The sequence below is a fragment of the Scyliorhinus torazame genome, chromosome 1 (genome assembly GCF_047496885.1).
Source record: "Scyliorhinus torazame isolate Kashiwa2021f chromosome 1, sScyTor2.1, whole genome shotgun sequence".
In the NCBI taxonomy this organism is placed as follows: Eukaryota; Metazoa; Chordata; class Chondrichthyes; order Carcharhiniformes; family Scyliorhinidae; genus Scyliorhinus; species Scyliorhinus torazame.
Genome location: NC_092707.1, coordinates 306,921,814 through 306,993,902, shown reverse-complemented (window position 1 = coordinate 306,993,902; position 72,089 = coordinate 306,921,814). Strand labels below are relative to the sequence as shown.

Here is a 72,089-nt window from a genome sequence, read left to right as displayed (position 1 = left end):
AATCGCGGGTGCCTCGGAGGATAACTGTCAGGCCCGCTAATGATATGCAAACGGTGTTTTCTGTACGTGCATTCCGGTACGCATTGATGTTGCTGTCAAGGTGGCGGAGAATCGTGATTTGGCGTCAAATTGCCGCCCACTGCGAATTCGGCGTCGGAACCAGGGGCGAAATTCTCCGTTATCGGCGGAAACTCCGCCGATCGGCGCACAAAACGGCGCAAATCCCACTTGCGTCACGTCATAAAAATGGGCCGATAGTCTGCGGCCCGAAATGGGCTAGCAGCGACGTAACGGGATCCGCGCTTGCGCAGTGGTTCACGCCGTGCAGCGTCATACGCGCTGCACGGCGTGACGGCTCATAAGGCCGCGCAGCTCCCCCCCACCCGACCGGAACAGCCGACCGCAACACCCGACTTGATGGCTGGCCGTCGCTCAGCCCCGAGGTTCGAGTCACGCGATGTGGAGGCGCTCCTGGATGCGGTGGAGCAGAGGAGGGACGCCCTGTATCCCGGGCACGGCCGCAGAGTTGCCCCACATCACAGCCGGCGTCTGTGGAGGGAGGTGGCAGAGGCCGTCACCGCTGTGGCCCTAACACCACGGACAGGCACCCAGTGCCACAAGAAGGTGAACGACCTCGTCAGAGCAGGCAGGGTGAGCGTCCCCCATATCCCCCCTCCCCATATCCCCCCCTCCCCCATATCCCCCCTCCCCCATATCCCCCATATCCCCCATATCCCCCCTCCCCCATATCCCCCATATTCCCCCCTCCCCCATATCCCCCCTCCCCATATCCCCCCTCCCCCATATCCCCCCCTCCCCCATATCCCCCCTCCCCCATATCCCCCATATCCCCCCTCCCCCATATCCCCCCTCCCCCATATCCCCCATATCCCCCATATCCCCCCTCCCCCATATCCCCCATATTCCCCCCTCCCCCATATCCCCCCTCCCCCAAATCCCCCATATCCCCCCTCCCCCATATCCCCCCTCCCCCATATCCCCCATATCCCCCCTCCCCCATATCCCCCATATCCCCCCTCCCCCATATCCCCCCTCCCCCATATCCCCCCTCCCCCATATCCCCCATATCCCCCATATCCCCCTCCCCCATATCCCCATATTCCCCCCTTCCCCCATATCCCCCATATCCCCCCTCCCCCATATCCCCCATATTCCCCCCTCCCCCATATCCCCCCTCCCCCATATCCCCCATATTCCCCCCTTCCCCATATCCCCCCTCCCCATATCCCCCATATTCCCCCCTTCCCCCATATCCCCCATATTCCCCATATCCCCGCTCCCCATATCCCCCCTCCCCCATATCCCCCCTCCCCCATATCCCCCCCTCCCCCATATCCCCCCTCCCCCATATCCCCCATATCCCCCCTCCCCCATATCCCCCATATTCCCCCCTCCCCCATATCCCCCCTCCCCCATATCCCCCATATTCCCCCCTTCCACCATATCCCCCATATTCCCCATATCCCCCCCTCCCCATATCCCCCCTCCCCCATATCCCCCCTCCCCCATATTCCCCCCTTCCCCCATATCCCCCATATTCCCCATATCCCCCCTCCCCCATATCCCCCATATCCCCAAGTGAATCCAGCCCTAACCTTAACCTCTGCAATGCACGCGCAACCGATGGCGTGCATTCATATACCTGCCTAACACTGTTGCCTTTTACCCCTGCCACCACCACCCCCCCCCCCCCCCAGGAGAAGCGCGCACACAACAATAGGGAGCATGTGAGGACTGGAGGAGGGCCCGCTGATGAGAGGCCACTGACCGTACACGAGGAAAGGGCCCTGGAACTGGCTGGCGGACCTGAGGACCGGGAGGTTGCTGATGCAGAGGTCGGGGCCCCACGAGCAAGTGAGCCACCAACAGCCCGTCCCCATATCCCCCCTCCCCTATATCCCCCTCTCCCGTATCACCTGTAAGGTTTTCGGGCAATTCGGCCCTTTTGGAGAAACTCAGAGACTGTAAACCGACTTTCCAGCCAAGGGAACAGAACCAGTTTTCCCAGCAGGCTTGGCCCGCTGAGCTGAGTAGGGACATAAATACATAAATATTTCCAAAACACCCCCCTAGGAGCTACAAGGAAGAAGGAGCCAGACAACAAGATAACATCAAAACACAGACAAAGGGGCACGGGAATACACAGGAGGCTTGCATGCAAGCAGGACAATGGGATGGTCATAGCCCCATGCAGATGTAAATGACCTGGCCTCCACCAGAGCAGAATCCAATCAACACCCCATCAACATAGCAGCGATCTCCAGAGCAGATGGAAGTCTTTGAAAATCTTCAAGGGAGCTCAACCTCGTTATCTCAAAAAACAGACTGGAGGCGGACCTAGGGGAGGTACTCCCATCTCGACAGGTCTGACCGGCTCAAAGGGGGCAGGACCAGCGGGAACTTTAAACCTTACCTTTTTCAATGCAAAGGGGGCTGGCCGACCACAGGACAAAGCCAGGTAAAACAATATAAAAGGGGCTGTGTTGTCGATTGGGGGTCTCTTCGTTCGTGACTCGACCTCTGCACCCCTGACTTGACCTCTGCAGCCTGTGACCGTAAGTACTCCGCAGCAGCTTACGAAACTCCCTTGACTTTAATAGTGGTTGAGGCTTTGGGGAAGGGAACTTGTTTTTGTGCCTTGTGATATTGCTAAAAGCTGTGTAAGCATAAGAATTTTCGTTGTGTCCGCTAGATTACTTTTGAATAGACATAGTGTATATTAGAGCATAAGATTGTATTGTGTTTCTTCTGTTTGATGATTTTGACCTGGGTTTTACAATAAACCTTGATTTGATGACAATTGGAGTCGTTTAAATTCTTCAATCTTTCACCAGCGACCTCTGACCAAGTCATTGTTAAAATACTCCTCACCTTAATTCCGGGTTCAGGAATCGAGGGTCATCTTGAGCGATTCACTCAGGACAGACTGCTGGTTAGGGAATAAACAGCAGTGTCCTATTCTCTCTCTTGGGAAAGCTACTCTAGTGGAGTAGGAACCGGGTGGCTGTTGCACCACCGGCAAGAGAGAGAATCACCTGGGTATTGGTAGGGGTCTGGAGATCTGTGTGATATAAGTCTCAGGCTGTCGGTCAGGAATAAACGGCAGGCTTGAATCAGTGCTCTCTTCAGTGGAAGTGTCCCAGTGCGACATCCCCTGGCCTCTGAAGTTTCAGTGCCAGCTGGAGAGAGACACACACAGATATTCAAACCCCAGATATCGGCCCAGTAGTGGAGTAGCGGAGATGGCACCCTCTACAATGGCGACCGGGGCAGGAGCCCGGTGGTTTGGAGTATGTGACTTGGCAGAGGGGGTGAGGGAACGAAGCAAAATGGAGGAGAGAATATCCTCGTATTTGTGGCAAAAGGTCAACCTCACCAAACCTTGGGTTTCAGAATTAATCAATGCGGAGCAACCGGTAATGGCAGCGGCTGCATGGACAGAAAGCAAGGCGCACAAAAGGCACTTAGAGAAGGCAGTTTGGCTGGTTTGCCTGTCTCAGCAGGTGGTCAACGCAGAGCAAAGGATCGAAGAGTTAGAGCAGGAGGCTAGCGCAGCGGAACGACTGCGGGGGGAAGTGGCAGAAATGAAACAGGAAAGCGAGTCTAACAGATGTGAGAAGGACTATCTCCACTGCCAGATAGTGGAGGGTAAAGAAAAGGAACGGAGGCTCCAGGGACTCTATGCTCGGAGTACAGAGCAGTGTAGGAAGCTGGAGGGGAAGTACCGGGACATCCAGGCAGCATACCGAGTGGCTCGCGAGGAAGTAGGGGACTGTGCCCATGGGCCGTGCCAGGCACGAATAACGGAGTTGGAGGAGGCCTTGTCCAGGTTCAGGGGACAGATACACCTGGTAGGTCCAGGGGGGTTCCCTAGGGGCAAGGTGCTCCTCGCAGCGGATGATTCCCCAAAGGCCAAGGGGAATAGACCGCCTCCTGAGGCACCGGGATTGTGTCCGGGCCGGCAGGGGGGGATCGGACTGCACGTTCAGGGGCAAGTCCAAGGGGGGTCGGCAGGGTACCCCCAGCTGGCGGCGTGTCCGCCTGGTTTCGTATGTGGGTCCCCATGGGATGGGGACAGACCGCTGCCTGGGATGCCGGTGATGGGGCCGGGCCAGCAGGTAGGGTTTGGACCGCCCGGTCAGGGGCAGGTCCAAGGGGGGTCAGTGGTGTATCCCCAGATAGCGGCGTCTCCTATATGGGTAGTTAGCCCGGGGACAGGGGGGCTACCCAACGAGGCAGGAGAGCTGGACAGTGGGGAGGAGGAGCAGGAACCCCAGGTGGGGCAGATGTGCCCTGTCAGGCAAAGGAGGTATGGTCCCCCGGCGGGGATGGCAAATAGGGGACCGGTTGAGGGCGACATTATCGTTCCTCATGGGGCATCCGCGCTCAGGGGGATGGTGGCCCACGTTCCCAGACTAACTCTAAAGGGGGATCCGTCGCTGCATTTTATGGAGGTGGAACAGGCAGCCAACATCAATGACTGCGACGAAGGGGAGCAAATAAAGATGCTCCTGATAACCCTAGATGCCCAGCTATGCAGGACAGTGACCTCTGGGAATGGGGGAAGACCTGACACCTGGGCGGCAGCACAGACTGCTGTTCTGGAGGCAATGGGCTTGAATCTGGGGAGCCCTTTCATGAGGGTGGGGGAAACCAAGCAGCAACCAGGGGAATCTCCCACCATGTTCGCAGACAGACTGTGGACTGTCTATGTGGAGGCGTGTGGGGCTCCCGCGGATAGGCAGAATTTAGATGAGAGAACAGCCCACTGGCTGAAGACCCTCGTAGCTAACTGTCTCCCTCACGTTAGGGCAAAGGCCGAACACTGGTTCGACCCGCAGAGTCCGGACCTTAATGAGGCAGAGGTCCTTAGGAAACTTACCCTCGCATATCGTAATGGGGAGAGGGGTGAGGACAAGCCCCTTAAGGGTAGGGTGCATGAAATCGCGCCAGCAGCCCCTAAGAGAGAGTGGAAGCATGTGGGCACCCGGACCTCCGACGAGAAACCGGTATGCTACGGGTGTGGGAAGGCCGGGCATTTCAAGAGGGAATGTAGAAACCCTAGCAAGCAGGAGAGGGCTCCCGCAGTAGAGAGTCAGACCCCGGCGGTAGGAGCAGCTGCCCCGGGAACCATCGAAATAAGTAAAATTTTAGCCCTTTTGCAAGGCTCAGGACAGGTGGCAATGGCAACGGGCCAGGGCCTGCCCGCACCCACACCACAAGAACCCGTATGACTACCCAGGGAGCAGCCTCAGGAAAAAGGGAGTGCAGGGGTAGTTCTAGCCCCAGACCCTGGTCCGGTCCAGGTGCAGGGTCCCATTCTGGAGGCTGCCTCAGGGGCTATTTGCAGTTTAAATCCCTTAAGGTGGGACCCATGCGAACGCCACATCAGCCAATTTAAATTGTTCCACCCCATAAGGACAAGAAAGAGCAAGGTGGGGGGAAGACTGGGGGTGGTAGTGGAGAAACCCCCCGTAGAATTAACGACGGTGGGGGAGGTCCCTGACTCCACGGTCACACAACCGGTGACAAGGTGCTGTCCCGAAGGGGCAGTCCCAAAGAAACCGACCGTGCTGCAAGCACCCAGCCCAGGGACAGTAACAATCCCCAAGCCCTTCCCTGTGGGTCAGGTAGCCTGCCTTAGTTTAGAGGCTAAGGAGGCGGAGGAAGTGGAGGTATCACCTTGGGCTTGGGAACCAGTCGGGGGACGAAGGAGCAATCGGGTCTCCAAGCCCCCGGTAAGATGGTCCCCATCACACCTCCCTGTCACCCGGTCCCGCAGTAAGGGGGCCCGAGTAGAAGGGAGCGATGAGGGATCACCGAACCCTGTTGGGAAAGGAGAGGCAAGGGGCAGCCCGAACCCCCGGGAGGGGACGGTCTGGCCCGAGCCGTTGGACCAAACAGGTGAACTGCCCCAGTTTAGCGGGGCACAGTTTTAATTTGGCCACCCGGAGACGGGTGGCATTGTATATAGCATTCCCCCCCCTGTTAGTTCTAATTAGTGTGTAGTTGTGTGTGAAGTATTTGGGATCGTGGGGACACAGAAGCGCCTGGTGCAAGGGTAAAATGATGAAGCACCAGGCACTAGGACCCTGGTGCAGCCGGGCTGTAAACACAGAACCCCAGACAGGCTGCGGCAACTTCAAAGCAGGAGCTGCTGCTGCCACCGGATAGCGGCAGGCACTAGGACCCTGGGGAGCCGGGCTGTAAACACAGAACCCCAGACAGGCTGCGGCAACTTCAAAGCAGGAGCTGCTGCCGCCACCGGATAGCACCCATGCACCTTAAGGTAGGTAGGGCTGTGGAGGCAAGGATGTGTTTTGTTTGTCTTACAGATGGGGCACCCGACGATGTGGAGTTTGCTGATCCTGGCGATGGTGGGACCGGGAGAACTCCGCAGAGGCGAGACAGAAGAGTCCTTCGACTGACCGGGTTAGGGTGACTGAGGGCAGGCGGGTGTGTTCAACCTGTGAGGGGGACCTTCCTTTGGGGAGACGGTGGTGGCCCAGGAAGCTGAGGCTGGACATGAGGGATCGGTCCTCGGACTGGGAACGGACTGGACAACACCTACCGGACCATCACGGGGTCACCGGGTAGGATCACCGTTTGCGGGGATAAGGGGTGGGCTTCTGACCAGGGCATTTATTTGTGTTCATGGGGATCTACCAAGGCATGTCCACAAGGGGCATTAATCACTTTTGTAAGGTGGTGGCAGAACCCAGGGAACGGGATAAATTGACCGCAGTGGGGAGGGATGTGTAACGCCCAGGGAAGGGATGACTGTAGAAGCTACCGAACTGCTGGTTCAGGTAAAGCGACCCCTGCCCACAGCCCAACCGATCGACCCTCACAACTGTCCGATCACCACCAGGGGGGGGCCTGAGAATGGTTTAGTGTTTGCCCCACAAAGGAAATGTTGTACAGGGGGTACATTGTGCTGTCGCCTCAGTTGGACTAAACCTCTCAGCTGCAGGTATCGACGATGGAGAGTAAATGAAGAGCCCTCAACGGGAAGAAGCGAAGTGCAGCCAAGAAAGGAGGATCCTTGGTGAAATAAAACAGATGCAATTGTAAATAGTTGTATGGATTCGCAGGTCCCAGTTACTTGACTGTGATATATGTACAGGGACCCTTACGTTTGGGGTTCCGGTGAAATGTGTACTTGAGTGTATATGTTACTGTCTGCTTGAATTAAGTATGGTCTTGTCTTTCCCTTTTATTGAAATCAGGGGTAGCCTAGATTAAGGGAACTGTCTTGGGACTTGTAGTTTCGCATGTTGTTGAGGGGGGGCCTACGGTCCACACAAAAGGAAATAATTGCCCTTCACCTGTGTCGATACGGTCCAAGCATGTAGGGACGTATCGAAGGGGCATCTGTAAGGTTTTCGGGCAATTCGGCCCTTTTGGAGAAACTCAGAGACTGTAAACCGACTTTCCAGCCAAGGGAACAGAACCAGTTTTCCCAGCAGGCTTGGCCCGCTGAGCTGAGTAGGGACATAAATACATAAATATTTCCAAAACACCCCCCTAGGAGCTACAAGGAAGAAGGAGCCAGACAACAAGATAACATCAAAACACAGACAAAGGGGCACGGGAATACACAGGAGGCTTGCATGCAAGCAGGACAATGGGATGGTCATAGCCCCATGCAGATGTAAATGACCTGGCCTCCACCAGAGCAGAATCCAATCAACACCCCATCAACATAGCAGCGATCTCCAGAGCAGATGGAAGTCTTTGAAAATCTTCAAGGGAGCTCAACCTCGTTATCTCAAAAAACAGACTGGAGGCGGACCTAGGGGAGGTACTCCCATCTCGACAGGTCTGACCGGCTCAAAGGGGGCAGGACCAGCGGGAACTTTAAACCTTACCTTTTTCAATGCAAAGGGGGCTGGCCGACCACAGGACAAAGCCAGGTAAAACAATATAAAAGGGGCTGTGTTGTCGATTGGGGGTCTCTTCGTTCGTGACTCGACCTCTGCACCCCTGACTTGACCTCTGCAGCCTGTGACCGTAAGTACTCCGCAGCAGCTTACGAAACTCCCTTGACTTTAATAGTGGTTGAGGCTTTGGGGAAGGGAACTTGTTTTTGTGCCTTGTGATATTGCTAAAAGCTGTGTAAGCATAAGAATTTTCGTTGTGTCCGCTAGATTACTTTTGAATAGACATAGTGTATATTAGAGCATAAGATTGTATTGTGTTTCTTCTGTTTGATGATTTTGACCTGGGTTTTACAATAAACCTTGATTTGATGACAATTGGCGTCGTTTAAATTCTTCAATCTTTCACCAGCGACCTCTGACCAAGTCATTGTTAAAATACTCCTCACCTTAATTCCGGGTTCAGGAATCGAGGGTCATCTTGAGCGATTCACTCAGGACAGACTGCTGGTTAGGGAATAAACAGCAGTGTCCTATTCTCTCTCTTGGGAAAGCTACTCTAGTGGAGTAGGAACCGGGTGGCTGTTGCACCACCGGCAAGAGAGAGAATCACCTGGGTATTGGTAGGGGTCTGGAGATCTGTGTGATATAAGTCTCAGGCTGTCGGTCAGGAATAAACGGCAGGCTTGAATCAGTGCTCTCTTCAGTGGAAGTGTCCCAGTGCGACATCCCCTGGCCTCTGAAGTTTCAGTGCCAGCTGGAGAGAGACACACACAGATATTCAAACCCCAGATATCGGCCCAGTAGTGGAGTAGCGGAGATGGCACCCTCTACACACCTGATCACTGCCTGATGTCTAACCATGCATGCTTCATTGTGTATCGCAGGACCAAACGTCCAGGCACCCATCCCCGCAGATGCAGACCGCCCGCAGGATGCCCCTCGGAGACCACGGGAGACGGAGAGACCCGCACCCTCCAGCATGCGACGCCCGCAGGATGCCCCTTGGAGACCACGGGAGACGGAGAGACCCGAACCCTCCAGCATGCGACGCCCGCAGGATGCCCCTCGGAGACCACGGGAGACGGAGAGACCCGAACCCTCCAGCATGCGACGCCCGCAGGATGCCCCTCGGAGACCACGGGAGACGGAGAGACCCGAACCCTCCAGCATGCGACGCCCGCAGGATGCCCCTCGGAGACCACGGGAGACGGAGAGACCCGAACCCTCCAGCATGCGACGCCCGCAGGATGCCCCTCGGAGACCACGGGAGACGGAGAGACCCGAACCCTCCAGCATGCGACGCCCGCAGGATGCCCCTCGGAGACCACGGGAGACGGAGAGACCCGAACCCTCCAGCATGCGACGCCCGCAGGATGCCCCTCGGAGACCACGGGAGACGGAGAGACCCGAACCCTCCAGCATGCGACGCCCGCAGGATGCCCCTCGGAGACCACGGGAGACGGAGAGACCTGGAGCAACAGGGAGACGACACCCCCGTCACGTGCAGGAGCGACCACCCAGCGATGAGGGGGGCAGCCACAGGCCCCCGTCACATCCGAGCCAGGACACCACTACCCAGGACACCACTATCCAAGACACCACTATCCAGGACACCACTACCCAGGACACCACTATCCAGGACACCCCTACCCGGGACAGCACTACCCGGGACAGCACTACCCGGGACAGCACTACCCGGGACAGCACTACCCGGGACAGCACTACCCAGGACACCCCTACCCGGGAAGACGAAATACCGGACAGTGACTCAGAGTGGATGGGTGGAGACGAACCCCCACCCCAAAGTGCCATGGACTCAGAGTGGGACGAAGAGCACGACACAACGCCACTGCTGTCACCAACACCCTCCACCATCGCAGAAACACTCACCACGGTTGGGCACTTTAGTGATGAGGCGTCTGGTACACTCACTGGTGCGCACAACACAGCCGTCCCGGTACAGCAGGTGGAGGTAGGAGCAGCAGAGGGACCGGGCGGTCGGAGGGCAGCCCAGGCCAAGCGAACATCTGCCGCCCAGATGGATCCCGGGTTCCTGCAGTTACCACACCCACACATAGATCCGATGCAACCACCGACACGGAGACGAGCGAATAGGGTGACGGGTGGCTTGCGGCGGCTGCGGTCGCAGGTGGAGGAGTCCACCCGCGTCCAGGAGCTGGGAGTGGTCCCGGTCATGCGTGCCACCCAGGCTGACACCGCACGGGTGGCGTCCGCGGTGGAGGCAATGGGTGCGACGGTGTCAGACATGGGGAACGGTTTGCGAGGCCTGGGGCCTTCCGTGCAGGCGGCGTCTGTGGCCCAGGAAATGGCTGCCCTCTCACAGGAGGCCATGAGCCAGTGCCAGCGCCAGATGGCAGAGGCGCTCAACGCCATAGCCCAGTCTCAGCAGGCCATGGCCCAGTCTCAGCAGGCCATAGCCCAGTCTCTGCAGGCCATGGCCCAGTCTCTGCAGGCCATGGCCCAGTCTCAGCAGGCCATCGCTGAGGGCATCGGCGCCAGTGGCCATGTGCGAGCTGGCGTCGCACTGTCACAGACAGGGTTTGACAACACCCTGGGCTCCATGGCTGCAAACCTGCAGACCCCTGTCGATACCAGCACGGGACTCCAGGACTGGCAGCGCCAGATGTCGGGGGCGCGTCGGATGGCCAGTCCGTTCGCATCCCCCACCCATGTAGAGGCCTGGGGGCCATCGGGCACCCCGAGGGAGGAGGAGGTTGTGTGGTCCGTCCCGGCTCCCTCTGTAGGGGAGGTCCCGGTACACCGCGACACCTCGGACTCCCCCCCTTCCGTCCCAGGTGCATCGGGTGGGCAACGGGCAGGACAGGCTGGCAGCTCGCCATCCCAGTCGCCCGGGCCGCAGCCTGGCCCATCTAGGCCAGGACGCCCCAGGAAACGGCCGCCAAAGGGATCCAGTGTCAGAGGGCAGGAATCACAGGAGTCCACCTCCAGTTCTGCTGTACCGTCTGGGGAACCACGTAGACGTAGTCAAAGGGCCCGTAAGGCTAAACAATTAGACACTGAGTAAGTTGGCACGGGTGCAGGGCACAGATGAGTTTTAGGCGCTCGGGCACATGCATGAACTCCTTTGGTTATTAAAGTCAATGTTACACCTACCGAAGCTGCCTTTGTGCTCTGTCCAAAGTGTGCGGGGGTGTCATGTACGTTGAGCGCAAGTGTGTGTGTGAGGGGTGGTCTTACCTCAGCCCCAGGTGAGTCTGCCCCCTTCCCCCTGGGCCGCCATCAACATCCCCCGGGCAGAGGACGGGACCGTGCGCTGCAGTGTCACAGCCGCATGCAGGGATGGTCCGGGTGGATGGTGGTACTGTGGCCATGGGTCAGACATAGTCCAACGATGTAGAGCCAGGAGCTCATCGGAGCCGGGTTGTCATCATTCTCCATGGCCTGCGATAGACACGCGTCCACCCGCAACTGGGTGAGCCCGGCCCGTTGTGCCGCCGGTGGATCGGCAATTGGGAGTGGGAGGGTGGTGTGCATGCGGGTGGGGTGTGTGGGGTTGGGGAGGGGGGTGAGGGTGCTGGGTGGGTGGATGGGTGGGGGGTGTGGGTGGTCGGCTGTTGTCATGGTGTGCGGTCTGTGGCCATACTACCCGATTCCCACGCCCATCTAGTCAGTGAAGCGGGCGGCTATCAGCCTGTCCCGTGCCCGCTGGGCCAGCCGGTAACGGTGGACAGCCACCCGTCTGTGTCTACCCCGTCTGCCCTGACCATTGCCCCCATCCCCCTCATCTGGGGAGGACTGGGCCTCTTCCTGCTGCTCCTCCACTCCGCCCTCCTCTGCCTGCGGCACATCGCCCCTCTGCTGGGCTATGTTGTGCAGGACGCAGCACACCACAATGATGCGGCCGACCCTATCTGACCGATACTGGAGGGCGCCCCCAGAGAGGTCCAGGCACCTGAAACGCATCTTCAGCACGCCAAAGCACCTCTCGATCACTCCCCTTGTCGCTACATGGGCATCATTGTAGCGGTTCTCCGCCTCATTGCGTGGCCTCCGTATAGGCGTCATCAGCCACGATCGCAATGGGTAGCCCCTGTCGCCCAGCAACCAGCCCCTCAGCCGGGGATGGCGTCCCTCGTACATGCCGGGGATGGATGACCGCGACAACACGAATGAGTCGTGTACACTGCCTGGGTGACGGGCGCAGACGTGCAGGATCATCATGCGGTGGTCGCAGACCACCTGTACGTTCATCGAATAGGTCCCCTTCCTATTAGTGAACACGGCCCTGTTATCTGCAGGTGGCCGCACGGCGACGTGCATCCCATCGATCGCGCCCTGGACCATGGGGAACCCGGCAATGGCAGAGAAGCCCACGGCCCGGGCATCTTGGCTGGCCCGGTCCACGGGGAAGCGGATGTAGCGGTGCGCCATGGCATAAAGGGCATCTGTCACTGCCCGGATGCACCGGTGCACCGATGTCTGCGATATGCCGGACAGGTCCCCACTCGGTGCCTGGAATGACCCCGTTGCATAAAAGTTCAGGGCCACCGTAACCTTGACGGACACGGGGAGAGGGTGTCCCCCGCCAGTGCCACGCGGTGACAGGTGTGCCAGCAGGTGGCAGATGTGTGCCACGGTTTCCCGGCTCATCCGGAGTCTCCTCCTGCATTCCCGGTCCGTGAGGTCCTGGTATGACTGCCGGGGCCGGTACACACGGGGCGCCCTCGGGTGCCTCCGTTGCCGTGGGGCCGCGACGTCCTCCTCCCCCTCCTCGTCCTGTCGGTCAGGTGTCCCTCCAGCCTGGGCGGCTGCCGCCTGCCCCTCTGCGGCAGCCTGCGCCGCCTCTCTGGCACGCTCCTCCTCCTCCTCCTCCTCCTCCTCCTCCTCATCCAGGGCAACATAGACATGAGCGGCTGCCACCACGGCGGCCAACATCGCTGGATGATCTGAAAACATGACGACCTGGTGGGGGGGAGGGGAACGACGACATGTCATCATTGCCCATATCCCCTCCTCCCCCCAGCCAGGTGGCATGGACCGCATGGGTCCAACTGTTGGAGGCTGGCACCTGGCCAGGTGGACCAACTCATTTGCCCTCCCATCACCAACCCCAGCACGGACCCCCCCCCCCCCCCAACCTCCACCCCGGCACGGACCCCCTCCCCAACCCCCAACCTCCACCCCGGCACGGACCCCCTCCCCAACCCCCAACCTCCACCCCGGCACGGACCCCCTCCCCAACCCCCAACCTCCACCCCGGCACGGACCCCCTCCCCAACCCCCAACCTCCACCCCGGCACGGACCCCCTCCCCAACACCCAACCTCCACCCCAGCACGGACCCCCTCCCCAACCTCCACCCCGGCACGGACCCCCTCCCCAACCCCCAACCTCCACCCCGGCACGGACCCCCTCCCCAACCCCCAACCTCCACCCCGGCACGGACCCCCTCCCCAACCCCCAACCTCCACCCCAGCACGGACCCCCTCCCCAACCTCCACCCCGGCACGGACCCCCTCCCCAACCCCCAACCTCCACCCCGGCACGGACCCCCTCCCCAACCCCCAACCTCTACCCCGGCACGGACCCCCTCCCCAACCCCCAACCTCCACCCCGGCACGGACCCCCTCCCCAACCCCCAACCTCCACCCCGGCACGGACCCCCTCCCCAACCTCCACCCCGGCACGGACCCCCTCCCCAACCCCCAACCTCCACCCCGGCACGGACCCCCTCCCCAACCCCCAACCTCCACCCCGGCACGGACCCCCTCCCCAACCCCCAACCTCCACCCCGGCACGGACCCCCTCCCCAACCCCCAACCTCCACCCCGGCACGGACCCCCTCCCCAACCCCCAACCTCCACCCCAGCACGGACCCCCTCCCCAACCTCCACGCCGGCGGACCCCCTCCCCAACCCCCAACCTCCACCCCGGCACGGACCCCCTCCCCAACCCCCAACCTCCACCCCGGCACGGACCCCCTCCCCAACCTCCACCCCGGCACGGACCCCCTCCCCAACCCCCAACCTCCACCCCGGCACGGACCCCCTCCCCAACCCCCAACCTCCACCCCGGCACGGACCCCCTCCCCAACCTCCACCCCGGCACGGACCCCCTCCCCAACCCCCAACCTCCACCCCGGCACGGACCCCCTCCCCAACCTCCACCCCGGCACGGACCCCCTCCCCAACCCCCAACCTCCACCCCGGCACGGACCCCCTCCCCAACCCCCAACCTCCACCCCGGCACGGACCCCCTCGCCAACCCCCAACCTCCACCCCAGCACGGACCCCCTCCCCAACCTCCACCCCGGCACGGACCCCCTCCCCAACCCCCAACCTCCACCCCGGCACGGACCCCCTCCCCAACCCCCAACCTCCACCCCGGCACGGACCCCCTCCCCAACCCCCAACCTCCACCCCGGCACGGACCCCCTCCCCAACCCCCAACCTCCACCCCGGCACGGACCCCCTCCCCAACCCCCAACCTCCACCCCGGCACGGACCCCCTCCCCAACCTCCACCCCGGCACGGACCCCCTCCCCAACCCCCAACCTCCACCCCGGCACGGACCCCCTCCCCAACCTCCACCCCGGCATGGGCCCCCTCCCCAACCCCCAACCTCCACCCCGGCACGGACCCCCTCCCCAACCCCCAACCTCCACCCCGGCACGGACCCCAACCCCCAACCTCCACCCCGGCACGGACCCCCTCCCCAACCCCCAACCTCCACCCCGGCACGGACGCCCTCCACAACCCCCAACCTCCACCCCGGCACGGACCCCCTCCCGGCACTCCCCCGGAGCCCAGCCTACTCTAACCACCCCCCCCCCCCCCCCCGCCGCACACACACACACACAAGCCGAGACACACCTCTCCTCAGGCAATCAGTCTGCGACCACGCCATTTCCTGCCCAGAGCCAACCCCCCAGGCCGTCACTCACCTCCTCGCTGGTCGGCGTGAGCCTGGAGCACCGGGTCACGCCGATGAAAAGGAGGTTTGATTCACGTCGACGTGAACGGTCATCACGTCGACGGGACTTTGGCCCATCCGGAAGGGAGAATATCGGCAGGCCGAAAATCGGCTGCCTTGCGCAGACCCGTGACATTCTCCGCGGCAGCGGCGCCATTAACACCCCGCCGACTTTTCTCCCTTCGGAGACTTCGGCGGGGGCGGGGGCGGGATTCACGGCGGCCAACGGCCATTCTCCGACCCGGCGGGGGGTCGGAGAATGACGCCCCAGGTCTCTGCCCAATCGCATTTCTCGATTTCGGCATTGGCCAATGGAGAATCCCACCCCCGAAATATGCTTTCCATCTTCAAAATGGAGAAAAGCCTGGTTCGATACTTAGTAGGTAAACCCAATGTCCTTACCCATGCTAGACAGTGCAAATGAATCACTTCCATTTTTCATATACGCTAAGAAGTAAACGTATAACCCAAGGTGTTTGATAAGGCAGTGAAGAATATTTCTTTGCTCACTGGGGTAAAATTCTAAAACTGACACCAAACTTAATTTGCGATAATGCTTAATTGTTGCAAGCCATTGGTGGGCAACCTGCGGCCCAGGGGCCACGTGCAGCCCATCTGGGTTCTGGATGCAGCCCACGAGACATTGTGTTGACCGTTGCCCATACGTAGGGTTGTCACATTCCGCAGAATTCCGTCTGCATCGATTTTTTTCCCACCGGTATGACTGAAGTGATACACCCAAACAAGCACGGGCAAGTAAATTGAGGTGCACGCTGACTGCACACAACATTGACTGTCAGAGCCGTGTGCTCCCCCTGCGTCCAAAGTCCAAATATTTATTTTGTTTTTGCCATTTGAAGTTAATGACCGTTCTATTAACGTATAAATGATTAAACATTTTCTATAACTTGTTATGAAATATTCAGCTTGTATTAAATGCATTTGACCATATTCATGGAGTCATGGTTAGTGAACAAACCTGATTTCAAGCTTGTGGCCCAGAGAGATGAAGGAGGACCACTCATACAGCCCACTCATTAGCCTAGGTTGACCATCACTTTTGAAAGCACTGTGGCTTCTGAACATTTTCTCCCAGCTTGCAATAGCGAGGCACGTTTGTTGACAATGAGGTTAAAAATGAGAATACAAGTATGGACAGACAGAAAACAAAAGTGGTTTATGCCAAGAAAACTACTACCTAAACAGTCCACTTGAAGACCAGCATATTGAAGAATGTTCATTATCGTCACAATCTGCATTGAAACAGGATTAACTGTGCAAATACACCAGCAATTAGAAGGAAGACACGGGGCAAGGTCACAGGCTTTCTTTAGAACAATCTGTATTTGCATGCTTGAAAATATTAACAGCGTGCTTACAGAGGCTTTATATCTTGTCAGTAACATTCCATAAATAAAGCTGAATGACAACTAGTCATAAAACTGCCTTTTCTAAAATGAAGCAATCCTGTGGCAAACACTTGTTAGCCAAATGAGTGTCGACTGGACTAAGCCATAACACCTGCATTTGCATATTTCATAGTCTGAACACTTTATTTTCATAGGCCTTATCATATTTTTATATAAGTAGCACTCTGTATCAGCCATTTGCAAAATAATTTGCTCATATATCAAAAATTTCAATGCTAAGTGTTGAATTGTTGCATTCGCGCTGGTAGGTCAGTGTAAAAATTAAGCTTGGCTTTTTTAAAGCAGGCATTCAGCATTTGATTCCCAAGGTCTTCCCAAGATATTATCGTAACAGTATTTTTAAATCTTGTTTTATTTTTCTCTTGTGAGCTATGCCTGCACAGGCGGAGTGAATGGTGAGGTGCAATGGAGCATAAAGTTGTCCCACAACATCCGGTACCAATAATATATTAGAACTCATTCAACAGAAGGCTGTCTGCCTAGAATAAGAACATAGAAGTTTAGCCCAAAATTAGGTACCTTATCAGAAGTGTGGGCTAAAATGTGGGAAATAAGCATCCAGAGCATCCGTAAAGGAATGTACAATTTCAACTTCGTACCATAAGTAGTTTAAGTACGAAAATGTGCAATCCAGTCCATTTTTCAGCAAGACTAATAAAAGAGGATTAATATTCTGCATTAATAAAAATGATCTCATTTGCTTTTCATCATCATTTTATGTTGCTTGCTTCATCAAGCATCTATGTTGCACTGATGCAAATATGACCCCATCTGGTCTCTTAGAAGCAAAAACCGCACTGTAGATTCAGACTGTTCAGTGGCTTGGAATTTCTTAACCTACTTTCATTTGTGAAATTTGAGGGATTTTGAGGCATTCAACTTATAATCAAAAATCTCCTGCAATTTCATTTATCTCACCTGACCACCCATTTTGTCCAAGTTCAAAAGAAATCTGACCACTTTTGGATTTCAGATAGACCTCAAAATCAGGAGCCTGTGGCGCAACCCTTAGAAATAATTGTTACTTGTAGTTTATAATGCAACCAATAAAAAAAAACACAGAAGGTTTAGGGTAGTTTTATTCACTCACTGTGAAGATTTTTCCTTTCAATTGTTTCCCCAATATCTTGGCACAGGAGTTGGAGGAGCTTGCCACCACAGATTGTGTTTAAGCAGATGTTGTCCCATTAATTAGCTCTGGACCTGGTTTTATGAGAGAATTCCCAGCTCTCATTCCAAAAGGGATAGGTCCCAGAGTGCGTGCTCCAAATCCACATTCCATAGCCAGCTCTACAGTGGCAACAGTGGAACCGCTGCAGGTCTGTGCAGAAGGTGTATTTCTTCATTTCTAATTTTAAGTAGTATTTCACAATTGGAAGATCAGAGTAATGGGAATGGTCAGTGATATTCGGCTGGAAGCACTTTGTCAAGTGGGTGGAAAAGTCCACAGAAGAAGTATTTGATTGTCAGATTAAACACTGCCAGAGTGGTCCAGGGCAATTCTATGGGTACATAATCATTTGTTTTTTTGAAATCCTGCCCAGATTATCTCAGCTCATTCTAATGGAGAGCTGGAATTCCATGTGATTACTTCAATTATGGCCTAAATCCTTGGAGGTTTCAACATAAAAAAAATTAACTGGGAGAAAAGATGCGAAAATAATGAGAAAATAAAAACCTTCTTTTATTAGTGTTCTGGCAATAACTACTCACTGCGCAGTTATATGTCACAAACATCTATTTCTCTCACATCTGCAGCAGGTATTTATAAATTACTTCATGCATGGTACAAGTATCGCCCACTGACATATGACCGAGGATTAATTTCAGATATTGCCGTGTAGTGAGAGTTGGTTTGTTTTCCTTGTACCTACATACAGTCTTTGTAAGATAGCAATTTTTTTTTTGCAAATTTGCTTGGATTGTCCTTTGAGGTTTGTGCATAACTAAATTTTGGCCATACAGAAAACAAAACATGCAAATGCTCAACCCTTGGACTAATCCACAACCATGATGAGGTAAGTCACATAGATTTGAGTCTCTGCCCTCTAACTTACCCAGTTGTTCGCCGGCCCTGGCACACCTTAGCTTGACTAATTTGTTGGCCTTGAAAAATTACACTGTGCAGCATTAGTGCATTATTTTAAGCAGTTTAATGTCTCTGCTAAAATAATGTTCAAAGGTTTTGCACACAAGTGTGTAGAACATTTGTACACTAATAAGGCCTTTTACAATTACACACAATGTAATAACGGCAAAGCCATTGTTCATTGTTATTCCCATTGCAGTCTCTGTTTACAGGTTGACAGCAAATGGTGTCGCTGTTATAGCTGCGTGGTTGTAACAAAGTGAATTGGAGTGGCAGTGTGGAGTGAATGACTTAATATTGTGCACTTTTTTTCTTATTTAAAAAAAAAAATCTGGGTTAAAATTACGAGCAACCACTGCCTCTGTAAAAGGGAAAGCAGCCAAAACGCTGGGAATCTTTGCAACAGAAGGGTTAATAGCAGCCAGAAGAATACTGCAAGTTGGCTACTGCCAGGTAGAAAGAATCTTCTATTTTCAAAATAACTTTATTGAGAAATCCTTTTTTTCCCTTCCAAAAATCAGCTTTGCTGTTGCTTCGAAACAATTCAAGCTTGAGAAAATCAATTCGGTGATAGATGATATTTGTATATCCAGGTTTTTGAAATGACATTGTAATCTGTTGATGTGCACAAGCCTATTTTTGTCGAAGAGGACAAATATCCTTGGGTTTTCTCCATCAAGCCAACACAGTTTTTCCACGTCAGAGGGGTATGATATCCTCTCGGTTCATACTAGCCAGTGCATAAGGACAGATGCTATTAATTTTCTCGGGCAATCTTCGGGGCTGATTATTGGTGAAATAAATTTGCATTCTGAATATGAGGTAGGTGAGTCACGGAGAGTACAAATTATATTTCCTGACAGTGGTTAGCCGATGGTACTGCACAGCTTTTTTTTTTCTTTGTTGAAAGCTGGAGCATTTCAGTTCATTACGTGAGATTGGTCAGAATTCAAGTCTCTTTTTACTTGATATTGAGTCTGTTACTCTGCGTGGACTAGCATTTTCCCCCGAGTACCCACCTAATCACTACTTAAAAAATCGAAATGTATGGTTAGTGTCAAGATTTAGGTCCAAAGAAGCTTTATTTATCAGTAGTGAGATCATTTCAATTTGAAACTTTATCACTCTCCGCATTTAACTGATTTGAAGGCTTTTTGCATATTGTGAGTGAGGCTACTCCATGCAGCCACAATATTGTGCCCAATGATTTTTAAACAGGTCCAGGCAGGATTCATATTTCATGTGAAAAAAAAGGTTACCATGGATATAACTAATGAAAGCAGGTTTAAGAAGCATAGGTAGTGAAAGTATGAGTAAATATATTTCAGATATGCTCTACAAAATCCTGCATTGTCAAGAAGACCTGGGCCTTTGTGTACAGTGCTTAAATATAAGATTTGGTGGCTGGTGTACTGCATATGAATATTACATTTTATATTCAAGCAATGGATGTAATTTTTTTTGTACCGAAGTATTGATGCTAAAGAACCGATTTAAATATCTCTTACTTTCTATAACTAAGTGAAATGACTGTGAAAATTAATTTTAGACATTCCTTATTAACAAAATAATGAGATGTTACTATAAAGAGGAACAGGCGGCATTGGAAGGACGAACCTATCAAAGCCTGTCATTTGCTGTCAACACTGACAATTAATTCTTTTCATACATTTTCATGCACCTTTTCCGAAAAGAAGTTTCTTGATTTAATAATCAGCAAAGAAAATGTAACAAACTGGTGCAGTAATCATTTAATCATTTGAAAGCAAAGAGGACATTTCCATTTGGTCAACTCAAAGTTTATTGAATTATGGTTTATGCATTTTAAATGGTTCAAATATAAATGTTTCAGTGCTAAAAATTATATTATGACCAGTAATACCTGCACAGTTAAATTGCAGAATGCATATTATCCCTGGCCCTGCATATTATAAAACTGATGTAGTGGTTAAGCATGTGTGTGTATGACTGTAGACGTAATGACAGGAATGATTTTTCAAAACCACCAAAGATAATTCATCTTGAAACATGTTTATTCCCTTTTGAATTTCCTGGACTTGATGGTATGATATAGTTCTGATAAAACATCTGAAATTAAACATTTAACCTTTTAGAATCTTATTAGTGCTGACCAAAAAAAGTTGATGTTTGGAAATTACAAGGAAATAACAGAAGCCCACTGTGGCTAAAACCAATGTGTACTTGTTAATGGACATTATGCTTTGAACACTTATCTAGTTGACCAGTGCAGGCTCACTCATCACACTATTTAAAACAATGAGAAGCTGCAATAAAACAGTGCCTGTCACAGTATTATGGTGACTTAAGGGCAAGTAAATTTTTAATAAAGTTTTGAACTGGGAACATCACAGAAATATTGTCAGTTGACATTGCTACTACCTGACATACATAAGAAGTAGCAGAATATTACACCTCATATTTACATAATGCTGGTTATGGTTTTATTAAAAAAAAGTCACTGTGCTGCCTCTACATTCGAGCTTGGCAAGGCATTTCCCCAATGTATCATGTATTTCAGAATAATCAGAGCATTATCTGGGAAGACACCTATACAATGCAATTTAGGTGCAAGAAAAATATCTTAATGAGAAACCTTTGATGGTGAGCATTTTTTAAAACATTTAAATATGCAAAATTAATAAGTCAGTTCTGAAGATATATTCCCATGTTCCCGGGTCATGTGATCTATCAAAATTACATGATAATAAATAATTTGTTTCGGTATTTGTTAATTATCCCTTGTTTGAGGACATAAAAATTTGTGTGACTTATACATTGGTTAAAATGTTTCACCTATTAGAAGATAATCAAAGAATATTCCGCACATTATCACACTGAAGTTGTGGTACCTAGAATATCTTTTTGGAAAAGAAATACACAGACAAGTTTTAGTAGTTGTAACGTAGTCGTTTTTACATCCATGCACTCCAGGATTCTAGGGGGCACAGTGGCACAGTGGTTAGCACTGCAGCCTCACAGTGCCAGGGACCCGGGTTTAATTCCGGCCTTGGGTGACTGTGCGGAGTCTGCACGTTCTCCACATGCCTGCTTGGGTTTCCTCCGGGTGCTCCGGTTTCCTCCCACAGCCCAGAGATGTGCAGGTTAGGTGGATTGACCATGCTAAAATTGTCCATTAGTTTCCAAAGGTGCACAGGTTAGGTGGGGTTATGGGGATGGGGGAGGGGTGGGGGGAGTGAGCCGAGGTAGAGTGCTCTTTCAGAGGGTCGGTGCAGACCCGATGGGCTGAATGATCTCCTTCTGCACTGTAGGGATTCTATATTCAAAGGGTAAATGTTCATCTGGCAGCAATGCCAGTGACTATGTTCGCTTTACTCATTTTTCCATTTGTGCACAATGTCGACACTTATTAATCATAAAATGGAACAGCAAACAAAACAGCATTTGATAGACAGCCTAAAAAAAAGTTACTGTTTGTCAGAACTCAGTCACATGTAACTGAAGGACCTAGCTCATGTGTGACTTGACCTTCGTCAGCCAGCATGTATTGTGCATTGACCTATTATAACAAAGCAAGAATTCCAAATGGCCCAAGCAACTGACAGAATGTTTCACCTTTCAAATGTAATGTAATATTTTCTGATAAGGAGCTTACGTTAGGTTTCTTTAGCCCAAAAACACATGTGTGCAGTATTTTGTAGAATTGAGCTTGAACAGAGACGCACCCTTGACCATTTCTGAACAAATTATGCTTTTAGGATAGATTTAAAGATGATATTGGCCCTGTTTTCTTGTCAGTGTTTTCGTGGATGTGTATTCTGTGGGATAATATTGAGCATCGGTTTGACCCGACATCAATATTTCCTAATGTACATTCAATAAAGTGATGTTCTGCATGGTTCTTGCCCCAACATCAGTGTTTGTGAATGTACATTTATTGGAGTGATTCAGTGAATCGGCCCTAACTTGTCATCAATGTTTCTGGCGGTGCATTCACTGAGCAACATTGACTGCAACATTTTATTATATTAGCATACATGTTTTCAGTGCTACAGTTGCTGTTCCAAATGCAAAATGGAGCCTGCGTCTCCACATTCACTTCTGTGCTGCCCACACTGGACAACATTTTGGTAAGGGCATCAGCGTGAATCCAGGAAGTATGCACCTGATGTGTGCAAAGTAGACATAATGTGATGTCAGTTAGCATGATTTGCTGTCGGTGTTGCTATTTTCAATCTAACTAATGTTCTTTCTTAACCTCGCAGAGCTGAACCTGAGTTCAGCAGTGAGAAGGACTTGCCATAACCAATGCTGTTTCCAGCACTCTTAGATTAGTTGCTGATTGATTTCCACTGGCTGCTGCTGACTTAGTGCAAGTGTTTGGTCATTTGCACTGCTTTTTAATGTCGCTGAAGTCTACGGGAAGCCCGTAAAGACCTTGAACTGACTTAAAGTGTCCTGCTCAGACGACTTATAGGAACATAGGAAAAGGCGGAGGCCATTCAGCCCCTCGAGCCTGCTCTGCCATTTCAGTGGGATCATGGATGATCAGTCGCCTTGCTCCAAGACATGGATGCGGTGGTCTGCATCTCTCTTTACCTTCAGAATGGGCTGAGGCATCACTGAGGAAAACATGCTGCTCAAAGAGGGAGGAGGGAGAAGGTGAATGCCTTTCAGCAGACGGCCATTTACACCCAGTACATGGTGCTGGTGAATGCTCGGTGTCCTGTGAGCAATGATGACGCCTTCATTCTGCTGTAGCCTGCACGTGTTGCACCACCATGAGAAAACAAAGGGTTGGTAGGTGACATGTGCTTTCCGTTGACCACCTGACACATGACTTTAGTGCACACGTGATCAGCATACAAAAAACTGAGCCGCGCTGCAACATGAGCTGGCATCAACCCGCTGGGGTCTGGAGATGCCAATCTGGAGGAGCACTGTAGTACTTCCCAGAACATGTGTCACAATTCACCATGGCCTGTTTCTTCCTGCACAATCACGCCATCATGTGAGCACGGCCGATGATTGTGACAGTCAGAGCGAGCAAATCACAGAATCTGAAAAATATACTGGATGCAAGATGGTCATTCAGCCCATCAGGTTCATGCTATCCAGCTTCATCCCACTTTCCAGGTCTTGCTGCATAACCTTGTATCTAATGGTACTTAAAGTGCATGTTCAAATAATGTGAAAATATTAGGAAGGTTTCAGCCTTGACCACTCTTTCAGGCAGTGAATTCCAGATCCCCATCACCCTCTGGATGAAAGAATGTCCTCTCAAAACACATCTAAATTTCCTTCCTCCTCAAGCAATGCCCCATTTATGGATGCCTCAACCCAGGGGATTAGGAATTTCTTATCCACTCTATCTAGACCCCTCTTAATTTTATACACTTCAACAAGGTCTCCCTCAGCCCCCTTTATTCCAAAGAAAACAACCCTAATCTAGCTAAAGAGATAGGGTTACCTTTGTTGTTGGGCTCCTCTTGCCGTCCAATTTTTTCCTTTGTCCACCAAACTGCCTTTGGCTCCCCCAGTTCCACAATTAATGCAGAAAATACTTCTTAGGGCTTCCAAATGTACTCTTTGGGGGTGGAACAGCAGATGTGCAGATTCCCTCCCGAAAACCATGTTTTGGGAGGATGAAAGCAAACTTTGTGGAGCAGCCGGGCGGGACAAGACACCTCACCTGACTGTACCTGGGGAAAGAGGGAGCGAGAGAGACAGAACCTCATCTGACTGTATTCTGAGGAGAGGGAAAGCAAGAGAGATTTGGCTCCTTGCCTGGCTGCACTGCACCCCAGGGAGAGAAAGAGATATAAGAAGGCAGTCTGTACCTTGCTTGACTGTCAGAAGAGAGAGAGATAGATAAGAGAGAGAAAGACAATCTGCACCTCACCTGACTGCCCTCATGGAGAGTGAGTGCAAGAGAGAGAGAGAGAGAGACACACACAGTTAGCAACCAACCTGACTGTACCTGGGGAAAGAGGGAGAGAGAAAGAGACAGAGAGAGTCAATACCTCACCTGACTATCTGGGGAGCGAGGAGACGAGAGAAAGAGAGAGAGTCGATGCGAGAGAGAGAGAGAGAGAGTTAGCACACAGCCTGGTTGTACCTGAGGAGAAAGAGGGAGAGAGAGTTGGTACCTCGCCTGACTGTATCCCAGATAGAGAGAGATAGACAGACCGACAGTCAGGTACCTCACTTGACCCTGAGGAGAGCTCCATCACCTGATTGTCTTCTTGACAGTGATCCAACATCTGACCCTACCCTGCAAAGGTTTACCTTCTGATGTTGTTTTTTTCTCAGTGAACAAACACTTACCCGAAACAACAATTCTGCAGATCTCTCATGAACCTCATTCAGCTAAACAAAGATTTCATTTCCACAACTCATTTGTGATCCAGTTGGAAATACCACTGATAACTAAACCCAGACAACACCCACAAAAGTATCCCACTGGAGATTCAATAACTCCTTATTGCAATATTTTATTGTAACATTAAAGTAGCGAGCTTATTGACTAATAATTTTTCGTATATTTTATGGACACTATTTGGAATAAAGATGCAAGGTCCACAACCAACAGACCGACCCTTAAAATGACTAATCAAAACAGTCTGGACAGACAAATATGTATCATTATAGTTTGTTTGTCGTTAAGTGATCAAGCTGTGGCTCATTAAGTAGTGCATGGAATAAATAAGACAGTCGAGATATAACATTTGAAGATATATTTACTGTACGCGACCATTTACGGAAGGTCATTGAACATTTTCCACATTGCATGCTGGTCCTCAGGCCTACATTCCTGGCATTGGCTACCAAAGCTGTCTACTCCCACTGCCTTCTGAGAGTCTGTCAGGAGGACATTTTAGCCCCCTTTGAATAAATGTCATCTTTCCTCCTCTACACCTCCATCCTCAAGACTTCCAGTGCAGCAATCTAGAAACTTTGGAACCCACTCCGTGCGGTGCTGTACCACCATTCAGTTTTTTAGCAGCTCACCCTTCCACCTGTAACCAGTTCCAGTATCAGCACCAGGCAGAATGCATCTCCACTAGAAGGAGTGCAGGCTGCTCAGGGCAAACTATCTCGAAGTAGGACTTGTCCTTCGTGATTTTTCAGGCATACAGCCACACAACATGTTTTGCTTCAGTTGCATGTGTTGTCATTTAAATTAGTTTACATACTGCTTGAAAACAAATGTGGGCTAATCTTGTATCACAATCCTATGTCCATTTTTGGATTTTATCTAATTTTGCAATCATTGTGCATCGGCCCTGCCTTGTAATCAGGATATGCGTTGAATGAAATAATACTGTGTATAGGCTCTGAATGTCATCTGCCTTTGCACAGAATTATCCTTGTGCATACAGAGAAACAATATTGCTGAGGTGATTTAATATTTAAATATTGCCACTTATGGGTTGACTACAATCATAGACATTAATGCACAAAATATGGACGATGCTCAAGCAGAGAAAGGGACATTGCACTTTGTCTTGTTATGAATTGTTGGCCATTATTTTAACAGCTGCCAGTCGTGGGGCTCTTGCCATAGATAGGAGCCTAAAGGTAAAACATACGAACAAGGAGCAGGAATAGGCCATTCAGCCCATCGAGCCTACTCAACCATTTAATAAGATCACAGCTAATCTCATAGTAAGCTAAAATCTGCATCCCACCTACCACCTCGGATAACCTTTCACCCCTTTGCTTACCAAGATTCTATCCACCGCTGCCTCAAAAATATTCAAAGACATCTGTTTCCACCACCTTTCAGGAAGAGAGTGCCAAAGACTCATGACCCACTGAAAAAAAATTGTCTCACCTCTTGCTTTAAATGGGTGACACCTTGGCTGGGATTCTCCGAGCCACAGCGCCGAAATGGCGCTCGGTGAGGGGGCGGAGAATGGGGCCTCAGACCCGCGAACGGGTCCGACACCGGGACACGATTCTCCGGTGGCCGGAGAATTGGTGGCAGTCACGCGCGCGGTCGACGCGGCACCGGTTGGGGGCCGTTGAAAAAGGCCCCCGCGGTGATTCTCCACGGTCGACCGGCCGAGTTTGCATCGGCATGGTTCACGTATGGTTCCACCCGGCGGGAGTGCGGTTGCGGCTGTGGTGTCCGTCATGGTGGGGGGCGGAGGAATCAGTCTCCAGGGGGGGGCCTCCACAATGGCCAGGCCCGCGATCTGGGGCCACCAATCGGCGAGCGGGCGCGAAATTGGGGGGGGGCCTACCTTCTTCCGCGCCGGCCCACTGTGTGGCTCCGCCATGTTGCACGGCGCAGAAGCGGAAGCGGAATTGTTTCAATCAATTCACCTTTTACTCTTCTGAACTCCAGCGGATACAAGCCGAGCCTGTCCAACCTTTCCTCCAGACAACCGGCCCATTCCAGGAATTAGTCTGGTAATCCACCTCTGAACTGCTCCCAAATGCAAACAATGCTTGGGCTCTTGTCAGTTATCAGACAATATACACCACATTCTGATAAAAGCAAATTGCTGCGGGTTACAGCAGTAAGGGCTGGATAGAAGGCCAGCAATAAATTTCCAATAGTGTTGTGGACAAAAAGACAAAGGGAATTTAAATGGTAGTGATCATAGCTAAGGAAGACAACCTGGAACAGGAAACAGATGGCCTTAGTGGGATGGGGGGAGGGGAGACGGTGGTAAGGAAAAAACAAGATGGGAAGCATGATGAAAAGTGGGTGGGAAAATGAGCAACAGAAGAAAAGAAAATTGATAGAAGTAAAAATGGGGTGAAGGCTGTAAACGTGCCTAATCAGAAGATGATCTCAGGCAAGTTAGGCATCTTCCCATTAGACACGTTACAGCGTTCCAAATCTAACACAGAGTTCAACAACTTCAGAGTATGAACCCTCTCATCCACATTCACCCCATTTTTATTTCTATAAATTTATTTTTATTTCTTCCATTGATTCATTTTTCCATCTCCCATTCCATCTCATTTTTGCTTGACCACTGTCTCCCATTCCTCCACCCAACTTTGGCCTTCTACCCAGCACTACTGCTCCACCCCGCCTCCCCCACGGCATTATTAAATCTTATCTTACTTCCAGTTGTCTCTCGCTCTGACAAAGTGTCACCCAGTGTCATGTGAGAGTACCTTTAAGAAATGGGTGTTTATAAATGGGTGTGTATATAAATATCTGTATTGAGAGTACCTTTAAGAAATGGGTGTTTATTACTGCAGTGATGTCAGAGAGTGGGTGGAGCTGGGCTGTCTGTCAGCTTTTTAGTTTCGTTTTTGAGCAGGCTGCAGGGTGTGTTTTAGTTTCGTTTTCATTGTTGGAGCTGAAACCAGACTAAGCAGGTGTACTGCTGTTCTCTCTGCCATCAAAAGACTATCTCTTGATCATTTTGTGAATTCAGAATTATAAATGTTCTCAGTAGTGAATGTAAACCTAATGTACTTCTGTTAAAAGGTGTTTCTTTTGTCTTCTGGATGTTGTTTGGGAAGTTATTAAGCATTACTTTGTGTTGTATTCTTTGGGGGTTGTATTTGAATTGATGGTTGCTAAGATGGTCACTATGTTTTAAAAAGGTTAACTTGAGTTCATAGAATAAACATTGTTTTGCTTTAAAAATACTTTTCTATTTCTGCTGTCCCACACATTTAGAGTGGGCCGTGTGCTCCCCATACCAATACACTTTGGCATTCTCTAAACCCTGGCCCATAACACCCAAACTCAAAACCTTAACTCCTTTCTCTCTCCACAGATGCAGTCTGACTTGCTGGGATTTCCCAGCATTTTCTGTTTTTGATGCTAAACATTACCCCTGACTCTGAAGTCATGTTATCGTACTGCATATCCTCTACTCAAAAGAAAATTGTTTTTCACCTCCAAATGCTTGTCACTCATTGATAAATCATTACGGGTAACTTTCAACAGGCAATATAATTCTTCCATTTCAGATATTCCTCTTTCTTTTCAAAATGTTTTTTAATTGTATTGGTCATCAATGAGTAAACACCCTCACAGTGGTAGTATGAGCACATAGCAATACGTTTGCAAACAAAAGTCCTATCCTATATAATAAATTATTGCTTCATTTTATATTCTGGATTCTATTTAGAGCATTGGTTGCCATTAGCCTTTGCACACAGATTGGTTCTTCATGATATTCTTCATCCCAAAAGGTTTAAATCTTAAACATAATAAAGGTTTTCTAACTGAAATCCATTTAACCCTTTTCACATAAATCACATAATCCAATCTGAATGGACCCTAAATAAAAGCCATAGTTATCTGTTAGTGATTAACAGATTATGTCATTGTACATTGATTTAGTTCAAACAATAATGTTAACAACTGCTTTAAATGGATGCAATTAGCCAGGATCTTTCATGACATGTTTCATCAGGTTGGTTCAATTAGCTTGCAATTAGAAATATCCATGATGAAATATAATGCACATATTTGCAGCTATTTTTCTTTTGACATCCCTTCACAATGTTTTACAAGATCATTATGAAGCAAACAAAATCTATACCGATCGATGCTTGGAGAATTACATTTTTTTTAAAAATCACTGACAAAGGTAAGGGAATTGTAATATAAGACCGGATACACGGGGTGCGATTTAATAGCTGCATTGAGCTTAAGCAAAAGCATGACGAGGCAGTTAAATCATGGGAGAGGCCAAAATCGAGAACCTGCCGGGCGCCTACCTGTTTGCAATCTAACCTGCCTGCTCCTGTTGGTGAAATCAGGGTACCCCGGAGTGTCCAAAATGAAATGCTAGCCCGCAGCTTTGTCTGGTGGCTGGGCCTGGACTAGAGATAGAGTGACTGGCCCAACAATGTAATCTGTGTCAGGAACTGCAGAAGCTTCCGCCACTGCAGCTCTTCATCCCTGAGAGTGGACGGGACGACTTGGGCCCGGCTTCATGCCGACTTTGCTGGCCGCTTTCAAGGCTCCACATGTTCCTGATCATAATTGACGCAAATTCAAACTGCCTGGAGGTCCACAGGATGTCGTCCACGACTTTGAGAACAACTATAGAGAAACTGCACCTCTCATTTAGCACACACGGCATTTCAGAAGTCCCAAGTCCCCGACAATGGCACGCCATTCACGCGTGAGGAGTTTGGGAGTTTCATGAAAACGGGATGTGACACATAATAATAATAGTAATCTTTATTGTCACAAGTAGGCTTACAATAACACTGCAATGAAGTTACCGTGAAAATCCCCTAGTCGCCACATTCTGTGTGCGGATACACAGAGGGAGAATTCAGAATGTCCAATTCATCTAACAAGCACGTCTTTTGGGACTTGTGGGAGGAAAGCGGAGCACCTGAAGGAAACCCACACAGACACAGGGAGAAAGTGCAGACTCTGCACAGACAGTGACCCAAGCCGGGACCCTGGCACTGTGGCATCCGCACGCCCTGTATCACCCAGCTTTAAATGGACTGAAAGATTGGTGCAATTGGGCAAGGGCCCAAGCGAAAAGAAGCAACCGCCCTCCAACTCCTCCCTCATCAGAGAGTTTTTGAACTTTCAGGGGAGAGATTTTGTAAGTCACACGAGACCTACAGGTTAGACCAATTAGTTTCCCCCTGAGTCTAATTGAGTATGAGCTGCCCTGCTGAGGAGTAGGGGCTCCCATCAGCGAGACTATGGACACTGTGTATAAAAAAAGCTCAGCCCAAGTGGGAGCCGGGTAGAGAAATCCCGACTGGAACCTGTGTACAAAGTGTAAATAGTTTCTTGTTCAATAAACAAACGGTTTCTTTGAGCCTCTCGCACGGACTCCTCTGTGGACACAATATTCACTGTTTTTGTTTTTACACAGATTTACCGAGAGTGTTTCCAACAAGTTGTAAAGCCTGCTCAGGAGTCTAACTCCCAAGTAAATCAGCTGGAATGTCAAAGCCTCCAGCACTGTGGGACCCAGAATACAGCTCAGCCCTCCCCTGCAATAATATTCACCCCTTCTCCCAAACATATTGCCCCACTCCCATGACAATGCCTACCCTCGCCTGACAGTGCATTCTGAAGAATAGTCACCTCACATCCAGACAGTGTTCACTTCCCCTGCTGACAATATTCATACCCCTCCAGATAATGTTCACTGTCCCCCTCTGGACAGTGTTAGCATTGTCCAGGGTGGGGGATGAGCATTGTTGTGCAGCATTAATGGAGGAGTAGGGGGATAGGAAATGGGCAGGGTTTGGGGTAGGTAGGTGGGCATTGTTGGGGGTGAGGGGAAGGGTAGGTGAGCATTGCAGGTGGCTAAGGGGGTGACTGTTATCAAGGGGCGAGAGAGGACGACTGAGTATTGATGGAGGTGATGTAGGGAGGGTGAGCATTGTTGAGGGTGAGGGAAGGAGTGTGAATATTCTCGGGGTGAGGGAGGAAGGGTTATAATTTTCAAGGGGCAGGGAGGGAAGGTGAGCATTGTCGGGGGAGGGAGGGTGAGCATCGTTGGGGTGAGGGAGGGAGGATGAGCACTGTCAGGATGAGGACGCGGGTGAGTATTATCAATGGGGAGGGAGGGTGTGCATTGTCAGGGTGAGGGGGGGGGTGAGTATTGTCAATGGCGAGGGGGGGTGAACATTGTAAGGGTGAGGGACGAAGGGTGAGTATTGTCAGGGTTAGGGAGGCAGGGTGAGCATTGATGGGGTGAGAGGTGATGAGTATTGTCAGGGGTGAGACGGGATGAGTATTGTCGGGGTTGAGGGGGAGGAGTATTATTGGAGTGACAGAGGGATGAGTATTGTCGGGGTGAGGGAGAATGAGTATTGTTGGGGGTGAGGGGGAAGAGTATTGTCGGGGATGAGGAGGGATGAGTATTCTCGGGGGTGCGGTGATGAGTATTGTTGAGGGTGAGGGGGATGAGTATTGTCGAGGGTGAGGGGGATGAGTATTATCGAGGGTGAGGGGGATGAGTATTGTTGAAGGTGAGGGGGGATGAGTATTGTTGGGGGTGAGGAGGGATGAGTATTATCGAGGGGGATGAGTATTGTTGAAGGTGAGGGGGATAAGCATTGTTGGGGGTGAGGAGGGATGAGTATCATTAGGGGTGAGGACATTGGGTATTATTGGGGGTGAGGAGGGATGAATATTGTCCGAAATGAGGAAGGATGAGCATTTTCGGGGAAGGGGGGGGGATGAGTATCATCGGGGATGAGGGGGGATGAGTATTGTTGGGGGTGAGGGGGAAGAGTATTGTTGGGGATGAGGAGGGATGAGTATTCTCGGGAATACGGGGATAAATATTGTTCGGGGTGAGGGGGATGAGTAATGTCGGAGATGAGGAGGGATGAGAATTTTCAGTGATGAGGGGGGGAATGAGTATTGTCAGGAGTGAGGGGGTTGAGCATTGTCAGGGGTGAGGGGGGATGAGTATTGTTGGGATGAGGGGGATGAGTATTGTCGAGGGTGAGGGGGATGAGTATTGTTGGGGTATGTGGAAATGTGTATTGTTGGGGTATGTGGAAATGAGTATTGTTGGGGTGAGGGGGATGAGTATTGTCGGGGGTGAGGAGGGAAGAGTATTTTCGGGAATGAGGAGGGAGGAGTTTTGTCAGGGCTGAGTGGATATGAGTATTATTGGGCTGCGGGGGGGGTGTATTGTTGGGGTGAGGGGGGAATGAGTATTTTTGGGGATGAGTATTGTTAGGGTGAGGGGGGAATGGGTATTGTCCAGTGTTGACAAGGACATTTAAAAAACTTGGAAGTCAATGAACTGAAGAGAGAGTTTAAGGGACATGTCTTCACTTCATGATGAAAAAGGCCCGTGTGGCACTGCTGTTATTATGCTTCACCATTAACCCTCCTGACTCTGCTTATCACCGGATTGAATCTGGTGCCAGGACCTTAGGCTTCAGTGTATAAAGTCAAGTTGGCAGCTTTATTGGCAGTAATTGGTGGACGTCCCTCTCCACTGCTGATCCAATGATCTGGGTAATTAAATATTTGTCCAGAAATATCACCAATAATAATTTCAGACTTTAATGTTTACCTCCTAAATTAGCCACATGCTGTGTCAGAGATGAAATGGCAAACCTTGGTGAAGTGCCACATCTTATACTGTTAGACCTTTGCTGTACCGTTGAGCTCAAAAGCATTTGCCCTGTACGTTACTGTAAATGTGAGCTGATAATGGCACAGTGAGGACAACACAGTATCTGGGACCTTTGTGAAAAATGGGATCACAGTGTATCTCCAGTTTATCTGCTTAACTCTATGAGATTTATGGATTGTGAATGAAACCGAAGAACACCAAAGAGAGTTGAGTTCAAAATTATAGTCAAATCAGGTACAAGGTGAGAAATAAAGAGCGAGAATGAAGTGTTGGATTAAGCGGGAGAGTAAAAAACTTTGGGAAAAATAAGAACATTTAAAATCTTCCTTTTTAAAACATTTCTTAAGTCTCTAAGAATTTCAGTACTTGCAGGAATGGGACAGAATTGTTTAAATAGTTTCTTTTCTGGGCTGCAGAAGTTGATTGTCATTGCATATACAATCACTTTGTTAAAAGGGTATTTATGCTTTCAGTATAAATCCTAACTTTCTGCAGCAAATTTAATGGATGTTGGACGTCTGTTCATGAAGAGGGTGTGTCTTGTCTGGTTCAATTTATGAATGTTTATTGGTATTATGTACAGAAATACAGGGTACAGTCCAACCTATTAGCTAACTCCATGCTTGTATTTACACAGGTCTCTGTCCAGTCCCCAACTCTCAGATCATGGACATCATTCTCCGACCACCCGCCGGGTTGGAGAATCGCCGGGGGCTGCCGTGAATCCCGCCCCCGCCGGTTGCCGAAGTCTCCGGTACCGGATATTCGGCGGGGGCGGGAATCGGGCCGCGCCGGTTGGCAGGCCCCCCCGCTGGATTCTCCGGCCCGGATGGACGAAGTCCCGCCGATAAATTGCCTGTCCCGCCGGCGTGGATTAAACCACCTTTTGAACGGCGGGACAAGGCGGCGCGGGCGGGCTCCGGGGTCCTGGGGGGGGGCGGGGCGATCTGGCCCTGGGGGGTGCCCCCACGGTGGCCTGGCCCGCGATCGGGGCCCACCGATCCGCGGGCGGGCCTGTGCCGTGGGGGCACTCTTTCCCTTCCGCCTCCGCCACGGTCTCCACCATGGCGGAGGCGGAAGAGACTCCCTCCACTGCGCATGCGTGGGAAACTGTCATCGGCCGCTGACGCTCCCGCGCATGCGCCGCCCCGACATGTCATTTCCGCGCCAGCTGGCTGGGCAACAAAGGCCGTTTCCGCCAGCTGGCGGGGCGGAGATTCCTCCGGCGTCGGCCTAGCCCCTCAATGTTGGGGCTCGGCTCCCAAAGATGCGGAGCATTCCGCACCTTTGGGGCGGCGCGATGCCCGTCTGATTGGCACCGTTTTGGGCGCCAGTCGGCAGACATCGTGCCGTTTCGGGAGAATTTCGCCCCATGTGTCTCTTTACATCACACTGTGGCCGGTACTGTTTCCCAGTCCCACATCAACCTTTGCTATGCCAGATACCCGTACACTACAATGTGCATGTGCAGATCCAACAAGCTGTTATAATTAACTGTGAGATTGAAGACAAGCTGCCATTGGTATAGTGACATAATTGACCGGTACGTTGTGACCAATCGCAGCTCTGTTCTTCACCTGGACTTGCCGATGGAATTGTGTATTAATAATGTTGTGTGTAGGGCAGCATGGTGGCACAGTGGTTAGCACTGCTGCCTCACGGCACCGAGGTCCCAGGTTCGATCCCAACTCTGGGTCACTACCTGTGTGGAGTTTGCACATTCTCCCTGTGTTTGCGTGGGTTTCGCCCCCACAACCCAAAGATGTGCAGAGTAGGTGGATTGGCCACGCTACATTGCGCCCTTAATTGGAAAAAATGAATTGGGTACTCTAAATTTATTTTTAAAAAATCAATATAATAATGTTCTGTGTAAAGGGTGGTGCAGTGGTTAGCACTACTGCCTCACGGCGCAGAGGAACCGGGTTGGGTGGATTAGCTACGCTAAATTTCCCCTTAATTGGTCAAATATAATTGGGTACTCTAAATGTCTAAAAAAATAATAATAATGTTGTGTGTCAGGAATTTGCTGTTATTTTTCCCAACAAGATTCGGTCTTAAATTTTACATCAACGTCTTCTGGGGGGCATTATTATTCTGGTATAAACCTAAACTAATCAATTAAGTCAAATGCTAAAGATCTACTATTGCGGATAATTGGGACTTGTCTTGGAGGGTTTTATCTGTGAAAATCTTTCTCTGCTGCTGCACTCCTGGCTCTTATTACACGCACCATCAATGGAAGCTTGTCAACCCAACTGATGTCCTATGATGCTTTGCACATTCAGCCCCATTGAATGAAGGCGAGCCATCACAAATGAAAAGCTATTTTCTCTGGAAGTATTAACATTTGGAAAGCCTAAGCATTTTTTCAGGCTATAAATCATCCAGCATAAATCACTTTAGATGATTACATTACAACTACCTTGTCATCGGGAACACAGTATCCTGCCTACACAGTCATAGCTAGAGCATAGAACATAGAAAATACAGCACAGAATAGGTCCTTCGGCCCACGATGTTGTGCCAAACTTTTGTCCCAGATTAAGAACAAATTAATCTACACCCCATCATTCTACCGTAATCCATGTACCTATCCAATAGCCGCTTGAAGGTCCCTAATGTTTCCAACTCAACTACTTCCACAGGCAGTGCATTCCATGCCCCCACTACTCTCTGGGTAAAGAACCGACCTCTGACATCCCCCCCCCTATATCTTCCACCAATCACCTTAAATTTATGTCCCCTCGTAATGGTTTGTTCTACCCGGGGAAAAAGTCTCTGACTGTCTACTCGATCTATTCCCCTGATCATCTTATAAACCTCTATCAAGTCTCCCCTCATCCTTCTCCGTTCTAATGAGAAAAGGCCTAGCACCCTCAGCCTTTCCTCGTAAGACCTACTCTCCATTCCAGGCAACGTCCTGGTAAATCTCCTTTACACCTTTTCCAAAGTTTCCACATCCTTCCTAAAATGAGGCGACCAGAACTGCACACAGTACTCCAAATGTGGCCTTACCAAGGTTTTGAACAGCTGCATCATCACTTTACGGCTCTTAAATTCAATCCCTCTGCTAATCAACGCAAGCACACCAAAGGCCTTCTTCACAGCTCTATCCACCTGAGTGGCAACTTTCAAAGATCGATGAACATAGACCCCAAGATCTCTCTGCTCCTTCACATTTTCAAGAACCCTACCGTTAACCTGTATTCCGCATTCATATTTGTCCTACCAAAATGGACAACCTCACACTTTTCAGGATTAAACTCCATCTGCCACTTCTCAGCCCAGCTCTGCATCCTATCTTTGTCTCTTTGCAGCCGACAACAGCCCTCTTCACTATCCACAACTCCACCAATCTTCCTATCGTCTGCAAATTTACTGACCCACCCTTCAACTCCCTCATCCAAGTCATTAATGAAAATCACAAACAGCAGAGGACCCAGAACTGATCCCTGCGGTACACCACTGGTAACTGGGCTCCAGGCTGAATATTTGCCATCACCACCACTGACTTCTATCGGTTAGCCAGTTCGTTATCCAACTGGCCAAATTTCCCACTATCCCATGCCTCCTTACTTTCTGCATAAGCCTACCATGGGGAACCTTATCAAATGCCTTACTGAAATCCATGTACACTACATCCACTGCTTTACCTTCATCCACGTGCTTGGTCACCTCCTCAGAGAATTCAATAAGACTTATGAGGCAAGACCTACCCCTCACAAATCCGTGCTGACTATCCCTAATCAAGCAGTGTCGTTCCAGATGCTCAGAAATCCTATCCCTCAGTACTTTGCGAACCATCGAAGTAAGACTAACTGGCCTGTAATTCCCAGGGTTATCCCTATTCCCTTTTTTGAACAGGGGCACGACATTCGCCACTCTCCAATCCCCTGGTACCACCCCTGTTGGCAGTGAGGACGAAAAGATCATTGCGAACGGCTCTGCAATTTCATCTCTTGCTTCCCATAGAATCCTTGGATATATCCCGTCAGGCCCGGGGGACTTGTCTATCCTCAAGTTTTTCAAAATGCCCAACACATCTTCCTTCCTAACAAGTATCTCCTCGAGCTTACCAATCTGTTTCACACTGTCCTCTCCAACAATATCGCCCCTCTCATTTGTAAATACTGAAGAAAAGTACTCGTTCAAGACCTCTCCTATCTCTTCAGACTCAATACATAATCTCCCGCTACTGTCCTTGATCAGACCTACTCTCGCTCTCGTCATTCTCATATTTCTCACATATGTGTAAAAGGCTTTGGGGTTTTCCTTGATCCTACCCGCCAAAGATTTTTCATGCCCTCTCTTATCTCTCCTAATCCCTTTCTTCAGTTCCCTCCTGGCTATCTTGTATCCCTCCAGCGCCCTGTCTGAACCTTGTTTCTCAGCAATAGCTGCTCTCCCCACCCCTGTGCCATCAATGCCAGATGTAACTTTGATGTGGAGATGCCGGCGTTGGACTGGGGTGAGCACAGTAAGACGTCTTACAACACCAGGTTAAAGTCCAACAGGTTTGTTTCAAACACTAGCTTTCGGCCCACTGCTCCTTCCTTACCTGAAGAAGGAGCAGTTCTCCGAAAGCTAGTGTTTGAAACAAACCTGTTGGTCTTTAACCTGGTGTTGTAAGACTTCTTACTAGATGTAACCTTGCTCTTCCTCTTCCTCATTTATTTACTGTCCTTTGGTGGCATTATCCAGGGGCATAGGGCTAATTTCTACCTACATATTGATGACACCCACCTTGAATTATCTATCTTTCAGGACAATGCATTGCCTCTGTATTGTCAGACCATTTCTCAGATATTCGCTCTTACACAAGTCACAGTATCCTTCATCTGAACTTTGGGAGGCCTGAAGCCTTTGGCCTCCACCAAGAATTCTATGCTCTACCATCATAGTAATTTACCTCCAATGAGGCATGTCTCAACCAGACTGTTTGCATATTTGGCCATGAGCCGAGCCTCTGATCCCATATCATCTCCATCAGGAAGACCACTTATTTCCCACCCTGTAACATCACCTGCCTCGGTGTCTAATCCAGTTCATTGAAATCCTCGCCATAGTATTTGCCACCATCACATGCAGTTACCCCAATGTCTGCTAACCATTACAAGGATTGTGCTCCAAGCTGCACCTAATTATTCCAATTAAAATCATTAGGAAGGACAGTGAAATGGAGAAGGGGTGAGGTGCAGCAACAATATAAATACAGTCGGACGATTTCCATTAAATGTGATGGGCAGCAAATAGATAGAATTGAGGAACAGCAAATACAAGACTTTGGTAGGATTGACCCATACAATTCTGGATAGTAATGCTGTCGTGAGGGTGTATAAGTACAGACATCAGAAAAGCACACAGCAGAAAAACTGCTCAGAATGGGAGACTTTATTTTCATTTAGCTTGGGAGAAGCAAAAGAGCTGCAGTAGGGAACACAATGGGCGAGATTCTCCACTCCCGCGCCGGTTGGGAGAATCGCCTGGGCCGCCAAAATTTCCCGGGACGCCGGTCCGACACCCTCCCAAGCGGCGGGAACGGCCCGGTCGAGTTCCGCGGGCTGCAGGCCGGAGAATCGCCGGAGACACCCAAAATGGCGATTCTCCGGCACCCCCGCTATTCTCAGGCCCCGATGGACTGAGCGGCCAGGCCAAAACGGCAGGTTCCCCCCGGCGCCGTCCACACTGCCGTCGTGAACGGTGCGTGAACACTGGGGGGGGGGGGGCGGTCTGCGGGGGGGGGGGGGGGGGGCGAGGGGGGATCCTGCACCGGGGGGTACCTCAAATGTGGGGTGGCCCGCGATCGGTGCCCACCGATCGTCGGGCCGTCCTCTCTGAAGGAGGACCTACTTCCTTCCGCAGCCCCGCAAGATCCGTCCGCCATCTTCTTGCGGGGCGGACTTAGAGAGGACGGCAACCACACATGCGCTGGTTGGCGCCGGCCAACACGCGCATGCGCGGATGACGGCAGTTATGCGGCGCCGGCCGCGTCATCTATGCGGCGCCTGCTTTACGCGGGCGACAAGGCCTGGCGCCTGTTGATGACGCGGCCCCGATCCTAGCCCATTGTCAGGGCCTGAATCGGTCGGGATCGGGGCTGTTTCGCACCGTCGTGAACCTCAACGGCATTCACGACGGCGCGGCCACTTCGGCGCGGGAGTGGAGAATCCCGCCCAATGAGTTTCCAGATTGCATTTAGAAAATATTGTCCTGAATTGGTGGGCGGCGCACTGGTCAGCACGGCTGCCTCACGGTGCCGAGGACCCGGATTCGACCTCGGCCCTGGGTCACTGTTTGTGTGGAGTTTGTACCTTCCCCCTGTGTCTGTGTTGGTCTCACCCCCACAATGCAAAGATGTGCAGGGTTGGTGGATTGGCCACGCTGAATTGCCCCTTAATTGGAAAAAAAAAGAATTGGGTACTTTAAATTTATTTTCAAAGAAGAATGGGGAATTGGGGTTATGCTCACTGGTCCCGTAGTCAAGCGGGCTGACTATTGACAACCTGGCAGGAAAGGAGAAGGGCTGGTTGCCTGCCCGCTTCGTCCTCTTCTTCCCCTTCCTTGCCCTCAGCTGCTCACCACATCCCTGTGCCTTGGTGATAGAAGGATACTGCAGGAGCTGGCCGACCATAATGAATCATGATGCACCCACAGGACTGTAGGTCTCCTCCAGAGTGGTCCAGGCAGTGGGCACCTTGCTTCAGCACCTCTATAATGTGCTCAATGGTCTTTCTTCTGGTAGCTTGGCTCTAATTATACCCATGCGGCACCTACTGTGGCTGGGTTACACACCAAAGTCATGAGTCAGTTGGTAAATGTATAAAACATTGTTATCCAGTAGCCACCATCTGGTTTAACAACTTCAAACACTGATGGTACAGAATAAAGGCATCAAAACTACTGCCAGGATAGCAGGTATTCACCTGAAAAATGTGCTGAACAGCATTACACATCAACTGCCCATTAAGGGAAGGGAACCCTTTTTTAGCAGTGCTATAGCTCAGTCTTCAGGCCCGGCATCTGTAAAATCATTTGCGTGCCATCGTGGCAGCCTGTACCATGGGAGAGCTCAATATCCTGGCGAATCCATCATGCAGTCGGTTTTATCGCACTATTCAGACCTTTGGCCAACTGATCGACAGAGCTTGTGAATTGTCTCCAAATCCAGCCACCCCAAATCAGATATGATCCAATTTCCTAGCCAAGGGGATGTGGGTGTTATGCCTTTAATTAATTGTATCCACAGAAAGGTAGAATGTAATTAGAAACAGAAAAGGGAAAATTCAGTGGTGAGTATGTTTTGACTCAGCAGTTACAACTGATACGTAACCCAGTGTTGCTTCGGCAGTTAGGAAGCAGACATGGACCTGAGCTTTTTGGGATCTCCCTTTCTGCCATCTGGAGAGTCAGCAGGGGACACAATCCCATTGGCTCCGAGTGCTCCCCCACTCCAATGTATGTCACTTGGCTGCAGGCGAGACTAGCGCCCTCACTTGGGAGGAGGCCCCACCTTGGAGGTGACAAGAGCTGCAGTGGATTGAAGAGTAACTTCAGGAAGATGCCCATACCTAAGTCCTAGGATCAAAGGGCAAGGTAAGTTCAAGGGTAGGAAAAGCCTGGGGCGCAGAAGGGGTAGTCAGGGTGTCGGGGTGAGGTCGGGAAGGGAGCGAGGACCAGAGTCACTGGACCATTAGGGGAGAGCACTTAAAAACAGAAAGGGGCTTCTGATCAAAATGCCCCTCCTCCTTCGCACGCCAGGCTTAACACTGTTCATTTTTGGGCTTCCCCCACACCAAGTAAATCCTCCCATCAGCCTAAAAATTTAGACTGGGTGGAAAACAGCCCTTAAGAGAGGGGCAAGAGCAGGTTTCCCACCCGAGGGCTTGTCCACCCCAGTGTAAAATTGCCGTGAGGTCAGGGCAGGCAAGAGGGAAAACTGTTCCTTCAATTTCACAATCTCCCTCCCTCTCCTCACCTAAAAAACAACCGGCAGCAGAGGGTGAAATTTAGGCCATGACCTTCAACTGCTGCCAAAAGGACAAACTGCCACTTGCTCTTTGACCCTCTATGTAACAGTGCTTCAAGAGCAGCTTGCACTGCTACTTGGGAGGTTAAAGCTTCTCAGAAAAATGGAAAAAGTTCTCCTGTGAAATCCAATTTTTACATAGAATTTTTTACATAGAATTTTTACATAGAATTTACAATGCAGAAGGAGGCCATTCGGCCCATCGAGTCTGCACCGGCTCTTGGAAAGAGCACCCTACCCAAGGTCAACACCTCCACCCTATCCCCATAACCCAGTAACCCCACCCAACACTAAGGACAATTTTGGACACTAAGGGCAATTTTATCATGGCCAATCCACCTAACCTGCACATCTTTGGACTGTGGGAGGAAACCGGAGCACCCGGAGGAAACCCACACACACACGAGGGAGGATGTGCAGACTCCGCACAGACAGTGACCCAAGCCGGAATCGAACCTGCGACCCTGGAGCTGTGAAGCAATTGTGCTATCCACAATGTGCTATCCACAATGCTACCGTGCTGCCCAATTTCTTTTTTAATTTCCAAGTTGGCAAAATCTTTAATCACAAAATTTGCCAAATCATGTTGGATATGTCGGATGCGATTTTCCAGACGTTCACGCCAGTGGGATCTTCCTGTTCTGCCGACTGTGCGCCCCCGCCGCGGATTTCCCGGCAGCGAGGGGCACATTCAATGGAAAACCCCGTTGACAACGGCAGGACCAGTAGATCCCTCCGCCGGCCAATGGCGGGTCACCTCCAGCCACCACGAAACAGGCGGCAGGCGGGTTGCTGGGTAATCCTCGCCCGTAGTTTCACTATGGTAAGCGAGTTTGCGTTCACTGCTTGTGCTGCACCTGTCTTCAGCATTGACCTTCTTACATGACCGAAACGTGACCTGTCATGAGCTGTTTTTTTGTTTTTTAAAAAATTTTATTCTCCTCCTTTTTCACATTTTCTCCCACATTTACATCCATCAACAATAAACAATAATCAGCAAGATATGTCAGTCCCCATAATAACAGCGATCCCATCTACCCACCAATCCCCAAACCTCAACCTGCATGTTTACATAAACAAATGACAAAAAGGAATCAGGGATTACCCGTAGTCACCCTTAATCTTACACAGCTCCCCCCCCCCCCCCCCCCCTCCCCCCCCCCCCTCCCCCACCCGGACTCCAGCTCCTCCCGTCCACTGCCTCTTGTAAAACTCCTCCTCCCAACCTCGGTTCCTTCCCCCCAACTTTCCACCCCGGCTAGACCACTCGGACCCTGTTCTGCCAGGCTCCGATGGCCGCAGCCCCTCCCCCCACCTCACTCCCGTTCACTGGCCGGCACACACCGGCCAGCGTGGAGGCCCCTGCCCAGGTCCCTTTCCCACTTGCCCGGCCCCAGGAAAGCCCAGAGATCCCCTTTTAGCACACACACCCCGCATATCCACCTACACCCCAAAGAGCCCTCATTTCAAGTGAAAGTCCCATCCCTTCCCTTGTCCAAATATATACCACCTTGGCTCCTTTAATCTCTACACCCGCGCGCAGTGATACAAAAAATAAGAAAATACAGTCATGAGGTTACATCGGCACATGGCCATTCCTCAATTTGTCAGTTCTGCCACAGTCCTTCTGCTTTCGCAAACTCCTCCGCTGCTTCCGCCGTTCCAAAATAAAAGTCCCTGAGCTTGTAAGTCACCCTCAGCTTCGCTGGATATACAATGCCGCACCGCACCTTTCTAATGTACAGTGCCCTCTTCACCTGGTTGAAGGCAGCCCGCCTCCTTGCCAGCTCCACCGTAAAGTCCTGGTATACACGTATACCAGCTCCAGCCCACTGCACCACCCGCTTCTGCTTGGCCCAGCTCAGGACCTTCTCCTTCACCCTGTACCTACGGAAGCACAGAGTCACTGCCCTTGGCGGCTCACTCGCCTTTGGTACAGGCCTCCACGACCGATGAGCCTGATCCAGTTCATTTCGGGAGGGATCCTCCCCCTCCCCCAATAGTTTTGCCAACATCGCGGCAAAATACTCAGTCGGCTTTGGTCCTTCAACTCCTTCGGGCAGCCCCACAATCCTCAAATTCTGTCGCCTGGATCTGTTTTCCAGGTCTTCCATTTTTCCTCGCAGATCCTTGTTAGTATCCATCACCTTCCGCATCTCTTTCCCCATTGAGGCAAGTTGGTCACTGTGCTGCAATAACGTCTCCTCCACTTCCTTCAGCGCCTCCCCTTGCTCTCGCACCTACGCCACTGCGCTCGCCACCTCCGTCCTCACCGGGGAAACCGCCTCCTCCACCAGCACACTCAAAACCTCCTTCATCTCCTTCCTCACTGTCTCCATGCATTTTGCAATCTGCGCCAACTGCTTTTCAAATTCCGCAGCCATCACCTTAGTTATTTCTTTAGCCGTAAGCAGTGCGGCCTTCCCTGGTGCTCCAGCCTCCATTTTCCTTGGTGACCCCGCGGTGACCTTTCCACTCGCCGAAGGACCTTCAGCTGTTTTTTTTCCGGCCGTTTTCTTGCTTACCCTCGACATTTTTCTTTGTTCTTTTTTTCCTCCTGTGTCTTCACTGTGCCTCCTCCGTGCCTTCTCCCTGCTTCTGCCGCCTCCGAGGACCCTGGGACCGGGCTTAAAGCCCCGAAAATGCTGTTGCCGAACGGGAGCCCTCCATTGTGCGGCCGCCTCCCGCCCGCCGTCACCGGAAGTCTCGTCATGAGCTGTTTTTGATACATAGCGATGGGAGTAGATATCTGGTGCCATCATAATTATCTTCATATGGTAAAAATAAGCAAGCAGACCGGCTTTTGAGTTTAATTGGATGGCTGTTATCATGACACCGCAGTAAGTTCTAATTCCCATGGGAATGTTGTGAAGACAGGCAAGGAATGGGAACGTAGCTGTGTCTCAGATTCATTGGAGAATGTGGTTGACACTGATACCATGCATCTTACAATTGTGAGAGACAAAATGAGCCCACCCTGTCAATGAGAACTATATCATATGACTGCTATTGGCGCATGTGATCCGAAACTATATAACTGATAGAGACATTTCTGTAGGTCAGTTGATTTTCAGATGTATTCAACGCTGACACCAGCCTGAGGTTCTCAAAAGTAATACAGAGAGTAGCACACGTTGGTATTCAAGGAGGACCTATACAATTAATATCAATCAACGTTTATTAGAATGTGCTAAATTGTGATTATAGTCAGTAGGTCATGAAGAAAATGGAAAAGATTTGAAATAAATCCACTGGGACTGAACAAACTGAGAATTTGCTGTGTGCTTTATATCTATCCATAAATGTATCTGGCACCTGCTTATAAAATAATACATCTGACAATTCATTAAAACGTTTAGACTTTTCAGTCAAACAGAAGGTATTTCCTCAGATGTGAACAGCATTTAACTGCAAATACTACTCATAATGGTGTTTTTAAGTGTCTTTCGAACTACAGAGTTTGACTGACAATCTAAACATGTTCCATCTTAAAAATCTGGAAGATATTTTTCAGATGCGCATAATGAACAATGAGTGAAATTTGTGTAACAATGCCTTCCTCATATCATCTGCCCATTTAAAGTGTAGCGTTTGAACCTTTTGTGCAGATACTTGGCCTGGAAATAATTTACATACATTATCCCTTAAAGATGAGCATTTTTGGCGAGAGAAAATTAAATTAGGGCTTTGCACTAATTGTGTCTCTATTACGTATGGTTTCTCTGTAATTGCGAAGAGCCCCTATGTGCAAAATATTTTCACCTTTTGGGTGTTAATTCAAGGATTGACAAAAGGGCAACTGAAGAAATAAGTATTTTATTTTGTCCATTCTTTTTTTGCAATTAAGGGGAAATTTAGCATGGCCAATCCACCTACCCTGCACATCTTTGGATATTGGGGGTGAGACCCACACAGACATGGGGAGAATGTGCAAACGCCACACGGACAGTGACCCGGGGCCAGGTTCGAACCTGGGTCCTTGGCGCCATGATGCAGCAGTGCTAACTACTGTGCCACCTGCCTTCCCATTTTGTCCATTCTGAAGCACTTAGAACCCCAGAGATACAGCCAGGTTATGTAATCTAGGTTACTGTGAATGTTTTACAAATATTTCATGAAAGAAAAAAGAAGTACTTGAGTGGTATCCTTAACTGGACGATATCAAACTTTGCATATTGTTATTTTCCTGGCCCTTGGCCCTGGGAATAACTTAAATTCATGACACAAAGGCCAGCTAGAATGAGAAGGTTGTTGGGTCTCCACCAATTCACACTACACTGCAATTTCCGAAACTTTGCAGTGAAGCCGCACTTTGAAGGAAGTGCAGGCCAGATAGAATAATTGCCCAAACCTTCAATTATTGTTGGAAGCTCTATTTTTGTCCCATATCAGTCAAAACAATACACAATTACCTTCCTTGGATTTTTTAGGACAATCTTGCGATGGGAGGCTCAGTGGCGGAGAGAATCCATGTAGAAACCACGCCATTTTTTAAGGCGCTAGCTGCCATATTCTGGTAAGTGAAGAGTTTGAATCTTCCATGAAAAGCTATGAAAGAAGAGGGTAAGGGGCCAGGGTGGACAAGTGAGTAGGGTGGGTGAGGGGGGGAGGATGGCAACGGTAAGTGGGTAAGGGGACAGGGTATCATGCACATCGAGTGGCAGGGTGAGTGGTTAGGGTGACAGATGGGTAGAGTGGGTAAGGTGGCTTGGTGGAATGTGGGTGAGATGGCAGGTGAGTAGGCTGGCAAGTGGGTAGGGTGGCAGCTGGGTAGGGTGGCAGGTGGTTGAGTGGGTAGATGTGTCAGGATAGTTGGGTCAGGAGGGGTTGGCAGTTTGGAGGCGAGTCAGTTTGGGCAGGGGAGAGTTGGGGGTAAAGGGGGGAAGCTGGGTGGTGGGAGCTAGTCAGCTTAGGTTGGGGTACTGTCAGATTGGGTCAGGGATAGCCATGTGGTGGGGCCTAGTCAGGTCTGGCCAGGGTGTTGTCGAGTAGAGGGAATTAGTCAGGTTGGGTCAGTGGATAGTTGAATGCAAGGGGCTAGTCAGATTGGGCCTAGGGAGGCGGGTTGTCGGGGGGAGTCGGAGGTTCAAGGGGAATCGGGGTGAGGGATCAGTGTGAGTGATTGGGAGATCAAGTGTATAGTTACCCAAGTATTAGACTAGGTTTTGTTCTGACTAACATTTCCTGGGTTACTATCTAGGTAAGTACGTCAAAACTATTGGATATTTCTGTCTCTAACTCAGAGTTGGAGAATGTTTTGGAGGGTCCCAGGGAGCACGAGAATTGCCTGTTGGAAGTTCAAACTTCCAAACAGTTTCAACAACGTCCTTAGGTTAGGACGTATGAGCTGCCCTGTAGCACACCTTCCAGAGTACATCCAATCTCCGACTATTTGGAGTTTGGAAGATCCAGGTCAATGTTTCTAATCTCCTGCCTTATGTCTGCACTTAAGACAATTGTGTTCAATTCTGGTCTCCATACCATAAAAAGGAAATAGAAGCAATGGTGGAAATGCAAAGAAGATTTATAAAGATGGCACCAGAATTAAGAGATCCCAGCAATCAGGAAAGATGGAAAAGACTGGGCTTTATTCTTCAGAAGAGAGAAGGCTGAGAGGTGACCTGATTGGGGTCTTTAAAATATGTACAGGGTGGTCAAGTTGGATGTAATGGCAATGTTTCCAGGGGTGGGAGAATCTAAAACTAGTGGCCATAAATACAAGAAACAGTAAACATTGTGTTTTCTCGCACTCTCCCAACCAGGAAACATGATGTTCCCCAGACAAGAATCATCACTTTACCAACCGGATGTCCTTTTGAAGTTGTCTGGTACGCGTAGCTCTATAATTTTACACTTTAATTTATGTTTCCATGTATTGTTGAAGATTTAGAAGTAAAAAGAATACCGTAGTTTATTTCCTGAGTACCTGCATATTAGTTAATGTGACAATTATTGTGCTGATTTCCATTAGTAAATGGAACTCTCGGTTAACTGGCATTGTTGATTAACTGGCACTACCCATTCCCAGAGCACGCTTGATTTATTGTAGTGACTAATGAGTAACTATTACTTATAAAATAGTAAATAGTAATGAATTGTCACCGCACAGTTTACTAATACCTCTGAAGTCAATGGCAATTAGGGAGACAACTCTCCAGTGCCCATCTGGGAGAATAAAAAGTTCAGGAGTCTTTGGGCTTTGTGCCACTGTCAACTGGTATTTGACATTGGAGACTGCTGGAAATGATGGCATCTTAAAGGAGCTGAGTCCAGACCATGGAACCAATGAGCAAAGTACTGCACAGGAGGGAACAGCAGACAGTAGAAATGCAGTTGTTGCATTAAGGGATATGGACCAAAGGCGGGATTCTCTGAAATTGGGGCTATGTCGCCAAACCGGCGGCAACGACTCCGGCGTCAACAACCCCCGAAAGTGAGGAATTAGCACCTTTCTCGGGGGCTAGGCCGACGGCAGAGTGGTTCGCGCAGCTCCAGCCGGTGCCGAAGGGCCGGGGTGAGTTCGCACATGCGCGGAACGGGCGGCATGATCTCTCGCATGCGCGGACCGGCCGGCGTATTTCCGCGCATGCGCAGAACGGCCGGCGTATTTCCGCGCGTGCGCGGCGGTCTCTTCTCCGCGCCGGTCCCTGGGCAATATGGCGGAGCCCTACAAGAGCCCAGCGCGGAGGAAAGAAGGCCCCCACGGAACCAGCCCGCCTGCAGGATCAGTAAGCCCCGATCGCGGGCCAGACCACCGCGGGGGGACCCCCGGGGTTGGATCCCCCCCACAGGACCACCCCCGCATACTTACCCGCCAGCTCCCGCTGTGTGTGAGGTGAGTAATTCACGCCGGCGAGACTCGGCCAAACTCATCAGCCACTCGGCTCATCGGGGCCGAAGAATCACTGGGGGGGGGGGGGGGGGCGCTGTCAATGGCCCCCGGCCGGCGTGGCAAGAACCCGGCCGGATCCCGAAAAACGGCGCCGGAGAATAGGGCAGCCGGAGTCGGGGCGCTGGGGTGGGTTTCGCGCCTCCCCCCCGGGGATTCTCCGACCCGCCGCATGGTGTTAGGCCACAGATCAGCCATAAGCTATACAGATCCGTGCACTTCATGGGCAGGGAAAGACAAGGTCAGCTTGTTGTTCATTGTTTATTCTTTCATGGGATAACCATCGATTGCCCATTCTTAATTGTCCTTGAGCTGATTGGCTTTCTCGGCTATTTCAGAGGGCAGCTAACCACATTGATATGAGTCACATGTAGCCCTAACCCCACCTAACGTGCACATCTTTGGACTGTGGGAGGAAACTGGAGCACCCGGAGGAAACCCACGCAGACACGGGGAGAACGTGCAAACTCCACACAGTCACCCAAGGCCAGAATTGAACCCGGGTCCCATGAGGGAGCAGTGCTCACCACTGTGTCAGAAAGCACAACAGCACCTATACTTTCTCAGGAAACTAAGAATATTTGACATGTCCACATTAACCCTTACGAACTTTTACAGATGCACCATAGAAAGCATCCTATTTGGCTGCTTCACAGCCTGGTATGGCAACTACTTGGCCCAAGATCACAAGAAACTTCAGAGAGTCGTGAACACCACCCAGCCCACCATGTGAACCTGCATCCCATCCATTGACTCCATCTACACCTCACCTTGGGAAAGCGGGCAGCATAATCAAAGACCCCTCCCACCCGGCTTACTCACTCTTCCAACTTCTTCCATCGGGCAGGAGATACAAAAGTCTGAGAACACGCAAGAACAGACTCACAAACATCTTCTTCCCCACTGTTACCAGACTCCTAAACAACCCTCTTATGGACTGACCTGATTAACACTACAACCCTGTATGCTTCACCCGATGCCGGTGTTATGTAGTTACATTGTGTATCTCGTGTTGCCCTATTATGTATTTACTTTTCATGTATTTAATGATCTGTCGAGCTGCTCGCAGAAAAATACTTTTCACTGTACCTCGGTACACGTGATAATAAACAAAATCTAAATCCAAATCCGTGCCGCCCCAGGTAAGAGATAGGCATCCAAGGAGGTTAGATAGATTTAAGATACAGATCAGCCATAATCTGAATGAATGCCAAGCAGATATGAGGTGTTGAATCATCTACTCTTATTTCTATCTTCCTCTCTGTTCTCATTTTTTAAAATAAATGGTTTATTGTATTTGTTAATAAAAAGTGACAAAGGAATTTCATCGGAGCACATTGAAGTGTTCATACTAATATTGCACAGCAGGTTCTCACCCCATGAATGTTTAAAATAGAAGATAGAATTGTGAAGCAATATCTCTTTAATTGGCTGTTAATCAGATTTCCTATTATAAATATTGCAGACTGGCCTTGCAAATGCACATTATTATTTCCCATTTCAGTTATTAAGATTTTGATTCACATTTTAAGGCCATCCCCTCTGTTCCTGTGAGATTCATATCTCCACCAAACCTTGAGATGTTACTGAATATAAATTCCACGGATGGCATCAGATACAATTATAACACCTAACATTTATATTGATGAAGAAATTATGCAATGGCTACCTGGGGGCTGATCTACTGTGGCAAGTTGAAGCAAACAATGCCACCTCTAAGGGCAAGGTGATAGATTAGAACATTCGCCACACTAAATGAGGGCACTGTGACAATACTCATATGAAGAAAAAGGTTCATAAATATGTTCACAAGCCCTCTCTGTTAACTGTTATATGGCGTGACGTTGCGCACAGGCAGTGGAAGCTTCGTTACAATGAAGGTTGTTATGGAAATATATTTTTGAATCCTTACCACAGCAAAATTGATGTTACTGGCTCCCAATCAAGTCAGACTGCATTACAACATCATTCCAAATAAAGTTTGCAAAACGTGATTGGACAAGTTGAAGGGTATGGAGGGTACAAGATGGGAGCCAGGAAAGTGAGGCATTAGTGTAACATTTGAAAACTACAAAGACAAGAAAAGCATCTCATCCAGCACGGGGCTGAGATAGGTAGAGACAGACGGACCAATGTTACAGAAGTGGGTGTCAGGTAGCCTATGGATGAATGGAACATGGAACTTAAAGAGTAAACATAACACCAAGGTGATGGATATGAAAGCAAAATATTGTGGAGGCTGAAAATCTGGAATAAAACAAAATGCTGGAAATATTCAGCAGCTCTAGCTGTATCTGTGGAGAGATAAGCAGCGTTAACGTTTTGAGATCCTTATGACTTTTCTTCAGAACTAAAGAGAGGGAGAAAAGTAAACACTTTCTCTGAAATGCCCGAGACATTGGGCACGATTTACTGGCCGCATCCCGCCGGAATCGGGATGCGGCACGGCTGGTAGATACCGCGAAAGGCCTGTTCTGGGTTTCCCGATGGCCATCGTGCCTTGCCAGACTCACTGAGGATTGAGAAAATCTCAACCATGTGGACGACTGCGTGCCAAAGAAAGCAGTACGTGCGTTCCCCAACCGGAAACCATGGCTCAATCGCGAGATCGACTCCCTACTGAAGGACAGATCTGAGGCGTTCAAGGCAGACGACCCTGACCTATACAAGAAATCCAGGTACGACCACCGCAAAGCCATCCGAGATGCCAAGAGAGAATATCAAACCAAGCTAGAGTCACAGACAGACTCTTGGTGGTTGTGGCAAGGACTAAACAACATAACGAGCTACAAAGCGAAGCCGAACAGTATCTCTGGCAGCAGCGCACCCCTCCCCGATGAACTCAATGCATTCTATGCCCGGTTCGAGCAGGTAACCAACAATCCGCTGGCGAGTGCCCCAGCAGCCCATAATTCACCCATATCCACCATCACAGCTTCCGAAGTCAGATTGGCCTTCCTGAAAGCGAACCCTCGGAAAGCGACGGGCCCAGACGGGATCCCTGGTCGTGCACTCAGAGCCTGCGTGGACCAGCTGGCCGTGGTATTCACGGACATCTTTAACCTGTCCCTACTCCACTCCGAGGTCCCCACCTGCTTCAAGAAGACCACCATCATACCGGTACCAAAGAAGAACCAGGCAACGTGCCTCAATGACTACCGACCAGTGGCCCTGACTTCAGTCGTAATGAAGTGCTTCGAGAGGTTGATCATGAAGCGCATCACCTCCATACTCCCAGAACGCCTTGATCCACTGCAATTCGCATACCGCTGCAACCGGTCCACACCAGACACCATTTCCCTGGCCCTACACTCATCCCTAGAGCATCTCGAAAACAAGCACTCCTAAATTAGACTCTTATTTATTGACTACAGCTCCGCCTTCAACACCATAACCCCAGCCAAGCTCATATCAAAGCTCCAGAACCTAGGACTTGGCTCCCCACTCTGCAACTGGATCCTCGATTTTCTGACCAACAGACCACAATCAGTAAGAATGAACAACAACACCTCCTCCACAATAGTCCTCAACACCGGGGCCCCGCAAGGCTGCGTACTTAGCCCCCTACTCTACTCCCTGTACACACACGACTGCGTGGCAAAACTTGGTTCCAACTCCATCTACAGGTTTGCTGACGATACGACCATAGTGGGCCGGATCTCGAACAACGATGAGTCCGAATACAGGAGGGAGATAGAGAACCTAGTGGAGTGGTGTAGCGACAACAATCTCTCCCTCAATGCCAGCAAAACTAAAGAGCTGGTAATTGACTTCAGGAAGCAAAGTACTGTACACACCCCTGTCAGCATCAACGGGGCCGAGGTGGAGATGGTTAGCAGTTTCAAATTCCTAGGGGTGCACATCTCCAAAAATCTATCCTGGTCCACCCACGTCGACGCTACCATCAAGAAAGCACAACAGCGCCAATACTTCCTCAGGAAACTAAGGAAATTCGGCATGTCCACATTGACTCTTACCAACTTTTACAGATGAACCATAGAAAGCATCCTATCAGGCTGCATCACAGCCTGGTATGGCAACTGCTCGGCCCAGGACCGCAAGAAACTTCAGAGAGTCGTGAACACCGCCCAGTCCATCACACGAACCTGCCTCCCATCCATTGACTCCATCTACACCTCCCGCTGCCTGGGGAAAGCGGGCAGCATAATCAAAGATCCCTCCCACCCGGCTTACTCACTCTTCCAACTTCTTCCATCGGGCAGGAGATACAGGGGCGTCATTCTCTGACCCCCCGCCGGGTCGGAGAATGGCCGTTGGCCGCCGTGAATCCCACCCCCGCCCCCGTCGAAGTCTCCGGTACCAGAGATTGGGCGGGGGCGGGAATCGGGCTGCGCCGGTTGGCTGGACCCCCTGCTCAATTCTCCGGCCCGGATGGGCCGAAGTCCCGCCCAGAAATTGCCTGTCCCGCCGGCGTAAATCAAAGCTGGTATTTACCGGCGGGACCAGGCGGCGTGGGCGGGCTCTGGGGTCCTGGGGGGGGCGCGAGGCGATCTGACCCCGGGGGGTGCCCCCACGGTGGCCTGGCCCGCGATCGGGGCCCGCCGATCCACGGGCGGGCCTGTGCCGTGGGGGCACTCTTTCCCTTCCGCCTCCGCCACGGCCTCCACCATGGCGGAGGCGGAAGAGACTCTCCCCACTGCGCATGCGTGGGAAACTGTCGGCGGCCACTGACGCTCCCGCGCATGCGCCGCATTTCCGCGCCAGCTGGCGGGGCGGAAATCCCTCCGGCGCCGGCCTAGCCCCTCAATGTTGGGGCTCGGCCCCCAAAGATGCGGAGCATTCCGCACCTTTGGTCCGGCGCGATGCCCGTCTGATTTGCGCTGTTTTTGGCGCCAGTTGGCGGACATCGCGCCGTTGGGGGAGAATTTCGCCCTAGAACTCTGAAAACACGCACGAACAGACTCAAAAACAGCTTCTTCCCCACTGTCACCAGACTCCTAAATGACCCTCTTATGGACTGACCTCATTAACACTACACCCTGTATGCTTCATCCGATGCCAGTGCTTATGTAGTTACATTGTTTCTGTTGTGTTGCCCTATTATGTATTTTCTTTTATTCCCTTTTCTTCTCATGTACTTAATGATCTGTTGAGTTGCTCGCAGAAAAATACTTTTCACTGTACCTCGGTACACGTGACAATAAACAAATCCAATCCAATCCAAGGAGACCCCAGCCGGAAGCCGTTTAGCAATGGCCCCCAGGCGGAGCGACACTTGGGGAGGTCTTCCAGGTGATCAGAGGCCCTCGGGTAGTTGGTATCTGGGCATTGTGGCACCCTGGCACTGCTGATGTTACAAGGGCACCTTGGCACTACTAACCTGGCATTGCCAAGTTGCCCAGGTGGCATTTTGCCCATCCATATGAGGTGGGATGCGAGGGGTTTGGGTCCCTCCAACAGGTGAGTTGGGATGTTGGGGAGGGTTCGGGTGTCGCGAGGGTGGTTCAAGAGATGGGAGCACCATTGATCACTTGCTGCAATGACGAGCAGAGCACCTCAGTTCAGGGAACACGACTGAGTGCGGCCTTGGTGGGGCGTTCCCCACTGAGGCCCAGAAAAACATCAGAGTGCCGTTAGATAGCAGGTCGTTCCCACCGCTACAAGCACCAGGAATGACCCCTCTAATCGCACACAGAATGGACTCTTTTTTTTCCGTTAGGGCACGCCCATTAACTCTCCACAGATGCACCAGAGCTGCTGAATTTTTCCAACACTTTCTGCTTTATACCAAGGTTATGCAGTTTGGTTCATCCAAAAGAGGTGACTGAGGAGAGAGAGAAATCTCAGAAGAGGTGACTGAGGAGAGGGAGGAATGTGTTTAGGGTGGAATCTGGAGAAGTGGAGCATCGTGAGGTTTTCCGAGGGCTTGCGGTAAAGCGACGTGCTGAGGTGACCGTCCTTGATGGAGGCAGCCCTCACGATGCTCCACTTCTGCAGCTTCCACCCTAAACTCATTAAAGAAGCCATCCCCATATGGGCAAGCCCTCCGTATACACAGGATCTGCTCAGACGAGGAGAAACATAACAGGCATCTACAGATGCTGAAAGGTGCCCTCGTATGAATTGGATATGGCGCTCAACTCATCGATGGACAGTTCCAACGCACCACAGCAAAAAGCCGCACCAACCTCCTCAGAAGACAAACACGGGACACAACCAACAGAGTACCCTCCGTCGTCCAGTACTTCCCCGGAGTGGACGAACTATGACATCTTCTTCGCAGCCTTCAACACGTCATCGATGAAGACGAGCATCTTGCCAAGATCATCCCCACACCCCCACTACTTGCCTTCAAACAACGACGCAACCTCAAACAAACCATTGTTTGCAGCAAACTACCCAGACTTCAGAACAGCGACCATGACACCACACAACCCTGCCATGGCAATCTCTGCAAGACGTGCCAGATTATCGACATGGGTACCAACATTACATGTGAGAACACCACACACCAGGTACATGGTACATACTCGTGCGACTCGGCCAACTTTGTCTACCTCATACGCTGCAGGAAAGGATGTCCCGAAGCGTGGTACATTGGCGAGACCGTGCAGACGCTGCGACAACGAATGAACGGACATCGCGCGACAATCGCCAGGCAGGAATGTTCCCTTCCAGTCGGGGATCACTTCAGCAGTCAAGGGCATTCACCCTCTGATCTTCGGGTAAGCGTTCTCCAAGGCGGCCTTCAGGACGTGCGACATCGCAGAATCGCCGAGCAGAAACTTGTAACCAAGTTCCCCACACATGAGTACGGCCTCAACTGGGACCTTGGATTCATGTCGCATTACATTCATCCCCCACCATCTGGCCTGGGCTTGCGAAATCCTACAAACTGTCCCGGCTTGAGACAATTCACACCTCTTTAACCTGTGATTATCCCTCTCTCCAGGCGCTTCTTCTGGACCTGTAAAGACTTAATTACCTGCAAAGACTCACATTCAAAGTATCGTATTGCATCTTTGACTTTGTCTATATCTATATTTTTGGGACCTTCATTCACCTGAGGAAGGAGCAATGCTCCAAAAGCTAGTGATTCGAAACACACCTGTTGGACTTTAACCTGGTGTTGTAAGACTTCTTACAGTGCTCACCCCAGTCCAACGCCGGCAACTCCACATCATGACTACAAACAAAATTTAGTACTGAACCTCATAAGGATATATTAATGTGGCAAAAAACTTAACCAGAGTGACATTTCATTGTGGTTGGGAGGGGACGTCTGGATCTCTGAGGGTGGGGTCCAGATTAAGGGGCCACCCTGATCACAGAGGAGCTCACTGATGGCCTGGGGAGGGTCCAAGTACAGGTGGGGGGAGGGTGTTCTGCTGGTGTCCAGGCAGTCCTGATCATGGGGCAGGTCCGATAATGGTAGAGGGATTCGACCTTGGTACAGGGGTGCAGGTGGTGGTTAGTGGAGAGAGCAGACAGATCATGGAGGTGAGTTGACGGTGTAGCTTGTTGTGCTTGGCAGAACCACAGCAACTTCTCCTGGCCCGTTCTGTAAAGACAATGACCTCATTGGCTGGATTTGATACCCACCCCCACTCGGGTTAAAGGCAAAGAGGCATGTGGAATCAAAAGAGTGATCTTCCTTTGCCTACATGTTCACCCCTCAAACTGTCTGAAATTTAAATAGGGCCTGAGGAAAACATCAAAATGCCCGCCCTTGGGTTGATTGAGCCCTTTGAGTGGCCATTTAATGTTCACGTAAGTATCTCATCCTGTTGCTGCTGCTATTTTACCTGCAACAGAGTGCAGAAGCATACCAAATGTGAAGCTTGACAGCTTTAGCTTCACCAGCTGCTGTCAAGTCATGGTGGGGGGGGGTCAGACCGCCTGGGCTCATCAGAGGCACCCTCTCAAGGTCAGCACCGCCCCCCACCGTGCCCTTGCCCCGTATCATTCGACTTCCCACAGTGATATGTTTAAAATCAGGAGCACGGTGGTGATCTTGGAGCCTGGAAATGGCTGAGAGACGGGCAGAGAACTCACATTAAAGTAATAATGCTGCTCCCAGCAATATGGGCTCCCCATCATATTTTTAGTCAGAGAATGGGGACCATGACGCCCGATAAAAATCCAACACCATGGATTCAGCCCTTCGAATTTCCCCTGGCCTGGAAAAGCAACCAACTGTAGTCAAAAATGGAATAAATATTCAAGTGGAAGGGCTATAGTATATAAATGATCTATCCACGGCCTGCGAGCCAATTGGTCCACTGCTCCTCATTCTGCTTCTGAAGTGAACAAGCTGGGCTTGGTGGGCTCAATTCAGGTTTCCTATATCTTGAACTTTAGCCTCTGACGTGACCCCAAATCACTTATTCTTGTAAGTTTTAATTCAGCCCAATTTGTTTGAGGAAGGAAAATATAAACTCCCCTGTTGAAAATTGTGGTAGTCACCACTGTTGTATGATATTGTATATACTGCACTGCATACGAGGGTATTATGGTAAGGCCCCTGTACTACAGGTATGGGGGTAGATCCCTGCCTGCTGGCTCCGCCCAGTAGGCGGAGTATAAATGTGTGTCCTCACCGAACGGCAGCCATTTCGGCAGCAGCAGTAGGAGGCCACACATCTCTGTGTAATAAAGCCTCGATTACATTCTACTCTCGTCTCATCGTAATTGATAATGCATCAATTTATTACAGAGAGATTTTACAAAGATGGATCTCCGCATCAAGCCGGATCGTCTGCAGCTGCATCCTCAAGCAGACAACGCCAAAAAAGGATTTCGCACATTGGCTAGCTTGCTTTGGAGCATACATCGGGTCTGCGACAGACCCATTCTCAGAAGCACAGAAGCTCCAGATTCTGTACACGCGGCTGAGCTCCGATGTCTTTCCCCTCATCCAGGACGCGCCTACCTACGCAGAGGCCATGGCGCTACTGAAGGAGAACTACGCTCAGCAGACCAACAAGATCTACGCCAGGCACCTCCTGTCCACGCGGCACCAACTTCCCGGTGAGTCTGTGGAAGATTTCTGGCATGCCCTGCTCGCCCTGGTGAGAGACTGTGATTGCCAGGCCGTTTCGGCCGCTAAACATTCTAACCTGCTAATGAGAGACGCGTTCATTACGGACATAGCGTTGGCCTACATCCGCCAGTGCCTCTTAGAAGGGGTTACGCTTGACCTCGCGGCGACCAAGAAACTAGCATTCTCGCTCATAATCGCCTCCCGCAACGAACAGGTGTATGCCCCCGACCGCACGGCTCACCCCTCCTGGGTATTGTGGACCCCGCCAGCAGCCACCCCATCGTGGACCCCATCAGCGACCGCCCTCAGCCAACCCCACGCTTGCGCCGCGCGGCAGCCAACCAACCCCGGGGGACCCAAGTACTACTTCAGCGGACAGGCAAAGCACCCCCGGCAGCGCTGCCCGGCGCGGGAGCGCGTTCTGCAAGGCCTGCAGCAAAAACTGACATTTTGCTGCAGCGTGCCAGGCCCGCTCAATCGCCGCTATTGTCCCTGAAACCCGCGCATGCGGCCAGTGGGCGCCGCCATCTTCCTCGCCTCAGACCACGTGCGGCCCGTGGGCGCCGCCATCTTGTTCCCCTCACAACACGTGCGGCCCGTGGGCGCCGCCATCTTCCCCACCACAGGACCCCTGCCCGTCTGGCACCTCATCGGGCCGCTCATCGCCTGCAACCGCCGATGACCAGCCGCATCTCGCCTCCGTCGCAATCGACCAGTCCCGACTGCACAACCTCGCGACCGCGTCGACAAAGGTGAAGGTCGACGGGCATGAGATATCCTGCCTTCTGGACTCCGGGAGCACTGAGAGCTTCATTCACCCCGATACGGTAAGGCGCTGCTCCCTCGCGGTACTCCCCATTAACCAAAGAATCTCCCTGGCCTACGGATTGCACCCCGTGGCGATCCGGGGGTACTGCATCGCCAACCTCACCATCCAGGGCGTAGAGTTCAGCGGCTTCCGGCTCTACGTCCTCCCCAACCTCTGCTCAGCCTTACTACTCAGCCTGGACTTCCAGTGCAACCTCCAGAGCCTAACCCTGAAATTTGGCGGGCCCCTACCATCCCTTCCTGTATGCGGCCTCACGACCCTTAAGGTCGACCCGCCTTCTCTGTTTGCAAACCTCACCCCGGATTGCAAACCCGTTGCCACCAGGGGCAGACGGTACAGCGCCCAGGACTTGACCTTCATCAGGTCTGAGGTCCAGCGGCTACTGCGGGAAGGTATCATCGAGGCCAGCAACAGCCCCTGGAGAGCCCAAGTGGTAGTGGTGAAAACGGGGGAGAAAAACAGGATGGTCGTTGACTACAGTCAGACTATCAATTGTTACACGCAACTCGACGCGTACCCCCTCCCACGCATATCTGATATGGTCAATCAAATTGCACAGTACCGGGTCTTCTCGACTGTAGACCTGAAATCTGCCTACCACCAGCTCCCCATTCGCAAGGCGGACCGCCCGTACACCGCGTTTGAAGCGGACGGCCGCCTTTACCATTTCCTTAGGGTTCCCTTCGGCGTCACTAACAGGGTCTCGGTCTTCAAACGGGAGATGGACTGAATGGTTGACCAGTACGGACTGCGAGCCAGTTTCCCATACCTGGATAACGTCACCATCTGTGGCCCCGACCAGCAGGACCACGACGCTACCCTTTCCAAATTTCTCCACACCGCCAAACTCCTCAACCTAACTTACAACAAGGAGACGTGTGTGTTCAGCACGAACCGATTAGCCATCCTAGGCTATGTGGTTCAGAATGGAGTTCTAGGGCCCGACCCCGATCGCATGCGCCCCTCATGGATCTCCCCCTTCCCCACTGCCCCTAGGCCCTCAAACGATGCCTGGAGTTCTTTTCATACTACACCCAGTGGGTCCCTAACTATGCGGACAAGGCCCGCCCACTCATCCACTCCACCGGTTTCCCACTGACGGCTGAAGCTCACCAGGCCTTCAACCGTATCAAGGCCGACATCGCCAAGGCCGCGATGCACGTGGTCAACGTGATGCTCCCCTTCCAAGTCGAGAGCGATGAATCAGACGTCACTCTGGCCGCTACCCTCAACCTGGCAGGCAGGCCCGTGGCATTCTTTTCCCGCACCCTCCATGCCTCCGAAATCTGGCAGTCCACTGTCGAAAAGGAGGCTCAAGCTATCATTGAAGCTGTGCGGCACTGGAGGCGTTACCTGGCCGGCAGGAGATTCACTCTCCTCACAGACCAATGGTCAGTTGCCTTCATGTTTAACAACACACAGCGGTGTCAGATCAAAAATGATAAGATCTCCACCTTTAATCACGAGATTTTGTATCGCCCCGATAAGCTCAACGAGCCCCCCGATGCCCTGTCCCGAGGTACATGTGCCAGCGCACAAGTGGACCGACTCCAGACCCTGCACGACGATCTCCGTCACCCAGGGGTCATCCACTTTTACCACTTCATTAAGGCCCGCAATCTGCCCTACTCCATTGAGGAAGTCAGGGCTGTCACCAGAGACTGCCAGGTCTGCACGGAGTGTAAACCGCACTTCTACCGGCCAGACCTTGCGTGCCTGGTGAAGGCCTCCCGCCCCTTTGAACACCTCAGCGTGGACTTCAAGGGGCCCCTCCCCTCCACTGACCTCAACACGTATTTTCACAAAGTGGTCGACGAATATTCCAGATTCCCCTTCGCCATCCCATGCCCCGATATGACGTCTGCCACCGTCATCAAAGCCCTCAACACCATCTTCGCTCTGTTCGATTTCCCCGCCTACATCCACAGCGACCGGGGATCCTCATTTATGAGCGATGAGCTGCGCCAGCACCTGCTCAACAGGGGCATTGCCTCGAGCAGGACGACCAGCTACAACCCCAGGGAAACGGGCAGGTAGAGCAGGAGAGTGGGATGGTCTGGAGGGCTGTCCAGCTGGCCCTATGGTCCAGAAGCCTCCCGGCCTCCCGCTGGCAGGAGGTCCTCCCCAACGCAATTCACTCCATTCGGTCGCTCCTGTACACGGCGACCAACGAAACCCCCCATGAACGTCTCTTTGTCTTCCCCAGGAAGTCCACCTCTGGGGTTTCGCTCCCAACGTGGCTCTCAGCGCCAGGACCCGTTCTCCTCCGCAAGCACGTGCGGCTCCACAAGGCGGACCCGTTGGTTGAGACGGTACAACTACTCCACGCAAACCCACAGTACGCCTATGTAGCGTACCCTGACGGCCGCCAAGACATAGTCTCCCTCAGGGACCTGGCACCAGCTGGGTCTCCACACACACCCCCCTCTGCCCCGGCGCCACCCTCCCTTCCCCCAGCACACCCCACCACAGCCCCCGCTCCAGGACAATCCGTCCTCCCCTTGGTCCCACCCGGGGATGAAGAGGGTGTCGACACGCTCCTGGAGTCACCGACGACCGAGCCGACGCCTGACTCGCCGCCAGCACTGCCGCGCTCTCAACAACGGATCAAGGCGCCCGACCGTCTAAATTTGTAACCTTCGCTGAAATTTTAATGACAACTTGAAAGTAAATAGTTTTCCACCACCCCCGCTGGACTCATTTTTAACAGGGGGTGAATGTGGTAGTCACCACTGTTATATTATATTGTATATACTGCACTGCGTACGAGGGTATTACGGTAAGACTCCTGAACTACAGGTATGGGGGTAGATCCCTGCCTGCTGGCTCCGCCCAGTAGGTAGAGTATAAATGTATGTGCTCTCCGAACGGCAGCCATTTCGGCAGCAGCTGTAGGAGGCCACACATCTCTGTGTAATAAAGCCTTGATTACTCTCTACTCTCATCTCGTCGTAATTGATAGTGCATCAAAAATTTAAAACAAAATTAATCACTGGCTAAGTTAATGTACAATTACAATAAACAGCTCTCCTTGAGAGGCCATGTTGTGTCTACTGCTTTACAATCGCCACACTTTTGGGTGGAATCTTTTTCCTTTTTTTGCACTCTGGTGGAGAGCTGGGAAGGGGGAAGGGCATTTACTTAGGTGGATGTTGGCATACTTGAACCCTACCTACCTCCTATCAGAATTGTATGGGCAGCAAAGTCCATAATCGACCTTCCTGCCCAGCTGCCAATTGAAGCCAATTAAATAGCCAATTAATGACCCCTTAAGGGCCTCATCCCACCACCAGCTGCAGTTGGGCCAGTTGCCATGCAGCAGGCATGGTGGCTAAAACTATACTACCAGTTTGTCACCTCACGGGGTGCTGGGGAGGGGGATGTCTGCAGATGACAGGTGAGTCCCCTGACACCTCAACATGATTCCATGCTTCAATTGTCTTGCCCCCTAGATAGAATCCGTAGAATCCCTAAAGTGCAGAAGGAGGCCATTCAGCCCATCGAGCCTGCACCGATGCTCTGAAAGAGCACTCTACTGGGCCCACTTCCCCGCCCTATCCCCATAACCCCATGTAATCTGCACATCTCTGGACACCAAGTGGCAATTTAGCCTGGCCAATCCACCTAACCTGCACATCTCTAGAGGGAGGAAACCGGAGCACCAGGAGGAAACACACGCAGACACGGGAAGAATGTGCATCTCCACACAGTCAATCACCCAAGGCCAGAATTGAACCTTGTTCCCTGATGCAGTGAGGTAGCAGTGCTAACCATTGTGCCTCCTTATCTACCTGTGGTGAAAACATACCATCAACCTCAAATATACTGAACATCTAAAATCAAGGCTCATCCACAGTATGTTAAGTACTCACAGAAATCCATAAGAGAAGAAAGTGATTGAAAGCAAAATAGCCTTCTTTGACTCAGCTGTTATTTTACAGTAAAACTGTGGATCTTAACAGATTTCCCTAGTTTTTTTGGCTATAATTTTGCAAATAAAGAAAAATTGAGAGAGCAGGTTCTACTTATGCTGAAATATACTGGAATGACTGGAACATTGTTTTGCTAATGCAAACTGATTTGAGATGATAAGACTTGATTTGCAGTGATTTGCCCTTTTCACTCAATGATTTAACATGCAATGGGATGGCAAGAACGACAGGCAATTTGATTTTAACTGACCCAGCACTGAAGTTAAGGATGTTATTTGGGAGGATTTTAGAGATCATAGAATGTTCCAGGCTATAAGATCGGCAACATGCTCTTGATTTTAAGCGTGTAGGAAGTTGACAAGAAGTTCATTGTTGGAAAGGGTATTTTTTCTCTTCCAGAATTTTGAATGAGTCAGCTAAAATTCTATTTGAAATTCAAGTCTGGAAAATTGTTGTATTGGGGGAAGATTTATTTAACAAACAAGTTCAAATATGGAAAGTATATACTCCTTGATGTCCATTGCTCCCAGTCACACTGTTGATGCTGGTGGATAGCCAGTGTCACAGATCAGTTAATATTTATTTTCATGGAACAATTTGGGTAAATGGTATTCCATGCCTTAGCCCAGTTATGGTGCTGGTTTAGCTACAGTGCTGGGTTAGCTCAGTGGACTAGACAGCTCGTTTGTAATGCAGAACAAGGCCAGCAGCATGAGTTCAATTCCCATACCAGCTTACCTGAACAGGTGCTGGAATGTGGTGACACAGTAACTTCATACTTGTGACAATAATATATTATTATTATTGTCAGCATTTTAATATTTGCACACTGAACAAGTGAAATTTTGATTTTCTTTTTCTTTTATCCTCTCTCAGTAAGATCCTTTGAACAAACCCAACTTGTGTTGCAGAAGAAGAAGTATGTTTGGAACAATATATTTCTTAAAAACTGACTTTGGATGAGGGATGATGTGAGAAAAGTTTTGAATTTTGTCAAAACTTGAATTGCACGTGCTGAAAAATCCTCAGACTAATCATCACTTAGAGATTTCAAACCAATTAAAGATCAAGTAGCACTTTGCATAAACTTATTATTTTGGACCCTTTATTGGGCATGTGTCTTCCTTTTTCCAGTTGCTCACCATTTAAGAAGTGGCCGCTTCAGGACTTTGAAGTGTCTTTTTGTGGTAGTCAGAATGATGCTTTTTTTTTCCTGTTGGGAACTAGAGTATGTAAGTAGGATGGTCCAGATCTAAGGTATGAACCATCCCCATGTTCACGTCTCTTTGAAATTCATGAACCGTTTGAACTCTGCCTCAGTATTGATGCATCAGATTAACCACGGTAACCAGATTCGCTTTTCAAAAAATTATTATTGTTTATGCAAAGTTTTTGTGAAAGAAAACATGACCCGTGATTACAATATGCCTCCCTACCTCTAGTGTCTTGGACCATATGCAGCAATAGGTAAATGCATACAGCATTTCTGCAGATCTTACAGCTGCAACTTGTTGGATGGGTAACTGATTTTCAAAGATGCTTGAATCGAGGATTTAGTACGCTGGAAGTGAAGGGGCATGGTCAATTTGGATTCCATGACTGGACTGACCATGCATTTATTGAGTCTGTACCATGATGAGCACGAGGAGATTCTGAAACCTGAAAAGCACATTCATCCTTTCGGGCTGATAGCAAGGAGGGACATGGCATTCGTTTACAATTTCCTCTATGAATAACAGTGTATATGCAAGAATATGAATAACAATGTATATGCAGTGTATAAGGCATGGCACGCCTTAGCAGCACTTTCTTTGGCTGTTATAATCCGAATTATATATTTGCTTCATTTTATTTGTTCCAGAAATTGGTCTTTCATGTCCTGATCATAATTTGAGCTGCATTCAATTCCAGTATGCTCTAGCATAGCAGCCAGATTTATGTGCCTCCCTTTCTTGACTTACAGTAGTCTTTTAGATTAACCCTTGGGACCCAAGAAGCTCAGCCAGCAAGACTATTTGTTATTATGCAAAGTACCCTTTATGAATTCATACTAGCCGTGTCTTTATTCCAAATCTCTCTCTTTTTGTAGTCGATGTTCAAGGTAGACTTTTCCTGAGAAGAATAGATTCTGAAAATTAATCAGCACTGAGTAATCAACCCATCCTTCAAACTGGATGAAGCTTAACATTAATTGTGCCTGTTTGCCTTTTGCAAAAAAAAAAAATTATCATTATATTCTATTTATGACTGTGTGGTCCCTCGTTTCATTGAGTTCTTCAATGTTGTCGTATTAACTCTTTATTGCAAAACAAAATCTGCAAAGGATTAAATTAGATTTTTTCTTTGGAGAACTGCCTTTTTAAAAAAAAAAACCAAAGAAATAACATCTTGAGGCTGTGTTCTGTGGTACTTTAGCTCATGGAGTAATTATATGGAGTGAAAGAGCAGAGTGGCAGTACACTGACCCGAGAGTCTCAGTGCTGCACTTACACTGGCACAGTGTCACGTTTTCAAGCACTACATCATAAAAAAAAGCTTTCCTTTCTCTGAGTCGAGACCACTGTCTATGTGGAGCACGCGGATCAGAGGGTCATTAAAAACCATCAAAGGAGGCAGCTTCATGATGGTAATAAGGTGGTTGCAGGGAAATAAAGTGGGCATTGATCTGCAGTATTGAGTGTGACATTTTAACCGAGCTCGGAGCCAGCACAGCTCCAGCCTCCCTCTATTCATCTGCCAGCCTATTTTAGTAAATTGCCTTTTTCCCAACCACTGGTCTCAGGGGTCAGACCATATTAGCTATCTTGTTAATACTGAGAGGATCAATACTTAATCAACAAGTAATGGGATTTTGCAGTCATCCCATATGATCTTTCAGTAAAGCCCCAAATCTATCTCAGCCATTCCTGCAGCTGACTAAAAATGTACAATGCTATAGAGCAGGGATTTGATGCTCTGATGCTCTTAGGCTCATCTGCATCTGATTAAGACACTGTGCTTCTGCTGTCCTTCACCTCTTTGTTCACTTATCCGCATGTAATGTAGCATTGCACAGGCATTCAACATCTTTGCTCAGCAATACAACAACAAAATGAATTAATATTAACTCAGTGAGACCTGAATCAAGATGTTCAAGGCCCTTTCCTGATGTAAAATGCAACCGCAACAACCCTTAACCTAAAAAAACAGTCACACATCTGAAACGAGAAATAGTATCATTTTGGAGGAATATTTATGGCCATGTGAATCATCATTTATTAGTGATTTTGAAGCTGTGAACAAGTGTTTGAATCATTGGCTTGATTGTAATTCTCTCTGGCGAGAACTAGGCTGGGAGTGAGTGGTAAAGGTGGGGAGTGTGGGGAATTAAAATAGAGCAAAGTGCTCCAACTGCTCTGATCTGGCTGACTACGATTTTAAATGCAGGCAGCAAGGACACCCACACCTAGCCTTTTGATTTGATTTGATTTACTATTGTCACATGTATTAGCACACAGTGAAAAGTATTGTTTCTTGCATGCTGTGCAAACAATGCACACCGTACATAGGGAAGGAAGGAGAGACTGCAGAATATAATGTTACAGTTATAGGAAGGTGTAGAGAAAAGATCAACTTAATACGAGGTAGGTCCATTCAAAAGTCTGATGGCAGTAGGGAAGAAGCTGTTCTTGAGTCGGTTGGGACGTGACCTCAAATTTTGGTATCTTTTTCCTGACGGAAGAAGGTGGAAGAGAGTATGTCCGGGGTGCGTGGGGTCATTAATTACGCTGGCTGCCTTTCTGAGGCAGTGGGAATTGTCGACAGAGTCGATGGATAGGAGGCTGGTTTGCGTGATGGACTGGGCTACATTCACAACCTTTTGTAGTTTCCTGCGGTCTTGGGCAGAGCAGGATCCATACCAAACTGTGATACAACCAGAAAGAATGCCTGGTGGGGTGGGGGGCGGGGTGGGAGGGGGTTGTTGTTGGATGCTTTCTAAATCAGCAAACTGGGCCCCACAGCTACCCAATCCACCATTTTAACCTGAGGCCTGGGCAGGCTGGGGAGCAGCAAGAGGAGCAGGAGTGTTTCTCTCCAACTGGCCCAGGGAAACACTTTCCCTTGTTGGAGATAGGACGCGCATCCCGTGGATCCTGGCAGAATTCCCCACTGCCCATGGAGCCACAACCTGGTTGCTTCAGTCAGGAAATCAGTGAGCTGCATGTCAATGAGGATCCTACCATTAAAGTTTGCTGAGCTTTCTTGCTGTCACTCCAGGATTAGTGTGCTATTAACTTTGCTATGTTTCTATCAAGAGTGAAAAGACTACTGGACCTCACCTGCACATTTCTGGACTGTGGGAGGAAACCGGAGCGCCTGGAGGAAACCCACGCAGACACGGGGAGAACGTGCAAACTCCACACGGCTGGAATCAAACTCGGTCCCTTGCACTAGCAGTGCAAACCACTGTGCCACCATAGAATTTACAGTGCAGAAGGAGGCCATTCAGTCCATCGAGTCTGCACCGGCCCTTGGAAAGAGCACCCTACTTAAGCCCCACACCTCCACCCTGTCCGCCTTTATCCCCGTCACCCCATCTAACCATTTTGGACACGAGAGCAATTTAGATGGCCAATCCACCAAACCTGCACATCTTTGGACTGTAGGAGGAAACCAGAGCACCCGGAGGAAACCCACGCACACACGGGCAGAACTTGCAGACTCCACACAGGCAGTGACCCAAGCCGGGAATCAAACCTGGGACCCTGAAACTGTGAAGCAACTGTGCTAACCACTATGCTCCCGTGCTGCCCATTTTTATGTTGGGCATTATCTCTGGGAGGGCAATAGTGTGGACAAAGAGAGAATACACCAAAAGTATGAATGGTAGGCAGAGCATGACATAGATCCGTGCGTAACCCTGATTTGTTGCTCGCTCTGCTATCTTGGACATCTGCAGCGGGATTCTCCGAAATCGGCGCAGTGAGCCGACGCCTGCATCAAAAACGGCGCGAAGCACTCCAGCGTAGGGCCGACCGGAAGTAGCAGGATCCTCCGCCCAGAAGGGGCCAGTACCGGCATGACGCCAAGCGCGACGGCATGACCCGGAACGGGGTCACAGAAACTAGCTGAAACTGACATGGCTGCACCCAGCCATGCAGGCTGCATTGGCAGGATGGGCTGTGAACCTTTGCCAGCATACACACAACCGCTGGTCTGCAATGTCCACCGAATGTGGTAAACCACTATTGCACCTATATTAGGTGATGTACGGTAGGACCTGTACTACAGGTATGGCGGTAGTCCCCCTGCCTTCTGGCTCCACCCAGTAGGCGGAGTATAAATATGTGTGTCCTCCATGCAGCAGCCATTTCGCCAGCTGCTGTGGGAGGCCACACATCTTAGAGCAATAAAGCCTCAGTATTCAACTCTCGTCTTTGTCCAATTTATCGTGCATCAATTTATTGCTCTAAAATTTTCAGAAGATGGACCTCCGTATCAAGCCGGATCGCCTGCAGCTGGATCCGCAATCAAGCGACACCAAAAAGGACTTTCAGCACTGGCTAGCTTGTTTCGAGGCGTACATCAGGTCAGCACCAGACTCTGTTCCGGAGGCTCAGAAAATACAGATACTGCACTCGAGGTTGAGCTCCACCATCTTTCCGCTGATCCAGGACGCGCCGAACTACGACGAAGCCATGACGCTACTTGAAGAAAGTTACGCGGACAAACATGCTCTTCGCCAGACACATACTCGCTCGCTCTCAGCTCCCTGGTGAGTCCATAGAAGACTTCTGGCGGGCGCTAATCCCACTAGTCCGGGACTGTGACTGTCAGGCCGTTACGGCCACTGAATATTCAAACGTCCTTATGCGGGACGCTTTTGTTACGGGGATTGGGTCGGGCCTCATACGCCAGTGACTGTTAGAAGGGGCCACGCTCGATCTCGCAGAGACAAAGAAGCTAGCGCTCTCTATGACGGTCGCCTCGCGCAATATTCAGGCCTATGCCCCCAGCCGCACGGTCCACCCCTCCTACGCATCGTGGACCCCACAGACGGCCGCCCCAGCGGGGGCCTTACCCAGCCAATGCGCCTGCGCCACGCACCAGCCAGCTAACCCTGGGGGTCCCCGATGTTACTTTTGCGGCCAGCAAAACACCCCCGCCTATGCTGCCCGTCCTGCGCTGCCCTTTGTAAGGCTTGCGGTAAGAAGGGGCACTTCGCCACGGTGTGCCAGGCCCGCGCAGTCACCGCTATCGCCCCACCTCCCTTTTTTATGCACAATAGGCGCCACCATCTTCACCCCCCCCAGACCATGTGCGGCCAGTGGGCGCCGCCATCTTCTCCCCCTCAGACCACGTGCGGCCAGTAGGCGCCGCTATCTTCTTACCCTCATACCAAGCGCAGCCAGTGGGCGCTGCCATCTTCCCCTCCGCGCAACACGTGCGGCCCATGTGCGCCGCATCTTGTTCAACCCCCACCACGTGCGGCACATAGGCGCCGCCATTTTGTCCTCCCCAAGATCTCCAGGCGCCGCCATCTTGTCTCCCCCACGGCACATGGGCACCACCAGCATTCCAGGACCCATGCCCCCTGGGCACCCCATCATCCGACACCAGCGACGACCAACCATGACTCGCCTCAGTGACCATCGACCAGTCTCGTCCGCACAACCTGGCCATCGCATCGACCAGCGTTAAAATCGAGGGACACGTGACCTCTTGCCTGCTGGACTCCGGGAGCACCGAAAGCTTCATCCACCCAGATACGGTAAGACGCTGCTCCCTCGCGGTACACCCAGCCAATCAAAAAATCTCCCTGGCCTCTGGATCCCATTCCGTGGCGATCCGTGGGTACTGTACGGTCACACTTACGGTCCAGGGCGTAGAATTCAGCGGTTTCCGCCTCTACGTCCTCCCTAACCTCTGCGCTGCCCTACTACTCGGCCTGGACTTCCAGTGTAACCTCCAGACCTAACCCTGAAATTCGGCGGGCCCCTACCACCCTTACTGTGTGCGGCCTCGAGACCCTAAAGGTCGATCCACCTTCCTTCGCAAATCTAACCCCGGATTGCAAACCCGTCGCCACCAGGAGCAGACGGTACAGCACCCAGGACAGGACCTTTATCAGGTCCGAGGTCCAACGGCTGCTTCGGGAAGGCATCATCGAGGCCAGCAACAGCCCCTGGAGAGCCCAAGTGGTAGTAGTTAAAACTGGGGAGAAACACAGAATGGTCGTGGACTACAGCCAGACCATCAATCGGTATATGCAGCTCGACGCGTACCCCCTCCCACGCATATCTGATATGGTCAATCAGATTGCACAGTACCGGGTCTTCTCAACGGTAGACCTCAAATCCGCCTACCACCAGCTCCCCATTCGTAAATTGGACCGTCCATACACTGCCTTTGAGGCAGACGGTCCCCTCTATCACTTCCTCAACGTTCCCTTCGGCGTCACCAACAGGCTCTCGGTCTTCCAAAGGGAGATGGGGCGAATGGTCGACCGGTACGGTTTGCGGACCACTTTCCCATACCTAGACAACGTCACCATCTGCGGCCACGATCAGCAGGACCACAATGCCAACCTTGCCAAATTTCTCCACACCGCCACTCTCCTAAACCTCACCTACAACAAGGAGAAGTGCATCTTCAGCACAAACCGCTTAGCCATCCTCAGCTATGTGGTCCAGAACGGAGTTCTGAGGGCCGATCCCGACTGCATGCGCCCTCTCATGGAGCTCCCCCTCTCCCACTGCTTCAAGGCCCTCAAACGCTGCCTGGGGTTCTTTTCATACTACGCCCAGTGCGTCCCAAACTATGCGGATAAGGCCTGCCCACTCATTCAGTCCACCCATTTTCCCCTGACGGCCAAGGCGCAACAGGCCTTCGCCCGTATCAGAGCTGATATCGCCAAGGCCGGGATGCACGCAGTAGACGAGACGCTGCCCTTTCAAGTGGAGAGCAACGCATCAGACGTCGCCCTAGCCGCCACCCTCAATCGGGCAGGCAGGCCCGTGGCATTCTTTTCCCGCACCCTTCATGCCTCAGAAATTCGGCACTCATCCATCGAAAAAGAGGCCCAAGCTATTGTTGAAGAATAGTTACCCTATTGTTGAGGCATTGGAGGCATTACCTGGCCGGCAGGAGATTCACTCTCCTCACTGACCAACGGTCGGTAGCCTTCATGTTCAGTAACACACAGCGGGGTAAGATCAAGAATGATAGGATCTTAAGGTGGAGGATCGAGCTCTCCATCTACAATTACGAGATTTTGTGTCGCCCCGGCAAGCTCAACGAGCCCCCAGATGCCCTATCCTGAGGTACATGTGCCAGCGCACAAGTAGACCGACTCCGGGCCCTGCACGACAGCCTTTGTCACCCGGGAGTCACTCGGTTGTACCATTTCATAAAGGCCCGCAATCTGCCCTACTCCATCGAGGAAGTACGGACAATCACTAGGGACTGCCAGGTCTGTGCGGAGTACAAACCGCACTTCTACCAGCTAAACCGTGCGCGCCTGGTGAAGACCTCCCGCCCCTTTGAACGCCTCAGCATGGATTTCAAAGGGCCCCTCCCCTCCACCGACCGTAACACATATTTTCTCAGTGTGGTCGATGAGTACTCCAGATTCCCCTTCGCCTCCCATGCCCCGACATGACATCTGCCACCGTCATCAAAGCCTTCAACACAATCTTCACTCTGTTCGGTTTCCTCGCCTACATTCACAGTGACAGGGGATCCTCATTCATGAGCAATGAGCTGCTTCAGTTCCTGCTCAGCAGGGGTATCGCCTCCAGCAGGACGACTAGCTATAACCCCCGGGGAAACGGACAGGTAGAGGGGGAGAACGGGACGGTCTGGAGGGCCGTCCAACTGGCCCTACGGTCCAGGAACCTTGCAGCCTCCCGCTGGCAGGAGGTCCTCCCTGATGCACTACATTCCATTCGGTCACTACTGTGCACCGCCACTAACAACACACCCCATGAGTGTCTCTTTGCCTTGCCCAGGAAGTCCACATCCGGGGTGTCGCTCCCGACTTGGCTCGCAACTCCAGGACCCGTCCTTCTCCGTAGGCATGTCTGACTCCACAAGGCGGACCTGTTGGTGGAGAGGATGCAGTTTCTCCATGCGAACTCCCAGTATGCCTACGTAGCGTACCCCGACGGCCGCCAGGATACTGTCTCCCTCAGGGACCTGGCACCAGCAGGTTCCACACACACACACACCTCTGGACCGGCTCCACCCCCCCCTCCTCAGGCGCTCCCAGCAGCAACCCCCCCAGGACCATGCGTCCTCCCCCTGCCCACGCCCGAGGATGAAGAGGATTACGGCATGCTCCCGGAGTCACCGAAGACCAGACCAGCATCGGCATCGCCGCCACCACTGCATCGCTCCCAGCGACACATCAAGGTCCCGGACCGGTTAAACCTCTAACTGGTTCACTGGACTTCAAAATAATTTTTTTTTCCCGCAAATATTGTATATGTAAATTCAATTGCTGCATATAGTTCTCCACCACCCCCGCCGGACTCAATTTTAACAGGGGGTGAATGTGGTAAACCACTGTTGCACATATATTAGGTGATGTACGGTAGGACCTGTACTACAGGTTCGCCGGTAGTCCCTGCCTGCTGGCCCTGCCCAGTAGGCGGAGTATAAATATGTGTGTCCTCCGTGCAGCAGCCATTTCGCCAGCTGCTGTGGGAGACCACACATCTTAGAGCAATAAAGCCTCAGTTGTATTCAACTCTCGTCTTTGTCCAATTGACCGTGCATCACCTAACAATGTTGACCTTTATCTCTGTCACCCCTCCCCCTCCCACAAGAGAAGCGCTCCCATAACAACTGCGAGCGTGACAGGACCGGAGGGGGTCCACCTGAATTGCGCCCTCTCACCATTCATGAAGAGAGGGCGCTGGACCTTGCAGGCGGATGGACCCAAGGACCGGGAGGTTGCGGATGCAGCGATCAGGGGCGCAGCACCAAGTGAGACCCCCCACTGCCTGCCCCCCTCCCCACCCTTCCCATGATCCCCCTTCCCCCCCATTCCCCCTTCCCCATCCCCCATCCCCCTTCCCCTCATCCCCTTTCCCCCTTCCCCCATCCCTCCCTTCCCTCCATCCCCCTTCCCCCCTCCCCCCCAGGCCATCGCTGAGGGCATCGGCGCCATTGCTCAGGTGCTGGCCGTTGTCGCACAGACACAGACAGGGATGGCCAACTCCCTGAGCTCTATGGCTGCAAACTTGCAGACCCTTGTGTGGTAGGCTATATTAGGGGTATTGTGGTACCTAGGTGGGATGTACCTTATACTGTAGTATGAATGGTGGAACCTGCCTGCTGGTTCCGCCCAGCAGGCGGAGCATAAGAGTCTGTGTTTCACCCACAGCAGTCATTCTGTACCGGAGCTGCTGGGGTAACTACTTGTTCATTAAAGCCTTCAATTGGATTACAATCTCGCTTCAGTAGTGATTGATCGTGCATCAATTTAATGAACAAGATTGAAGAATGGCTGCTCTCCGCATCAAGCCAGAGTGTCTACAAATCAACCCCCACGCGGCAAATGCAGCAGCAACTTTTAAACATTGACTGGCATGTTTCAACGGGTACATCAGTCCTCCACTCAAGGGTGAGCCCAGAAATCTACACGCTTATTGAAGACGCGGACGGTTTCGAGGACGCAATGACTTTGTTCAAAGAGCACTACGTCCGCACTGTGAATCAGGTATACGCTCGGCAAGGGCTGCGGGAAGAAATGGCACCTCGTGGCAGTATGCCAGGCTCGGTTGGCCGCCGCTGTCTCCACAGGCGAACTGGGACCACTGCCATTCCTCTCCTCACAGGCCATGTGCGATTCATGCGGGCAGCCATCTTAGATGACGTCTCAGGACCCCGACTCGGCTGGCCATGTATCGTCTGGTGAGATCTCCCAGCCGGCCATGTGCGATTCATGGGGGCAGCCATCTTGGATGACGTCTCAGGACCCCGACTCGGGTGGCCGTGTA

The 72,089-nt window shown here is 50.8% G+C and overlaps 1 long non-coding RNA gene across 1 annotated transcript; it reads left to right on the top strand.

The window, feature by feature from the left end:
• The first annotated feature begins 19,090 nt into the window (after window positions 1–19,090).
• On the top strand, window positions 19,091–48,331 carry LOC140389995 (uncharacterized). Its single transcript, XR_011934583.1, has 4 exons — window positions 19,091–19,198; window positions 44,881–44,966; window positions 46,213–46,278; window positions 47,958–48,331. It is a non-coding gene; the product is annotated as an uncharacterized lncRNA (long non-coding RNA).
• Window positions 48,332–72,089: the final 23,758 nt, after the last annotated feature.